At 63.2% G+C, this 63437-nt stretch overlaps 7 protein-coding genes across 19 annotated transcripts in view; 2 read left to right on the forward strand and 5 right to left on the reverse strand.

The window, feature by feature from the left end:
• Nucleotides 1–2549: 2549 nt before the first annotated feature.
• HPX (hemopexin) lies at nucleotides 2550–6461 on the reverse strand. Its single transcript, XM_083821710.1, has 10 exons — nucleotides 6070–6461; nucleotides 5831–5901; nucleotides 5564–5644; nucleotides 4982–5136; nucleotides 4562–4715; nucleotides 4226–4438; nucleotides 3786–3893; nucleotides 3396–3526; nucleotides 2940–3084; nucleotides 2550–2827 (listed from the first exon to the last, which is right to left on the reverse strand). The coding sequence occupies exons 1-10, from the start codon at nucleotides 6444–6446 to the stop codon at nucleotides 2601–2603; spliced, it is 1662 nt and encodes a 553-aa protein (XP_083677836.1). The 5' UTR covers nucleotides 6447–6461; the 3' UTR covers nucleotides 2550–2600.
• Nucleotides 6462–6764: 303 nt separating this feature from the next.
• TRIM3 (tripartite motif containing 3) lies at nucleotides 6765–14376 on the reverse strand. 5 transcript variants are annotated; one of them, XM_083821706.1, is made up of 12 exons: nucleotides 14161–14376; nucleotides 13058–13220; nucleotides 10749–10986; nucleotides 10532–10683; nucleotides 10262–10442; nucleotides 9440–10163; nucleotides 9264–9367; nucleotides 9029–9196; nucleotides 8795–8963; nucleotides 8025–8095; nucleotides 7779–7919; nucleotides 6765–7239 (listed from the first exon to the last, which is right to left on the reverse strand). In XM_083821706.1, the coding sequence occupies exons 2-12, from the start codon at nucleotides 13186–13188 to the stop codon at nucleotides 7087–7089; spliced, it is 2232 nt and encodes a 743-aa protein (XP_083677832.1). In that variant the 5' UTR covers nucleotides 13189–13220; nucleotides 14161–14376; the 3' UTR covers nucleotides 6765–7086. The 5 variants fall into 5 exon arrangements, with proteins under 5 accessions (XP_083677832.1, XP_083677830.1, XP_083677831.1 ...); XM_083821704.1 differs by having other exon boundaries at nucleotides 8783–8963; XM_083821705.1 differs by lacking the exon at nucleotides 14161–14376 and adding an exon at nucleotides 13795–13931 and having other exon boundaries at nucleotides 8783–8963.
• A 511-nt stretch (nucleotides 14377–14887) lies between these two features.
• LOC310893134 (FH2 domain-containing protein 1-like) lies at nucleotides 14888–20102 on the reverse strand. 3 transcript variants are annotated; one of them, XR_014578724.1, is made up of 9 exons: nucleotides 19766–20102; nucleotides 19404–19506; nucleotides 19257–19342; nucleotides 19084–19184; nucleotides 18947–19017; nucleotides 18765–18872; nucleotides 17744–17814; nucleotides 15789–17272; nucleotides 14888–15674 (listed from the first exon to the last, which is right to left on the reverse strand). XR_014578724.1 is itself a non-coding variant. In XM_083821711.1 (9 exons), exons 3-9 carry the CDS (start codon nucleotides 19280–19282, stop codon nucleotides 15652–15654), a joined length of 1236 nt encoding a protein of 411 aa, XP_083677837.1. In that variant the 5' UTR covers nucleotides 19283–19342; nucleotides 19404–19506; nucleotides 19766–20101; the 3' UTR covers nucleotides 14888–15651. The 3 variants fall into 3 exon arrangements, 2 of the variants coding, with proteins under 2 accessions (XP_083677837.1, XP_083677838.1); XM_083821711.1 differs by having other exon boundaries at nucleotides 16437–17272; nucleotides 19766–20101; XM_083821712.1 differs by lacking the exon at nucleotides 14888–15674 and adding an exon at nucleotides 17350–17626 and having other exon boundaries at nucleotides 16745–17272; nucleotides 19766–20096.
• A 755-nt stretch (nucleotides 20103–20857) lies between these two features.
• ARFIP2 (ARF interacting protein 2) lies at nucleotides 20858–27351 on the reverse strand. Of its 3 annotated transcripts, none has more exons than XM_083821739.1 (9): nucleotides 27221–27351; nucleotides 26577–26684; nucleotides 26329–26437; nucleotides 24829–24939; nucleotides 23919–24034; nucleotides 23583–23804; nucleotides 23084–23241; nucleotides 22821–22995; nucleotides 20858–22482 (listed from the first exon to the last, which is right to left on the reverse strand). In XM_083821739.1, exons 2-9 carry the CDS (start codon nucleotides 26673–26675, stop codon nucleotides 22327–22329), a joined length of 1146 nt encoding a protein of 381 aa, XP_083677865.1. In that variant the 5' UTR covers nucleotides 26676–26684; nucleotides 27221–27351; the 3' UTR covers nucleotides 20858–22326. The 3 variants fall into 3 exon arrangements, with proteins under 3 accessions (XP_083677865.1, XP_083677866.1, XP_083677867.1); XM_083821741.1 differs by having other exon boundaries at nucleotides 22339–22482; nucleotides 22879–22995; XM_083821740.1 differs by lacking the exon at nucleotides 24829–24939.
• TIMM10B (translocase of inner mitochondrial membrane 10B) lies at nucleotides 27274–28480 on the forward strand. The gene is made up of 3 exons (XM_083821743.1): nucleotides 27274–27446; nucleotides 27616–27711; nucleotides 27795–28480. The coding sequence occupies exons 1-3, from the start codon at nucleotides 27408–27410 to the stop codon at nucleotides 28035–28037; spliced, it is 378 nt and encodes a 125-aa protein (XP_083677869.1). The 5' UTR covers nucleotides 27274–27407; the 3' UTR covers nucleotides 28038–28480.
• An 18889-nt stretch (nucleotides 28481–47369) lies between these two features.
• Nucleotides 47370–62008, reverse strand: RRP8 (ribosomal RNA processing 8). 2 transcript variants are annotated; one of them, XM_083821718.1, is made up of 16 exons: nucleotides 60882–62008; nucleotides 60633–60762; nucleotides 60029–60135; nucleotides 59769–59865; nucleotides 57013–57183; nucleotides 53771–54079; nucleotides 53200–53282; nucleotides 52611–52749; nucleotides 51969–52103; nucleotides 51746–51869; nucleotides 51432–51568; nucleotides 49896–50009; nucleotides 49196–49377; nucleotides 48686–48911; nucleotides 48068–48278; nucleotides 47370–47873 (listed from the first exon to the last, which is right to left on the reverse strand). In XM_083821718.1, the coding sequence occupies exons 1-16, from the start codon at nucleotides 61904–61906 to the stop codon at nucleotides 47605–47607; spliced, it is 3459 nt and encodes a 1152-aa protein (XP_083677844.1). In that variant the 5' UTR covers nucleotides 61907–62008; the 3' UTR covers nucleotides 47370–47604. The 2 variants fall into 2 exon arrangements, 1 of the variants encoding a protein (XP_083677844.1); XR_014578725.1 differs by lacking the exon at nucleotides 47370–47873 and having other exon boundaries at nucleotides 48143–48278; nucleotides 48686–48805.
• A 228-nt stretch (nucleotides 62009–62236) lies between these two features.
• ILK (integrin linked kinase) overlaps nucleotides 62237–63437 on the forward strand; it is a 6272-nt gene continuing 5071 nt past the window's right edge. Inside the window, exon 1 of one of the 4 annotated variants that reach the window (XM_083821735.1) lies at nucleotides 62237–62451. The gene's annotated coding sequence lies outside the window, so the exon portion shown is untranslated. Of the gene's footprint in view, nucleotides 62452–62485; nucleotides 62701–63437 lie in introns of those variants that run through there. The other 3 variants (XM_083821737.1, XM_083821736.1, XM_083821738.1) reach the window with 3 other exon arrangements.

Genomic DNA, 63437 nt, shown 5'->3' on the forward strand with positions numbered 1-63437 from the left:
GCACAAGCCATTGGTGCGTCAGCTGCTCCCTCCCAGTTTTGTGTCATCTGCAGATTTGCTGAAGGTGAGCTCACTGTGCACCACAGAGTAAAGAAATGCTTCCTGATGTTCAGACAGAACCTCCTGTGCTCCAGCTTGTGTCCACTGCCTCTTGTCCTGGCACCAGGCACCACAGAAAAGAGCCTGGCTCCAACATCTTTGCACCCTCCCTTCAGGTATTTACAGACACTGATGAGATTCCCGAGCTTTCTCTTCTCTGGGCTGAACAGTGCCGGCTCTCTCAACCTCTCCTCATATCAGAGAAGGTGCAGTCCCTTCAGCATCTTTATGTCCACCAGGCCCCCCAGGTCCATTTCTGTCAGGCAGCATTCTACCTGGGGGGCTCCCAGCATGTCCTGGTGCCTGGACTTGTTCCTCCCCAGCGGCAGGACTCTGCACTTCTTGATGAACCCCATGACGTTTCTGTCATCCCATTTCTCCAGCCAGTCCAGGTCCCTCTGGAGGGCAGCACAACCCCCTGGTGTATCCGCCACCCCTCTCAGTTTTGTGCCATCTGCAGACTTGCTGAGGTTACACTTTGCCCCATCACCCAGATCATTAATGAAGATATTAAACAGGACTGGACATGGTATTGACCCCCAGGACTCGTTACTGGCTTCCAACTAGCCCGCTGACTACTGACCGTACTTGCGCCACTGACCACTGCACTCTGTGTCCTGTCGTTCAGCCTGTTTTCGATCTACCTCACTGTCTGCCCATCCAGCCCATACATCACCAGCTTGTCTGCAAGGATCATATGGAGCACAGCGTCAAACGCTTTACTGAAGTCTAGGCAGACTATATCCGCTGCATTCCCCTCATCTATCAGGCCAGTCACTTCGTCATAGAAGCTTATCAAGTTGGTCAAGCATGAGTTTCCCTTGGTGAATCCATGCTGACTGCTCCTGATGATATTCTTGCCCTTCATGTGCCTAGAAGTGGTTTCCAGGATGAGTGGCTCCAGCACCTTTCCCGGGATCAAGGTGAGGCTGACCGCCTCTAATTACCCAGGTTCTCCTTGCCCTTCTTGAAGACAGGACTGGCATTTTCTTTCCTCCAGTCTTCAGGCACTTCTCCCAGTTGCCATGATTGATCAAGGATATTGAGAATGGCCACGCAATAACACTAGCCAGCTCCCTCAGCATTTGTGGGGGTATCCCGTCAGGACCTGGAGACTTCTACGTGTCCGGTGAGCTTAAGTGTTCCCTGACCATATCCTCTTCCACCAAGGGTACATCCTTCTTGCTCCAGATTTCCCCTCTGGTCTCAGGGACCTGGAATTCACAAAGGCCCATCTTCCTGGTGAAGAGTGAGGCAAAGAAGAGCTTCAGTACCTCAGCCTTTTTCTTGTCCTCTGTCATCAGGTCCCCAACTCATTCAACAACAGGCCCACATTTTCCCTGGCCTTGCTTTTATCACCAAAGTACTCATAGAAGCCCTTCATGTTCTTTTCAACACCCCTGGCCAGATTCAGGTCTACCTGGGCTTTAGCTTTCCTAACCACATCCCTGGCTGCTCAGGCAATACTGCCGTGTTCCTCCCAGGTTACCCGTCCTTGCTCCCAGCCTCCGTAGGCCTCCTTTTTATGTTTGAGTTTGGCCAGGAGCTCCTCAATCATCCATGCAGGTCCCCTGGCATTTTTGCCTGGCTTCCTGGCTGTTGGAATGGGCTGCTCTTGAGCCTGAAGGAGGTGATCCTTGAATTCTAACCAGCTTTCCTGGGGTCCACTCCTCTCCAGCGCCACATCCCACAGGGCTCTTCTGAGCAGGTCCTTGAAGAGGCCAAAGTCTGTTCTCCTGAAGTCCAGGGTTGTGAACGTGCAGTGCGCCCTCCTCGTTGCCCTACGGATCTCGTACGCCACCATCTCCTGGTCACTGCAGCCAAGGCTGACTTTGATCTTCCCATTCCCAACATGCCCCTCCTTGGTGCGGATGAGCTCCAGTGGAGCACCTCTCCTCATTGGCTTCTCTATTGCTTGGAGAAGGAAGTTATCACTAACACACTCTAGGAACCTCCTGGATTACGTATGCCCTGCTGGGTTGTCCCTCCAGCAGATGGGTACAGCACGGCATGGCACGGCTGTGGTATGTGTATGGGTGTGAGTACGGTACGGTGCGTTCTGGTCTGACCCAGCACAGCAGGGCAGGGCGAGCACAGCCTGACATCAGTCAGCACAGCACAGCACACAACTGGGTGGTGCAGCGCAGCACAGAGCAGTGTGGTGTGGCAAGGCCTGACACAGCCACGGGCTGCCTCCCCACATCCGCTGGGACTCCCCTGCATCCCCCCCAGGGCACCCTACTGGAGGCCCCACTGCCCCTGGGGGTGCTGCCGCCATGCCCCAGCCTGTGGGGAGTAGCCCCCAGACCCTGTGGGGTAACCCACAGGGGTATCCACAGACGGATAGGGATCGACTGGCGATGGGATGGGGGCAAGGACACATCACAGTTGTGCTGACTCCCCCCACTCCTCCCCCATCGCAACAGCCCTGGACAGATCAGAGCAGGGCCTCGGGGGCTCCTGGCTTTTATTGCATGCTCGGGCAGCAGGAGGGGCCGCGGTCACTGCGGGCAGCGGAAGAGGTCGACGGCAATGCTTTTGGGGGGGGCAGGCAGGCGCGCCCCCAGCAGTTCGTCCACACTGCGGTACTGGTAGTAGCTGTCCCCGCGGAAGAGGAAGACGCCGTCGGCAGTACACATGGCACCGTCCACACCATCGTGGGGCAGTTGCAGCAGCTCGCCCGCATGTCGCGGCATCTGTGTCAGGTCCACGCGCCGCATGCGGTCCCCTGTCGGCACAGCTGCCGTCACCTGGTGCTGTGGGGCCCAGCCCGGGGACCCCCAGTGCTGCCCTGCACCCACTCTTGGCCCCAGCATGGTGCCGGCACACCCGCTGCCCACCTGCGATGACGTAGAGCTCTGCGGAGCCGGGGCAGGTGAAGGCAGCGTCTGCAACGGGGACGCCCAGCTCATCCTGCAGAGCCTTCGGGTACCCCTCCACCTGCCGGTGGCCCTGGCCCGAGAGGTAGATGGAGACCTGGGAGCCCTGCGGAGAGTGGTGAAGGTGATGGACGGGCACGTGGATGGTCATGAATGTCCGTGGGGACAGGGATGGGGCATGGGATAGGGATGGGGTGGGCAGGGACATCAGGGATGGGGAGGGCCGTATGGAGGCCCCCGGCTGGGGGCAGCTCAGGAGTGGCTGGAGGTGCTGGCTGGGGGCTGGGAGAAGCGCACTCGTGGGGGGCACCATGCCACTGCCTCCCCCTGCCCTGGTGCCAGCAGCAACATCTCCTCAGCAGCCCCCATGCCAGGGGTGATGTCCCTGAGCAGCCCTGTGCCGGGGGGGTGTCCCACCTGAATCAGGTACGTGCGTCTATCCCAGGCGAAGGCAGCATCCACCTCGCCCTGCAGCCCTGGCCAGCTGTGTCCCTGGGGCCAGGCGTGCCACCCGTCCCGCCACGAGTCCAGCCGGAACAACAGTCCGCCTGCAGGATGCATCAGCCACGGCCCTGCCCCACAGCCCCCTTCCCCTTGCCCCACAGCCCCATGGTGCAGCCAGGACCACAAACCTATTTCCTGCAGCCCACAGCGCCCCAATCCCACAGCCTTACAGCACAGCCAGGCCCACAACCCGTGGCCCCATAGAGCAACCAGGAGCACAGCCCTCCACCCCACAGCATGGCCCTGCAGCCCCCAGCATTGCCGCAGGCACTGCCGACCCCATGGCCCGTCAGCACCCCTCACCGCGGAAGGCGTAGATGCGGCCGGTGTCATCGGAGATGACGGCTTGGAAAGGCAACCCACTGCAGCGGTCACCGGCGTCCCCCCACGAGGTGTTCCTGTGACTATGGCCTGTAGGGCAGTGGCAGCAGTGGCAGCAGGAACAGGGAAAGGGATGGGGATGGTGGGAGGGGGGCCAGGACGGCCAGTAGGGACCCTGCTGCAGGGTGGGGACCTCGGGGTCCCTTGGCCACCATAGTCCTGGAGCCCAGGCACCCAGGGTCAGGGCCCTGCAGGAGGGGAGGGGTCCTCAGAGTGCACATCGCAAGGGTAGGTCATAAGGGTGCGGGTCCCCAGGGGGAGTCCCCAGAGTGCAGGTCGTCAGCATGGGACCATGGGATGGTGCCCAGGGCAGGGGTTCCCAGGACGTGGGACCCTGGGACGGTCCCAGGAGGGGCCCTCACCTCGGCCTGGGCAGGGTATGAAGTAGTCACGTAGGTCACGGGGGTACCCGGGGGGCACCTTGCCAGTGAGGGGGTCGAAGCGCTGGAAGCTGGTCCCCTGCAGACAGTAGTAGCGCTCCAGCCAGCGCAGCGCCGCGTCACAGGGCCCGAGCCACGGCCACGTGTGCTGCTTCGTCACCCGCAACGCCAGGTCGAAGGAGAACACCTGGTCCCCTGCGCAGGGGAGCGGCACGGCTCGTACGGCTCGGCACAGCCCCCAGCACCTGAGCCACCCCCAGCCCCTCCACACCCCACGGTGCCCCCCCGCCACCACCCTCCCACCTGGGCCGTGCTCACCCTTGAAGAAGAGGATGGTCTCCCCGCCACACTCCTCGGGATGACACTCCACAGCAGCGTCCAGGCCCCCGGGGACCCCTGGGAACTCGTCCCCAATGCGCCGGGGGAAGCCAGGGCGCAGCTGGCCCCCAGCATAGGCCCAGACCTGCTCGCCCTGCAACGTGCCCCACAGCCTGAACTCCACGGGTCTCATCCATGCCCCCAGCCAGCCCCACAGGGCTGGTCCCAGACAAGACCCCCGGCACCCAAACTGTGGGATGGGACCCCAGGACTGTCCCTGCCAGCACCACCCACCCACGGGCCAACCCCAAGGGCAGTGATCAACACAGGGTCAATCCCCCCGACCCCAGGGAGCAGGACCCCGGGAGGCCCCCCAGCCCAGGCCCCCCCCAGCCCGGGATGACCAGCCCGCAGCCGTGCCTGGAAGAGGTAGAGGCTCTGGTGCTCCTCAGGGTGCTGCCGGCGGTGGATGCGCAGCGCCGCGTCCACGGGGCCCTCCAGCTCCAGCCAGGACTCAGCCAGGGGGTGGCCGTAGGGCTGGGGTCCCCGCGGCGAGGTCTCCCAGACCTCCTTGCCTGGGCAGGGGCACTGCGCTTGCCCCACAGCAGGCAGCACGGGCCCTGGCGCTGCCCCCCCGCACCACCCCAAAGCCCTGCTCCTAGCCCAGCCTTGGCATGGGAGCACCCTACCCCCATTTTCTCCCAGGGCCCCACCTCTACCCCTCATTTATCACATCCGCTGTATCTTCTGGTCCCCACCATGATCTGCCCCTATGGACTCCAGCCCCCCCCGTTTCCCCTGAACGCTTCCCTCCCACTTCCCCTCCAGACCTCCCAGTGCCAGACCCACTCCCCCCAGCACCCACACCCCTCCTACTCCTCCACCTCCCCAGATTCCGTTTCCCCCACAGCCCATTACCACACTCCCGATGCCAGCCCCGTCCCCCCCAGACCACGTTTTCCTCCCGTACCCCTGACCCCGACTCAGGTGCCCCAGCCCCACCTCTGAAGAAGAGCATGGTGCCGTTCTCGGTCAGTGCTGCGGCGTCAAAGCCACCCTCATCCCCACAGAGCTGGGCCAGGGCTGGCAGGGCAGGGGGGGGCAGATGGTTGGCACGGACCCCTGGGACCGACCCCCGGGTCCTGCCTGCTGCCCCAGAGCACCTAGCGTGCCCCACGGCACCCTGTGCCTGGACCCCCCCGCACCCCCCGTACCTGTGTGACCCCACGCGCACCTCTGCCCCCCTCCCTCTCTCCCCACGGCTCTCACCGGTGTCGTTGCCGGGGGGCTCGGCCCCATGTGGGTGCCCTCCTCCAGGCGCATCGGGTTTGCGGTGGGTCCTGGGGACAGGCAGGTGGGTCCTGGGGACGGGGGCGGCCGCGCACCCCTCCCAAACGGCCACGTTCGCGCCCCGCGCTGCCCTGTAGCCCCCTGCCCCGCACAATCCCCCCGTCCCCACAGCCCTGCCCCGCGCAGCCCCCGCCCGCCCCCCGCCGCCCCCCACTCACAGGGGTCGGGCGCACCCCAGGGCCAGGGCGGCGGCCAGGCAGAGGGCAGCGGCGGGGACCCCCATGGTGTGCGCGGCCGCCGCCGCCGCCGCCGGCCCTATATAGGGGGGGCCTTGCACAACCTCCCTGCCCCGTTGCTCAACCCGGACCGCCCCGCGCAACCTTCGGCCGGGGGGGCCGCGGCAGGCGCCCCGGGTCGGGGGGGGGAAGGGGAGGAAAAAGGGGGAAAGAAAACCGCAGCCCGGCGGGGGGCACACGGGCGGCGCGGCGCGGTGGGGACCGGGGCAGCCCCCGCTCGGGGCCGGCCGGGCTGGGCAGGGCCGGGCAGGGCCCCCCCGCAGGTGCGCGGCGCTGGCGCCCTCCCAGCCCCTTCCCATCAGCTGCCCCCGTGCTGGGAAGCGCCTGGCCCGGCTCTGTTTGCTCTGGCACGGCCCCGCGGGCAGGAGCCGGCAGCCCGACCTGTGCCGGGCAGCCCGGGGCGCGGCGGGGGGGCAAGGGGGCGGGGGATGGGTGGGGGGCACGGACCCCGCGGCTCCCGGGGCACTCCCGGTACTGCCACCCCCCCCCAGTCCCGGGGTCCCCGGGTCGCACCCATCCCGGCAGAGCTCCCCGTCCCGTCCCGTGCCGTGGGACGCCGGCCCCGAGCCCCGCGGCGTGGTGGGGCCGCAGCCGGTGACACGTTCCGGGGGCGACGGTACCCTCAGAATACTTTATTTTGTACATACAGAGCGTGCGAGCGTGGCCGGGCGCGCGGCGGCAGCAGGGGGCTGCAGGGGGCTGCAAGGCCGCCCCATGCCCGCCCCACGGCCCCCTCGCCCCGTGCACCTCAGGGAGCCCCGCGGGCGCTGCCGTGGGGGGAACACGGCCACCCCCGCCCCACGCCAGTCATGCCCGTCCTTGCCCCTGCTCTGGGCCCGGCCGCCCTGGCGTGGGGATAAAGTGCACAAGAGGGGCAGTGCGGGCGGCGGGGGCTCCCGCATGGGGTGGGCACCGTTGTCCCCCGGGTCCCCGCCGCCCCTACTGCAGGTAGCGATAGGCCTTGAAGCAGTGGTTGCCCGAGTCGGCCACCACCACGTGTCCGTCCGAGGTGAGTGCCAGCCCCTGCGGCCCGTACAGCGGGTCGGCCGCCGTGTTGATGTAGGAGAGGAAGGAGCCTGAGCTGTCAAAGACCTGCAGGGCAGTGGCAGAGCATGCTGTGACCCCGGCCCTGTGCCCTCCCGTGCACCCATCCCTGCCCCTGTGGTCCCACGGACCCGGGGACCTGGCCCTGCCCTGGCTGTCCAAGCCCTGCCCAGCAGCCCCAGGGTCCCATCCCCACCAGGAGGGCCCCCATGGGCACGAGGATCCATTTCTGTCCTGCGGCTTCGCATGGGCATGAGGTCCCTACCCCCACCCCAATGGTCCCCGTGGGCACACACACCCTCCCAAGCCCCTATATCCGCCATGGGCACACTCACCCATTCACACCCCAGAGGTCCCAGCAATCCCCATGGATGCACAGAGCTTGTCACCGCCCCAGTGACCCCCCCGTGTGGGTGCACACCCTGTCCCTGCTCTGCTCCCCGATCTGCCCTTTGTTAAGTCACTGTTCAGGGCCACAAACCCCGCTCTCTGCCCAGAACCCCCTGCTGGCAATGGGCTGTGGGCACAGGGATGGGGCTGCCCCAGCCCCCCACAGGCAGGACCCCGCGCTGGGGCCGCACTCCCACCTGGATGCGGCTGTTGCCCCAGTCGGCCACGATGATGTTGCCATTGGCGTCGACGGCCACCCCCGTGGGGGCGTTGAACTGCCCGTTCCCCTCCCCGTGCGACCCGAACTTGAAGAGGAACTCACCGTCCGCGTTGTACACCTGGGGACGAGGGTGTCAGTGGCTGCTGGCACGGGGCCAGTGGCACAGTGGGACGGGCACGGCGCTGGGCGCGCCACTGGCACTGCCCGCCGCAGCCGGGCTCACCTTCACGGAGTGGTTGTGGAAGTCTGTCACCACGATCTCGTTCTTGTTGTTGACCGCCACGAAGTGGGGCCCTGGGGGAGCAGCGCTGAGCGCAGGTGGGGACGGGGACACCGGGCGCCCAGCATAGGGGTCCTGCCCATGGGAATGGGGATGCCCCGGGTGCTGTGCCAGCACCAGCGCCAGCACAGATTAGTGGGGTTAGTGTGTACAGGCAGCCGTGAGGCCATTGCAAGGGCGTTAGTGCAGGCAGTGCTTGGCCCCGGGGTGGCTAGAGAGGGTTCCAAGGGAGCCCAGACCTGAGGGGGACCCAGTGCCCCGACCGCCGGGGCAGAACCAGGGACCATGGCCAGGACCCAGAGCCAAAGCCCAGATCCAGGACCCAGAACCGGAACCTAGAACCCAAGCCCAGCCCCAGCATCAGAAACAGAACCCCAAACGAGGACCTAGAACCAAGGCCTAGAACCCGCACCACATCCAGAACCCAGGACCCAGAACTGGAACCCGGAGCCCAGCCACCCCCACCAGCGCCAAGACCCAGAAGAAGACCCAGCACTGGAACCTAGAACCCGGGCCCAGCACCAGCCCCACCACCCAAGCCCAGAGCCCACACCAGCCCCAGCCCCAGGTGCCGCAGTGCCGCTGGGTCGGCTCCCGCCGGCACAGGGAAGGCATGCAGTACTCACCCAGCCCGGCCCTGAGCCAGCGGGCAGCCAAAGGCATGCAGTAAGGAAGAGGGAACTTGCCCATCGGTGTATTACCATCGAGTGTACCTGCAAACTGCCGCTCGGCCGTGCCGCGGCTCCCAAACTTGGTGACCAGCTTGCCGTTGGACTGGAAGATGAAGACGCAGCAGGCCTTGTTGTCCACCACGATGATGTGCCCGTTGCGGTCCACAGCAACGCCCTTGGGGCCCATCAGCCGCCCGGCCCCGATCTTCGTCTGCGGCATCAGAGACATCAGGGGGGGCCCCGAGCCGCCACCCCCCACCCAGGCCCCCCCCTCACCTTGAACTTGCCCTCGGGGGAGAAGATGCTGACCCAGCGGTTGTCGTAGTCGGCGATGATTATGTCCCCGTTCATGTCCACGGTGACGCCAGTGGGGCGCTGCAGCTGGCCCGGGGAGCGGCCCCGCACGCCGAAGCGCAGCCGGAACTGCCCCTCGTTGGAGAACACCTGGGGAGACGGGGGGGACTCAGCCAGGGCGGGGGCCGGGGGCCGCGGCAGCGCCACCAGCTCCTACCTGCACGCACTGGTTATTGCTGTCGGCCACCACGATGCGGCCGGCACTGGAGGTGGAGATGCCCTGCAGGTTGGTGAACTCGCCCTTCTCCCGGCCGCGGCTCCCTGTGGCGGGGACACGCAGCCGTCAGCGGCGCCCCCCGCGCCTCCCGCAGCCCCGCCGCCACCGTCGCTCACCGACACGGAAGATGAGCTCGTCCTCGATGGGGTTCTCCTTCTTCTTGCCGCTGCTGTACATGCTGGAGGGGCGCCGGACGGCCTTCTGCCGGATGTGCCCGCTGCTGGGCGACTTCACGCGGCGCTTGACGTCGTCCGGGGAGGGGGGCACGTCGCAGGCCTTGACGGCGCGGACGCGGAAGGGGCTGCCGCGGATGGGCTGCCCGTAGAGCAGGATGGAGAGCAGGAAGTCGCCCTCGGCACGCGGCGTGTACAGCAGCTCGTAGGTGCCGTTCTTGTTGTCCAGCACCTCGCTCTCAGCCACGCTGCCGTCCGGCCCCGTCACCTGGAAGCGCAGGCTGGCGCTGCCGCTGCGCACCAGCTCCCCGTCCTTGTCCTTGGTGGTGACGCTGAGCGAGGCGGGCTGTCCCACCACCGCGTGCCGCAGCCCCTCGCCAGTGGCCACCGTCTTGTGCGCTGTGGCGCTGGTGGTGATGAGCACGCCCAGGTTGAGGATGGACTTGCGGACGCCGTCGGTCTCCACCACATAGTCAAGCTGGTCGTTCTCGTGCGGGTGCTCAGGGAACTCTTGGCTGGCCAGCTCGCTCAGCCGCTCGCTCATCTGTTTCTTCACCAGCAGCACCTCGGGCGCCGTGCCGTGGTGCAGCGCCTGCTCGGTGAAGGCGCAGCTGCTGAGGATGTTCTCCTGGCCCTGGCGCAGCGCGTCCAGCTGTGCCTGCAGCACCTGGGGACACAGCAGGGTCACCGGCAGCCACGTCCCTGCAGGTGCTGTGCCGTGACAGTGGCGGCTCAGGGGAGCACGGCAGGGGCGGGCAGCGCTACCTTCTGCTTGGCCCCGCAGATGGCCTCCAGGTCCCGCACCAGCAAGCCCTTACGCTGCTGCAGAGCCTTCTCCAGCTCCTCGAAGGTGCTGCCGATCTCAGACACGGCCTCGTTCTTGCGCTCCACCAGCTGCTGGCTTATTTCTGACACCAGCCCAATGGCGGCTGCCAGCTGCGGGAGCCTGCAGAGCCGGGGCTGGGCACAGGTACGCGGCCGGGGACCCCGAGGCCCCACTCCCCCCACTGTGCCCCCCCCCCAGTATCCCCCTACCTGCCCCTGATGGCCTCCAGCTGCTGCTGCAGGGCTGCCTTGTGCTGCTCCACCACGTCGCGTAGCGGCACTGTGACATGCTCCCGGTGCTCCCCTTCCGTGCACTCGTGACACATGGCTGTCTCGCAGGACTCGCAGTAAAACTCCATCACCTGCGGCACCGGCACTCAGGGCCCCCCCTCGCCGGCACCCCCTGCCCCCCCCTCCCGCGACCCACCTTGCCCTCGTGGTTGGGGCAGGAAAGGGGCTGGCCGGTGACGGCGCTGACGGGGTCCAGCCCCTGGCCAGGGTGGGGGCCACGGCTGTCAGGGTCGCGCTGCAGCACCTCCATCAGGTTGGTGATGAAGAAGTTGTTCTGCAGGGCCGCGACGCCCCGCTCGGGCAGGATGGAGGTCTGGCGGCAGACGGGGCAGGAGAGGGTCAGGCTCTGGGGCGGGATATAGTTCTGGAGACACCTGGGGCAGAATGGGGACAACGAGAGGGTCAGGGCCACCGCCACGTGGGCGCGGGGCAGTGTGCGGGGCAGCGGGATGGGGCTGGGCAGACAGACAGGGGCCGGGGGGACAGGCGGACGGACATGGGGCTGTGCCACGGTGCACAGAGGCACACAGGGCAGGAGCCAGGGATGGGGCTGGGGACAGACGGATGGATGGGGGCTGTGCCAGCATGCACTGGGGAGCATAAGGCAGGAACAGAGGAAGGGACTGGAAGGGCAGACAGACAGCAGGACAGGCAGATGGGGAGCTCCATCGCAGTGCCTCAGGGTGCACAGGACAGGAGCAGAGCAAGAGGCTGGGGAACAGACAGACACGGGGCAGAAGGACGGACACGGGCTACGCCAGGGTGCATCAGGGTGCATGGGGAAGGAGCATGGGAGAGGGCTGGGGTATCAGACAGACAGCAGGACAACTGGGGGTGAGGGGGGCACAGCGCTGCAGTGCCAATGGAGAGCTGGCCACTGGGCCCCGACATGGGGCTGGACCCACAGACAGACAGACGGGATGGGACAGGGCCACGTGGGCAGGGACAGGGAAGCGCCAGGTGCTGGCAGGGGCCTGGGGGGGCACAGAGAGAGCAGACATCAGTACAGAGCCCCCGGCCACGCCGCAGCCCCCCCCAGCCAGACCCTGCACTGTGGGGCAGAAACAACCCCACTGCCCACGGGGTGAGGGCTGTGGGGGCAGTGTGGCCCCCCGCCCCCGGGTGGAGGGGCTTTCACCCCATCTCGCAGTAGAGACGTGCAGGGGGCACAGCGGGGCTCTGCTCCCCTCTGGCAGATGGGGGGCAGGCATACTGGGAGCTTGGAGTGGCCTGGGCAGTGCGTGGGGTGCTGCAGTGCAGAGCAGTGAGGGGGCAGGGGCGTGTGGTGCCGCACAGCCTGGAGGCAGCAGTGCACTGCAGGGATGCAGCGTGCAATGCAGCGGGGCACAGTGCGGATGCCACGGGGACATGGTGGGGATGCAGCCTGAAGGCAGAATGGATGTGGCAGGGGGCAGTGGGGCAGTGGGAACGTAGTGCAGTGCAGCTGGGTGGCAGCAGGGATGCAGCGAGGCGCAGCGTGGGCTCAGCAGGGATGCAGCGGGACAGAGCAGCCCCAGCTCAGCTCCTGCGGGAGCTGCGGGAGGGGGATGCTGGGGGGATGCAGCTGGGCACAGCACGGGTGCAGTGAGGGCGCTGCAGGTATGCAGCATGAACGCTACGGGGCGCAGTGACCCTGCCAACCTGCAGGAGGTGCAGAGAGGGAAGCGGCCAGTACAGACGTATGGGGTACAGCAAGGGGGTGCATTGGGGCTCGGGGTGCAGCGGGGGGACACAAGCAGGGACACAGCTGGACGCAGTGCGGACACGGCGGGGACGCAGTGGGGCCCTGGCAGTAGGCGGGGGTGCTGCAGTGGGGAGAACTGGGATGCAGGGGGACCCTTGAGGGGTCTGGACATCCAGTGCAGGCACTGGGGGTGCAGTGGGACCCTGGTTCAGCTCTGGCAGGAGGTTTGGGAGGGAAAGTGTTTCAGAAGATGCAGCGCAGCACACGGTGAGTGCCATGGGTAATGCAGTGTGGTGCAGGGGGGAAGCATCAGGGCACAGCGGGTAGCAGTGGGCATGCTGTGAGAGACGTGCAGCGAGGCGCAGCAGGGATGCAGTGGGGCACAACGGGGATGCTGTGGGGGTGAGGTTTGGGGGCAGCAGGACAGAGGGGATGCAGTGGGGATGCAGTGTGGGTGAAATGGGTGTGCAACAAGGTGCAGCGGGGATGCAGCAGCGCACAATGGGGATAAGGTGGGGTGCAGTGGGGATGCAGCAGGGGTGCGGTTCGGGGTCAGCAGGGCACAGCGGGGATGCAGTAGGGCTGCACCAAGATGCAGCAGCGATGCAGTGGGGCACAACAGGGATGCAGCAGGGATGCCACGGCATGCGGCACAGCACCATGTGGGTGCAGTGGGGCACAGCGGGGACACGGCACGACTGCAGTGGGGAGTGCCAACCCCGTGGTGGGGTGTGGACGGGCACCGTGGGGCAGGGCCTCACCTCTCGCAGAAGGTGTGCAGGCAGGGCAGCACCTTGGGGTTGCGGTAGCGGTCGAGGCAGATGCTGCACACCAGGAACTGTTTGTCAATCTGCCGCACCACCGGGCTGGCGCTGGCCTCCCGCTTCGCCATGGCGGCGTTCCTGCGGCCCCGCGGCGCTCGGCCTGGAGGCAGGGGTGGTCAGGGGGTCGGCAGCCCCACGCCACCCCCAGCCCCCCACCGGCCCCGTGGGCCGGGCACGCAGCGTGCACTCACCCCGCAGGGCTCGGGGGCAGCCGCAGCCCTCGCCCCACGCGCCGTGGGGCAGGCAAGGGCGAGCAGGGCCGCCGGCCCCCCCACTCCCACCCCAGGCGCAGCGCCCCACGGCCGAGACCCACAGCGCGGTGCCGGGGGGCGGCAGCAGGCACCCCCCCCCCCGCGGAACGCCGCCCCGCACGCAGGACACCCACCCGCCCGCCCCACGGAGCCCCGCGGCCCGCCCCCTCCCAGCCGCTCCCGGACCGGGGCCCGGGCCCACGCCCGGCGCCTTCGCGCCCCACCAAGGACAGCGCCGCCCCCCCCCGCCCGCCCCACGGGTGCCCGACCCCACGCAGGGGGGCCAGGCACGCCCCCGCCGCGCCGCCCCCGCCCCACGGCGAGGCTCCCCCCCCGCCCCGCGGCCCCGCGCCCCGCGGCGCCCCCCCCGCGCGCCCCCTCCCCGCGGCGCCGCCCGGCCCCCCCCGCCCCGTCCCCGCTCACGGCGCTGCGGCGGCCCCACGGCTGCAGGCCCCGGCGCGGCCCCGCCCCGACGGCCATTGTGCGGGCCCGGCACCGCGACGTCACCGCCCGCCCGCCCCGCCCGGGGGGGGGCACGGGGGGCACCGGCACCGGGACGGCGCGGGCCTGGGCCTGGGCCTGGCCCTGGCCCCCCCGGCCCCCCACCCCCGCGCCGAACCGGGCCTCTCCGCACCCCCGGCCGCGCTCCCCCCCCCCCCACGCGGGCCGGCGCTGCCCCGCATCCCCGCGCAGGCCGCCCCCCATCCCCACCCGTGGCAGCGCTGTGCCGGCCCCACCCGTGCCAGCCGCGTCCTGCCCGCCCGCCCCGCCCCTTGGCCCCGCTGTCACCTTCAAGCCCGGCTCGGCTCGGCTCGGCTCAGCCCCCGCCGCGGGCAGCCGGAGCCGGCGGGGCGGCAGGGCGCATCGCCGCGGCTCGGCTCGGCTCGGCTCGGCCCGGCGCGGCAGGGACTGCGCCAGGGCTGGGCACGGTCCGCAGCCGCATCTGCCAGAGCGGCCCGCACCACTGCGGGGGGGCGCCCGGCGCCGGCTTCTGGCACGGCAGCGCGCGGGGACCCCCCCTCGCGGACCCCGCGGGGCGGCAGCGCGCCGCAGAGCGCCCGCGTCCCGCTGCCCGCCCCGGGGGGGTCCCCGGGGGGTCCCCGCGCGCTGCCGCGGGGAGAACCCGCGGGAACGCCCCCCCCGCCTCCCCCGCCACCGATGGTCGCGCCCGGGCTGTGGCTCTGCAGTGGGGGGGCTCCGGGCGCGCCCCCCCCCCGCATCCCGGGGGTACCCGGCTGTCGCCACGGCAACCGCATCCCGCCCCGAGAGCATCCCCGGGCGGGGGCGCCGCCAAAGAGGGGGTGCGCGCCCCGCGCCCTGGGGCCGGAGCCTGCTGCTGGCCGCGCGTGGGGCGCAGCCGGGCCGTGGCGTGGGGCGCAGTGCCCGCCTGCCCCCCGCTGCCCTCCTGCCCCGGCCCCCCGCAGAGCGCGGCAGTGCCGGGAGCACCGGGGTGACACCGCTGCCCCCCCCTGCTGCCACCGCCCCCCAGAGCCTCCACGCTGCTCCCGCTCACCTCTGCGGCGGAGCCATGCGGGCACGGCCAGGTCCTCGCCTGTGGGGACGGGAGAGTCCCCAGCCCTGGGACCTGGCGCCGCAGGTGCCAGCTGATAGCGAGGAGCAGGCAGGCGCGGGGCAGTTCAACGCGTGGGCTGCTGCCCTAGTCCCATGGGTGCTGCTGGGGCCGATCCCCACCAACGCCTCTGCGCCACGGCCCTGGCCTGGGGCTGCCGAGGCCTCCGCAGGGAACCGGCTGGGCGGCATTCCCACCGCGCCACCAGCACAGCACCGCCACTGCCACCACCACCGCCTCTGCCGTTGTCCCCACCACCCATCCTGCCCCATGTGGCAACGCCATCGACTGGGCCCTGGGCCTTCTCCTGCCGAACGTCTTCAGCCATGGCCCAGTGCAGGCAGAGCGCCCACTCGTGAAGGTTATGGGTGACACCGGGCTGGGGAAACCGCTCCAGGGTGACACCAGGCTGGGGAAACTGTCACCAGGGCAAGACTCCACCCCGAGGGCCTTGGGCAGGTGGGAAGAAGGGGCCGACAGGAACGGCGTGAGGTTCAGTAGGGATAGTGCCAAGTCCTGCTTCAGGAAGGACACAGCCCTGCAACAGCACCGGCCAGGACTGCCCAGCTGGGAACACAGCCCTGGGGAAAATGTCCTGGGGGTCTTCGTGGGCAGCAGGCAGGACGAGGAGCCGCAGGACGCACTGGCAGCAAGGAGAGCCTGGCAGCACCCGGCCTGTGGGCACAGGGGCACAGAGAGGCCAGGGGGGATCAGCCCCCTCTCCACTTGGCACCTGTTAAACCACATATGGACACTGCTGTGAGTTTTGGGCCCCCAGCACATGAAAGACCTCAACAAACCGCCCCAAGTTCAGGGGGGAAGGCATGGGGATGGTCATGAGCTGAACCTGTCTAAACATCAGGAAGCACTTCTCTACTGAGGAGGCGATGGAGCCCTGGCCTGTGGGGTCTCCTGCCTTGGAGATCTTCACAAGCCACCTTGAAATGGTCCCAGGCAGCCAGCTCTAGGCGGCTCTGCTCGAGCAGGGGTTGGGCCAGATGACCTTCAGAGGTCCCTGCCATCCTCAACCATTCTGTCATTCTGTGATGCTGTGAGCACTTGCCCTGCGAGGAGGGAGCTGAGGAGAGACTGAGGCTTGCTCAGCCTTTAGGAGAGAAGCTTCCAACAGCAGCAACCTGGTGGCTCCAACAAGGAGGTTACTGAGGAGCCAGAGCCAGGCTCTGCAGTGTGGTGCAGGCTGGAGAGCCCGCAGACAGAGGAAGAAAAGCGAGTTTCAGGCTGGGTCTTGGGAAAGGCTTTCCCCACGAGGACTGTCCGGGAGTGGAGCAGGTTGCCCAGCGAGGCTGTGCAGCCTCCACCTGCGCAGGTTTTCAAGACGCTGCTGGATAAAGCCATGAGCAGCCTGGTCCGACCCCACAGCTGCCCCTGCAGGCTGTTGGAGCAGAGCCCTCCCGAGGTCTGCAAGCCCCCTGCACTGGTACCCTGCCCAGGCTCCAGCTGCCTCCGGCCCCCCGCCGGCCCCTGCACCCTTTACCTCCGGCCACCTCCGAGCGCTGCTGGGGGTCCCCGCGTGCCTCCCCCCTCCCCCCCCCCCGCAGCCGGGGCAGCAGCGGGGGGGCGGGAGGGGGCAGACGGCAGCGGCTGGGGCGGGGCGGGGGGGGCGCCCCCAGCTGCCCCGCACGGCCTGGCACGGCCGGGGCACAACAAAGGGCGCAGTGAGCGGGGGAGCGCAGCTGGGCCGGGGGGGCGCTGCCGGGCGCGCGGAACGCCCGCGGGGCTGCGCCGCGGTGACAGCGGCGGGGGGGGGCCGGCAGCGGGCGACGGGGCTGGGGGAGAGCAGAGGGGGGTCCCACAACGTTTATTGGCACTCGGGGAACAGACGCGCGCACGGGGAAGGATAAAACCCGGTCGGCTCGGGGCAGGCGCCGGCAGCCCCCGGCTCCCGCCAGGCCTTCAGCTGGGGGGGGGCCCGCGCGCCCCCCCGGCCGCCAGGCGCCGCAGGAAGCCGAGCAGCGCCGAGCCCTCGGAGGGGGGAGCGCGGGCCGGGCCGGGGGCGCCGGGCCCCTTCCGCTGGAAGAGCCCGGCCAGGCCGAAGAGGGGCGCGGGGGCTGGGGCGGGCGGCTCGGGCGGCCGGGGCTCGGGGCCGGGCTCGGGGCCCCCCCGCGGCTCGGGCAGCGCGGGCAGCTCGGGGGCCGTGTGGCGCCGCTGCAGGGCCGGGGGGCCGGCGAAGGGCGGCGGCAGGGCGGGGAGCAGGCGGGGGCCGCCCGGCTCCGCGTCCCGCGCCGAGCAGGAGGCGACGGAGCGGCGCTTCTGCCGCTGGACCTCCAGCTGCTGCCGCCGCCGCCGCGCCTGCTCCCGCGCCCGGTTCTCCTGCGGGGGGGCGGCGGCGTCAGGGCGCGGCGGGGGCCGGGGGGGCGCGGCGCGGGGCGGGCGGGGCGGGCCGGTACCTGCACGGCGCCGAGGAAGCGCCCCGCGAAGCCGTGCAGCACGGCGCACAGCTCCTGCAGCCCGCCCGGCGCCGCCTCCTCGCAGTAGAAGTCGAGCGCGGCGGCCGCGGTGCGGTGCAGCCGCTCCATCGCCGCCCGCGTCCCGCGCAGCTCCTCCTCGGCCGCCCGCAGGAACGGCGGCAGCCGCGGCCCCAGCCCCGCCGCGCCCAGGCTCCGCGCCCCGGCCAGGCGCCCCGCCAGCCGCCGCAGCTCCCCCTCCACCTCCGCCTGCTCGATCCTGCGGGGCGCGGGACGCCCGTGGCACGGCCCCGCCTCGCCCCGCGCCCGGTGCCAGCCCCACGCGGGCCGCGCCCGTCCCGGGGCAGGGCCCACGCGTGTCCCGGGAACCCCTTACCGCGAGGCCGGGCCCACGTGCGGCAGCTTGCTCGGGAAGTCCAGCAGGCTCCTCTGCATCCTCGCCGCCTCCTGCGGGGCACGGCAGACAGTGTGGCCCCCGCAGCACCGGGACAGCCGGGGGCACCCCCACCGCCAGGCAGAGCCGCAGCCCCACGGAGCAGAGCAGCGGCTGCCCACTTCCCCGTGGGGCTGGTGGCCAGAGCAGGGAGCACACCCCCAGGGCCCCAGACAGATGCAACACGAGGATGGTGCGGGCACGACCTAACTGTTACCACCTGCACTGAAAGCAACTCGTGCAAGTAGTAGATATGTCTGGAAAGGACAACATACCCTTAAGGGTACACGGGGATTTGGGGGGATACGTAGCAGCAGTGGCAGGATGGTCCACACCTGGCCACAGAGGAACAGGCCAATGCCAAGGGACAGCACAGAAGTAGAGGGGAGCAAGCATGCTACTGGCAGAGGCAAGGGTGGCAGTGGCTCTACATGGACAGAACTAGGGAGTGCATAAGCTAAAACACATGCTGGAGCTAAAGCACATGCTGGAGCACATCTGCCAGGAAAACAGCCTCCTCCACATGTGCGGGCCGGGCGTATCCTGGCCAGGGCGGCATGGGAATGACCTTGGCCATGGCAGGGGAAGGAGTGGGAGGCTGCAAGCACACAGCGCAGCGTGTGGGGACACGGTGCCCCTACTCCTGCTGCACCTCATGGCAGCCTGAGATGGAGCCGAGGCAGCACACATTGCTGCTGCCCAAGGTGGCACACGAGAAGCGCAGATGCCACTGCTGGGGTGGTGGGGTTTGGACAGCAGGTCTGAGGAGAGCAGAAGAGCAGTGCAGGCAGTGAGATCATGCCTATGGCAGCCAGGCCTGGAGCTGCTCCAAGGGCCAGGGAGAGGAGCAAGGGGTGCGGGGACCCCTCAGCAGGGAGAAGCTCTCGGTATGAACCCGGTGCTCTGCCATGAACAAGCCCCTCACCTCTAAGCCCTTCCCCAGGAGCAGCATGCCCAAGCTCACCATGGCCACGAAGTGCAGCAGGTCCATGCCTGGCTCATTGGCCTTGGTGTCAGGCAGCTTCAGCAGCGAGGCGATGCGGAAGCCAACAGCGCTGCCGGCGTAGCCGCCCTGGGGTGGGAGCACGACAGTCACCACGGCCCTGCAGAGCGCAGGGTGGGAGAGCGCCCGCAGCGCCAGCTCACCGAGTTGAGGTGGTTGCCCGTGCTGAGGATGAGGTGGAGGATGGTGTGCAGCTCCTCACACTCCAGCAGCTCTGGGGAGGGGGCAAAGGGTGAGCGGGGCACAGGACAGTGCTCCCACACCCCGTGGCACGACTCACCCGTGGCGGCATCCGTCAGGGTCTGGATGGAGCCACGCAGGGCGCTCAGCCGGGGGAAGAACTCCTCCTGCAGCACGAGCAGCTCCAGGCGCTGGGTGTAGCTGGGGGTAAGGGCAGGGTGAGCGGGGTGCGGACACGGCCCCCCCAGCGCGTGGGGCCCCCCCGGCTCCCACCTGGGCACCTCCGTGAGCAGCAGCATGAAGAGCTCGGGGTCGGGGAGCTGCCAGGGGCTGCCGGAGAAGGCGCGCAGCCGCGCCACCTGTGGGCAGAGGGGGCATCAGGTGGGGGGCGCCGGGGGCCCCCTGCTCCCCAGCCCTCACCTCTGCGGCACCAGGCAGCAGCCGGGACAGCTCCAGCAGCTTCTCGGCCCCGTAGGGCGCCCCGATGCCCTCCTGGATGTCCCGCACGATCTGGCGCACCGGCCTGGGGGAGGGGGGAGCGCATCAGCCACGGGCTGCTGCCCCCCGGGACCCGGACCCCCCCCCCCGCTCCCGCCGGGGGGCCCCAGGGAGCAGACAGGCCTGTGTGCCGTGCCCCTGCTCTCCCCCACGCGTGGGCCCGGGGCGGCCACTCCCGCCCCCCCCCGCCCAGCCGCGCGATGGCCCCGAAGGGGCGCAGGTGCCGCCCGCGCTCCGTGTGCGGGGCCGGGGCTGCCCGGGGGGGCGGCGGGGGCTCCGCTCACCGCTTGAGCTGCTTGAGGAAGACGCCGAGGGCGAGGCTCCGCTTGGGCTCCAGCAGCGCTGCCTGCGGGGCGCGGCGCGGTCAGGGCGGGCGGGAGCGCGACCGGCGGGGACCGGGGAGGGGACGGGACGGGACCCTCACCGCGGGCGGCGGGCGCTGCCCCGGGGCCGCCCCGCGGGGCTCCCGGAACAGCAGCCGCAGGCGGGGCAGGTCCAGCGGAGGCGGGGGGGGCCGCGGCGCCCACACCGAGCGGCGCCCCCGCACCCGCGCCGCGGGCAGCGGCTCCCAGTGCAGCGCCCGCAGCCGCTCGCCCCGCGCGGCCGCCGGCGGGGAGGGCAGCGCCGGGGGCGGCGGGGGAGGAGGCGGCGGCGGCGGCGGCTCGGGGCGGCGGGGGGAGCCCATGGCCGGCGCCGGGGGGAGGCACGGCCGCCCCGCCGCTCTTACGGCCCGGTACGGCCCCGCCCGGCCCCGCCCCGCCCCGCCGGGGGGCCGCGGGTGCCGGCCCCGGCCCCGGCCCCGTCGGCACGGCGCGGCTCGGCACGGCGCGGCTCGGCACGGCCCCGGGAGGAGCGGCTCCTGGCCGAAGCCGCCTCGGCCGCCGCCCGCCGACCCCGTCCGGGGATGCCCTGCTCCGCAGCCGCAGAAAGCACCGGGAGCCGCCGGGGGAGCGCAGGGCGCGGCGCTCCCGGCGGAACGGGACCTCTGCCGTCCTCGCCTCCGCCCGCAGGACGGGAGCTGCCGTCACCAGCCCCGGGCCGGTCCCTGGAGGAGGGCGAGAGCGGCGGCGGGCGGGCGGGGAGAGGGACCGACCCCCGGGCCCTGCTCCCGAGGGCCAAGAGGCGCCCGGGGGCCCTCACGGTGAGCGCGAGGCCCTCGCGACCCCAGCTCGGGCTTGGGGGCAGCGTGACCCCCGATGCTGCTGTGCCCCCCAAGACCCTCTGCTCAAGCCCCACAGAAGCGACAGTGGGACACGAGCTGCAGCCTGCAGGAGAACCGGCCACTGCCGTCGGGAACTGCTGGCACACGGGGAACCCCCAGGACCAGCCTCCAGCCTGGGAGCTGTGCCCACAGCACCACGCGTACAGGCGAGCTGTATCATTATATTCTGTAGTTTTATTCTGATCTGTACCATTTTATTCTGATTCGTACCATTTTCTTCTGGAGTCTTACAGAAGTGGAGAGGGAAAGGGGGGCAGACCTTCACCAGGAAAGGGGGGGTTGTCAAGATCCAGACATTAAATTACCAGGAATTAAATTAGCAAGAAAAACAAACTGTCTTGTCTCAGGAGAAAGTGCCCAAGTGCTGCATGTGGCCAGGGCGAGAAGCAATACTCAGCTGGAGCGGGACGAGCTCTCCCAGGCGTGGGATGCCGGCCGGAGCCCCAGCTCTGCTGCGCATAGAAGCGCACCTGCGTCACACACACGGACATGCACATGCACCGGCCCTAGGACGAGGCCGCCCTTTGGTCCTTGGTTCAAGTCCTCGCCGCCCCTTGGTGGCAGCCAGGTCCCTGTGGGTGCTGGGGGAGCGGGGCTGCCTGGCTGGCCCCGAGCAGCACGGGGTGGGAGCACGTCCACGGCTCCTCGGGACAGCAGCGCCCAGTGGCCGTGACCACCCCAACCCCTGTCCGCCCACGGAGCTGACGCGCACGGCCCTGGCCAAGGGAAAAGCAGGGATGGGCGCCGTGGCATGGGAGGCAGCCCGGCACAAGCGGCCCCACCATGCAGGGGAGTGTAGTGTGTGGCCGGGAGCACCAGCCAGGTCAGGGGGAGTGCAAGAGCAGCTGCCTGGGAACACCAGGGATCAGCCGGGAGAGACAGGGCAAGCCCAGAGCTGGGGGGGGGGTGGGGACAGCAGGAGCCCTGGCCACCTGCCGCAGTGGGGCTGGGACCCCCCCCCCACCCCTCTCAGGGACTGGGAGGGGACTAGGAGTGCCAATGCTGCCCCTCTGCAGCTTTGTCTTCATTTCAAAATAAACTTTTTTTTTTTTTTTGCGAGGGGGCAGTGGTGTGCCTGGCCTGGCCCTGCAGAACCTGGCTCAGGGCAGCAGGGGAGGCCAGCGGGGGAAGCAGCAGGGACACGTGGAGCCCACGCACCCTCCTGCCCCGTGGGGAGGCAGTGGGAAGCTGCAGTGAATCCCGTCCCATCCTGCAAAGGTGCCTAGTGGGGTCTGAGCGTCCCACCCAGGGGAGGTGGGAGCTGTGGCCCTGTGGGGGGCTGGAGAGGGTGCCCACCGTCCTGCCAGGGGCTCTGCGCTGGGGAGGGAGCACGGGGCCAGGTAGGACAGGACTCTGCCCCAGGGGGAGACGCAGGCCAGGGGAGCCCCGTCCTCTCCAGGCACCTCTCCCCAGGCAGGAGCAGCGACCCACTCAGAGCCCCTGCCCGCACCCCACCAGGCTCCTGCCCTGTCGGCGCCCCTGGCTGCAGTCGCAGCAGGGCCGAGGCTGCGTCCCCCGCTCACCACTCATGCACGCGGTCTGGCCCTGCACCAGCAGTCAGAGGTCTGAGTTCAGGTCCATGGCTTCCCCGGCCAGAGCGCAAGGTGGGGCAGGCTGGGGGGCTCACTGCTCCTCCAGCCAGGAGGGCTTCTCAGCACCAGGGGTCTTCAGCTTGATGTTGAACTGCTTGAGGGTCTGCTCCAACTGCTGCTGGTTCCCAGCAAAGTAGGCAGAGATGGCGTTGTGAAAGAGCAGAAGCTGCTTGTGCATCACCTTGATCTGGGGAGAGCAGGAGTCAGTGTGCATCCTCCCAGACCCACTGCCCAGCACCCAGGGATGGTGGGAAGGGGCCAGGGCATGACCTGCCCAGCACAGGGGGACGGGACCAGAGCTGCTGCTGCCAGCCAGAAAGCAGCTGCCTGCAGTGGGCAAAAGGCAGGCGGACGGACAGGCGCTCAACTGCCCTTCCCCTCGCGGCTCCCAGCCGCTGCATGGGCACTGCCCATCTGAAGATGCACTTCGGGCACACGGCGGTGAGGCCACGCAGCCCACGAGACAGGGCCAAGGGACACGCGTGCGCAGCACAGTCCCATCTGGCACCCTGCGGCCCTCCCCACCTTGTTCTCCTCCAAGAACTTGAGCTTGATGGCCACATCAGCACGCAGCTTTTCATACTTGTCCTTGTGGCTCTGAAACTGGCTCTGGGCTGCGTCCAGCCGGCACAGGGTGCTGGCGTCCCGGGGACCCATGCTCAGCTCCTCCAGGTCCGTGCGGTAGGCATCATACTCCAGCCTGCACAGGGGCAGCAACAGTCAGAGCTGCACAGTGGCCCCTCCGGCCACCTGCAGCAACCCAGCCCTGGCCCGCGCTGCCGTCCTACCTGGCTGTCTCATACTGCTTGACCGTCATGAGCGTGTCCTCCATGGTCTTGTTCACCAGCGTGTTGATGCTGGAGACAAAGAAGTTGACGGCTCCCAGTAGTGTTTCTCCATTCTTGCAGAGCAGTTTCTGTGTCTCCGCATTGTAACCAAACTCCTCCTGGGGCAGAGAGGAGGATGAGTCAGGGTCTGCAGCAACACAGCTTGTTGTTCCCCTGCCCTCCTCCCACGTGCCCAGAACCAGCTTGGCCCTGGCCGCACCAAGGAAGGGCTGTCACAAAGTCCTGCACCTCTTCCCAGCCCCGTGGCATTCACCAAGCGCAGCTGCCCTCAGCCGCCTCCTGCTTTCCCCGTGTGCCTGGGGGTGCTGCCCAGCAGAGCGCTGCCCAGGCTGTGCTGCCGACCCCGAGGTCACTCTGGGTCTCCCGGTCTCCTTCCCAGACACAGCAGACCAGAGCACCAGCAGAGACAAGGCATGCACCACCACCCCAGCGGGCATACCTGCAGCTCAGGAGACTTCTGGCTGAGGTCCGCAAAGGCATCCCCCAGGGCATGCTGTGTCTGCACCAGGCTGTAGAAGTGGTTGGTGAGAGCCCGCGCAAGCTGCAGCACGCACTCGTACTTGCGCTTTGTCTCCCGGAGCAGCTCGATCTGCGTCTCCAGCTCCAAGTCCACCGTGCGGGAGCCCCGGCCAAACCTCTCCGAGATGAGCTGCTTGGTGCACTGCAGGCAGAGGAAGGGGGTGTCAGGGCCCCGTCCCTCCATCCCTGTAGGTCTGCTGCATGGAGAGGCCTGCCCTAGCCCACCCCCTGCCGCGTGGCCGGGTCCCCCGCTCACCTTGTACGTGTTGATGCCCCACTTCTTGACAATGTCAAACTTCTCCACAGCGATACCACGGACGACCTCCTCCCCTCCAACTGGCGGGCTGGGATGGGGCTGGTGCAGCCCAGAGCCTGGAACAGACAGCGCGCTGGTGGGGCTCAGCGCGGGATGCAGCCGCAGGCCGGGCTGCCCGCTCCCAACCATGGCTGGCACCGAGGCTGCTCCCAGGGGTGGCACCGTGCTCCCTGCGGGGCTGCACCGGGGCCTGACAAAGCACAAGCGAAGAGAACTCAGGTATGAGCAGCACCTGGCGCTGCACAGCCCACACCAGGCGCCTCACTCCACACGGGTCAGGGTAGGCGATGGCTTTCCCCTGCCAGCCGGGCACCGTCACTGGCTCTGCCAGAGCCCGCAGTGCCACACGCCTTCTAATCCGCCCGCGGGCATCTCAAGCACACAGCAGAGAACCCGGTGCCCAAAGCCCTTCCAGACAGGTCCCAACACAGGCTCCAGCGCCGGCAGCAGTGGCTGCTACTCAGATGGGAAGTGCTGTCCGCGCCCATCCACCTGCAGCGCTGCTGGTGGGACCAGCCCTGGCACTCCTCATGCCCCCAGGCACAGCGCAGCTGGAGGTGAGACCAGGAGACTGCAGCAGGCGCACCGTGCCTCCCGCAGCCAGGCGCAACTCGGCGTCACCACCCAGCCACCGGGCTTCAGCAGCACCACCTGTGCCCCCAGCACCAGGACCACAGCCGGGCACGGCTGCTGGGGGTGGCGTGTGCTGGGGACGCTCCCCACCACGGCAGGGGAAGGAGTGAGCTCTGAGGAACCCCAGAGCGCATCAGATGCCCCACGCCTCAGGCCCAAGGCGGGAAGACCCCAAAGGCCACGTGGTGCCACGGTTGGGCCGGGGTAGCCACAGTACCTGCTGAAGCACCAGCCTGGCTGGCCATCCTGCTGGCGGCAGATGCACTGGGGGTGACGGATGGTCCTCGGGGTGAGTGAGGTTGGACAAGACAGCCTGGAAATGGAGGGGCTGGCAGGAGGTGAGCAGGGAGGGAAGAGGTGGGATGGTGCGAAGGGCACGACAGCAGGAACAGCCAGAACAGAGGATGAGTGTGCAGGGAGGACGGCAGCAGGGGAGCAGATGAAAGTGCGATGTGAAATCAGAACACACACCTGGCTGCCAGACGGACAGCACCGCACCAGAGGTGCCCAGGCTCCTCTCCCGCTCCCTCCCCGCCCCTTGGCACATCCCTGTGCCACTGAGCTGAGAGCTGGGACAGGCCAGGGCTGACAGACACGGGGACGGCAACCACTGCACACGTTCTCCCTGCTGCAGCGGGCTGTCAGCAAAATCCCACGTCCCCTCCATCTGTGCCAATTTACCTGTTCAGCCTGGCACAGCACGGAGGAGCCCATAGTCAAGCCATCTGTTTGCTGAGGAAGGGATGCATCGGCCAAGAGCCGGGACACAGAGACTCATGCGAAATGGGGACAGGGCGAGAGTGGTCGCTGGGACCAGCCAGCACCTGCCCCGGCTGCAGGCATGCGGCACCAGCAGCAACCCGGCCGCCCACAGGCACTGCCCCAGGTAGCGCAAGGTGCTCGCAGCCAGGCTCTGCCATCGGAAGCACCCACGACTCCTGGGCTGGTGTCAGCCACAAGGGGCAACAACCGCAGAGCCTGGGGCTCAGTCACCCTGCCCTGTGCCCCCCCGCCTGCAGGGAACCCCTTGTCCCTCAGGCACAGCCACCACAAGCCCACGCCAGCACTGTGCACTTCCAGGACCTGGAAGGTGCCGTGACACCAGGCTCTTCCCCACCACCAGCAGAACTCCCGAGAGCTGCGCCCACGTGCCACAAGCTGCAGCCCGGTGCTAGGGGAACCTGCCCAGGGGGCAGAGCCCCCAGCAGGAGCCCCACACCTGCGGAAGAGATGGGCACCAGCGGCCCGGGCCCATGGCACTGCTGTGGCTGCCACGGGCCCAAGAGCAGGGGCTAAGGCTTGAGGCTGGGGCACAGGCTGCTGCTACAGCCTGCCCTGGAGGGGGAGGCGGCAGGCACTTTGTGCCGGTGAGGGACACGACCCCAGCGAGGGGCCCCACAAAACAGCAGCTGGGCCGCAGCAGGGCCACATGCAAGGGCTGCGTTCTGCAGGGCCACGCCACCTCCCAGGGCGGCTGCGGCTCAGAACCGCCTCTGCCTGTGCCCCCGGCCTCCTGTGAGGCCCAGCTGCCCCCGCTGGGCGCCGCACCCCAGGGCAGGACCAGCCTCGACGCACGCCTGCCCCCAGCAGCAGGCAGGACAGGCAGGCAGCGCGCTCTGCTCTGCACCCCCACCAGAGCCCTCCCCTCTGATGCCTGCCAGGCAGCCCGCCGCTCTCGCAGCCCCGTCCCTGCCTGCCGGCACAAGGCTCAGCCTACCTTTGATCGTGCCGGTGGGGATGATGCCTTCGGCGGTGCCCCCGTAGCCGCCAGACACGATGCTGGTTTCGTTGAGGTTGGGCCCTGACACCATCACCTGCTGCAGGTCCTGGGGGAGCAGAAGGAGGTGAGGCGCAGGGACAGGGCCCGGGCCCGGCCTCCACAGACACCGCAGCCCCCACGCGGGGACCTCGGGCCACGCAACCCTCGGCCCCCAGCGGGCCCGGCGCGCCCCCCCCGGCCCAGACCTGCTCTAAGCCGTCGTCCTCGGGCAGGCTGCCGGCGTCCCCGTTGCTGCCGATGGGGATCTCCATGGTGGCGGCCTTGCTCATGATCCCCTCCGACATCGTCGGGGCCTGCGGGGACACAGAGGCCGCGCTGGGGGCCGAAGGCTCGGGCAGGGCCGGGGCGTCCCAGCCCCGGGTGCCGCGGGGACGGCCCCGCTGGGCTCCGGGCCCCGGGGCGGGGCGGGGCGGCGGCTGCTGGCCCCGGGCCCGGCTCAGCGCCGGGAGCCACGTCGCGCGGCCGGGCCGGCCGGGCCCGTTGCGGGTGGCGCCGAGCCGCCCGTTAGCTGGGGCCGGGCGCGCGGCCCGGGGGCTCCGAGCGGCGGCTCCGGGCCCCGCGGGAGGCAGCGCACCGGGAGCGCGGCACGGGGCCCCCCCCGGGCTGCTCCCGCGTCCTGCGGGGGGCGGCGGCCGGCTCGGGCCGCCTCCGGGCACGGCGGGGCCTCGCGGGGGCGGCCCCGCCTCCCAGCCCGGGGGCGGCGGCGACCGGCGGGACCGCCGCCCGCAGCTCCCGGTGCCCGGCCCCCCCCAGTCCGGTCCCGGCCCGGCCCCTGCCCACCCCCCCGGCCTCCGGCCCGGTCCGGTCGCGGCGCCCCCGCCCCGCCCACCTGCGCCGCCCCGGCCCCGCCGGGCCCCCCCCGCCGCCTCGGCCCCGCCGCCCCGCTCCGCCTCGGCCCGGCCGCGCCGGAACCGCCGTGACGCCAGGCCCCGCGTGCGGGACGCCGGGACCGGGGCCGGACGTGGCGTCAGGGGGCGGCCCGGGGCGGGCGCGGCCCTCCCGGAAGCGCGGGCGGCATGGAGCCGGCGGCCGAGCAGCAGCAGCAGCTCCGCAGCGTGAGGGGCGGGGGGGGCCGGGCCGGGAGGGGGCGGCCGGGGGGAGCCGGGCCGGGGCGGGGCGGGGCGGGGCGGGGCGGGGCGGCCGGGGGGTGCCGGGCCGGGGCCGTGTCCGTGTCCGTGTCCGTGTCCGTCCGCGCTCTCGCTGCAGCGCCGTTTTCTCCCGCAGCTGCGGGACTTCCTGCTGGTGTACAACCGCATGACCGAGCTCTGCTTCCGCCGCTGCGTCTCCGACCTCAACCACCGGCTGCTGACGCGGCGCGAGGTGAGCGGGGGCCGGGGCCGGGGGGCCGGGGCCGGGGGGCCGGGGCCGGCCGCGCCGCCCCGCGCTGAGGCCCGTGCCCGCAGGAGCTGTGCCTGGACCGCTGCGCCGGGAAGCTGGTGCGCTCCAACCACCGCCTCGTGACCGCCTACGTGGCCCTGATGCCCGCCGTCGTGCAGCGCCGCGCCGCCGAGTACCGGGCGCAGGAGGGACCGGCGGCGCCCGCTGCCCCCGCGCCGCCCGACGCCTCCCCTGACGCCTCTCCTCCGGCACCGGCGGCCGCGGCCGGCGGCGGAGCCTCGGCTGGGCCCTCGGGTGCCAGCACGTAGCGGAGCCGCCAGCCCGGCTGCGGCTTCCAGCGGCAGCGGGGGGCCGGGTGGCCGCGGGGCGGCCCTGGGCCCCGCGCTCGCGGTGCCAGATGCGGTTCCTGGGCTGCAGCAGCCCGGGCCTCCACGCGGGGTTGGTAGCCCAGGTCTGGGGCAGCAGAGCTGCTCTGCACTGGGGCCGGGCCTTGCAGATCCATGCCCTCTACCGCATCTACGTCAACGGCCAGGTCTGCCTGTCCCCAGGGGCATCAGGGCAGGGACAGCCCTCTGGCCCTGAAGGCAACGAGAAAGGGATCTGCGGCAGCCGCCGTTCTGGCCGGGAAGAGCTCCCAGCTGAACTCTCCATTGCCTTAGCAACTCCTGCACTGGGCTCTCATGCTCCAGAACGGGGGTTCCTGTATTTCCAGGAGGCCGTTTCCTGGTACAATTAAACACTCTCTTCATAATTGTCTCGCTGCTAATATGTCACGGGGGAACGCAGGTATTGCTCTGCAAGCACTCCCCTGCACACTGCATCCTGATGGGGCACGGGTGCTTTCCCTGGGGCAGGGATTCACGTTGCTCCCTTCTTTTGCTACCCTTCTTTTGTCCACATTGCGGCTCTGGCATTAGAATAGGCTGCAGGACGTGATGGCGCTGGGACCAGCCCTTTCTCGGGGTGGTGGGGTGCCCACTGCAGCATGGCTGGGCCCAGCCCACAGCCAGGCAGGGCAGCGTGAGAGGTGGCTTAGCCTGGAGAGAGTGGGACCAGTTCCAGCACACTGCATGCTGCTACAAGGCTGCTGCCAATTGGAGTTGGCTGCATCCAGGTTATGAGGCTGAGGGTACACAGACGGTTCATAACAGACGCCTGGGATCAACACTGCTGCCCACATAACACGGCGCTGGCGTGAGCAGTGCAGGCTTCCTGCTCCTGCCTCAGTGGCAGGGTTGGCACAGCACGTGCAGGGGCAGCCTGGGGCTGTCTGGACGTGCCCTGCGGCTGCTGTCCCCAGACTCGGGATGTGTTCGAGGAGCGGCGTGGCCGCGGGCTGCAGGGCCGCACTGCCCTGTGGGGCCGGGCACATCCTTGCTGCAGGAGGTGTCCGCAGAGGCTGAGCAGTGACGTGGGAGTGAGACCTGGTGCCAGTGCTGTGCGAGAGGAGAGGCGGCCCCGGCTGTGCTGGTGGCCCAGGGCTGTGCCTGCCAGCCTGGACAACACACCCTCGCGTGGGTTTACAGCACAGTAATGGCCAAGAAAGCAAAGTGAGTGCTTGATGTGATTTGATTGGCTTTGGGCAAGTTTTTAAGGAGAGCCTGGTCCAACTTGTAGGGCATAGCCCACCAACAGTGGCTGCTGAACTTGCCGATTTATGAGACCTGTACTCCAGTCACTCCTGGAAGCCAAGGAAGAGCATTTATACAGAAGAGAGATCAGGGGAGGCTGGATCGTGCTCACACGGCTCCTTGTGTTCTTCTCTGCTGTCTCCGAGCCTGCCCTGGCCGGCCAGCCATCCTGGGGACTTTGCACCAGCTGTTTTCCTGGGGGCACAGAGAGGGCCAGGACTTGCAGAATCACAGCATGTCGAAAGCTGTAGGGGCCTCTGGACGTTGTTTGGTCCAATCCTCCTCAAGCAGGGACACCCAGAACTCCCGTCAAACCCATCTTCCCAGATTACGGAATACTGGTGCAGGTGTTCCTGCGGTGACACCTCTGGAGCATGGTTGCTGCCTGCATCTGGGGAAATGTCCACTAATGCCTGCAGGAGGACTGGGAAGCAGCAGCTTCTCGCACCCTGCTGCTGCGCCACGGTGTTTGCTGAGCTCTGGCTTATTGCTCCTCTCGCACCTTGCTAGAAAGCAGGATTTGTGGCACAGTGCTTCTGCAATTGACTGGCTCTAGGAATAAACATGTAATGTAAAGCCCGCCTTCTGAGTGGGGAAGAAATGCCTTTGAAGGGTGGGTGTGCCACATGTGTGGGCTGGGGGCACATCACCAGCAGGACATCTGCTGGTGCAGGACGTCGGTGCGAGGCCTGCAGTGGGGCGGTGCCGCTGGGGTGGGCTGCTTGGCCGGGGTGAGTGCACCAGGCTGGGCTCTGCGGGCTCGGACTGCAGCTGCACAGATCGTCCCATTCAGGAAGCCCTGGAGAAACAATGGAAAGAAGAATGCAAAGTTTGTGAAGACTAATGGTATTTTCCAGAGCATCTGTTCCGTGTTCTGGAAGGCCTGGTGGAGCCGAGTGTGGGTGGGTGGCAGCTGGTCAGAGCCACAAGCCTCATGCTCCCGGCTCTCCTCTGGGGCGCACTCCGCTCCTGGCCCGGGAGCACCAGCCATACCCATGGACTGGTTTCAGGGGTGCAGGGGGCGGAATGCAGCACGGCTCCTGTCCCCCCTTAGTGCCTAGGGGACGCGGCTGCAGCAGGGGGTGCCCCTCACTGCCGCAGGCAGGCACCGTGTCCCTGCCCAGCACCAGGCCCCATCCCCAGGCCTGGCAGCATGTCACCCAGCCCCAGCTGCCCCCATGGCACCCGAGCACCCCAGTGCAGATGAGGCTGCCCCCAGGGGACAGGGCTCGGGGCGCCTGCAGCTGGAGGCTGCACAGGTCTGCCGAAAGCTGCGTCAGTGGCTCCTGGCACGTCCCGGGAGGCGACGTCTGCACAGGCTGTCTTTCCTCTCATCGCAATAGTCCTGTCCTAGGAGCTCACGGCTGCCTCCTGCACTCGGTGGCCTCGTGGCCTCACCAGCAGCAGTGGTTGCAGGCTCTGGAGCTGCTTTCTGGAGTTGCCTGTTGGTGCATCTTCTTGGTTGCGTTTTGTTCCAGACACCTCCCTTCTGTGAGGCTGTCAGTTTGCAGTTTGCAAAGGCTGCACTTCCTTTGTTTTCCGTCTCATTTTTCGGAAGTCTGTCCGGAGGCTGCAGGTGGTGCGTCACACTGAGTATGTGTGACCACTATAGCGTGGTCACCATTATTTAGTGGCTGGCTGACTGCAAAATGGTAATTATACATTTTCATATAATTATAGAATGGTTTGGGTTGGAAGGCACCTTAAAGATCACCTAATTCCACCCCCCACCACAGGCAGGGACACCTCCCACTAGAACAGGTTGCTGAAAGCTCCATCCAACCTGGCTTTGGGCACTGCCAGAGATGGGGCATCCACAGCTTCTCTGGGCAGCCTGTGGCAATCCCCTAAGATTTTTTCCACCTTGTGAAAAGGTATGAGTTTAATATATTACCTAGCATATATGTAATTTGTCAAGGAAAGCATTGAGCATTTGTGCCTGGGTGCTTGGGCTGTGCCTTGGTCCTCACCTGCTCCTGGCTGCCGGGGAAGCCCAGTATTGCTGCTCTCTGTGCAGACACAGCGCCCTGCCTGCCTGCTCAGCACCTCTGGCACTCTGGATTCTCCCACAAAGCTTTTTCAAAACACCCCTTTCATTGTCTTAAACCAGAGCCTTCCTCTGCAGCCACGCAGGACATTCCACCGCCGCCTTCCTCTCTGCAGCTTGAGGCACAATCCAACCTTTGGAATGTTTTTGTCATTTTACAAGAGATTGCCTGTGTTCACAGGCCTAACTGTGCAAGAGCGTACCCGAAGTGGTCAGGAATGCAAGCCCAGGCTGCGATATGCCGGGCTGCGTCCTGATAAACAGCTCAGCTGAAAAGGGCTTGGGAGTAACCGTGGGAGCAGCAGCACGTTGGCTCCTGAGCCAAATTAGCGCCCGCAGGACGAGTGCCCCATGCATGACACCTCTGGTGGGGGGTGCTCAGGGACTGGAGGGCAGTACAGAGAGGACTGGAGGTCTGATGAAACCCTGTTTGGGAACCAAGGGCAGACATACCAAGCATAGACTTGAGCATACTCAGTAGGTTTGGGCCAGGGAGGTTGCTCTAGGCAGTGTCCAGACAAGCATTAACTAGCTCAAGGGATGGAGATTTCCCCTTACTCATCTCCCTGTTGCGACATGTGACCACCCTTATGGTGAAAAAGCTTTTCTTTGGGTCTACCCTTAATATGGAAAAGCTTTTCTTTGGGTCTAGCAGCAATTTTCCATGTTCCGATTCATGTCCGTGGCTTCTCATCCTGCCACCAGGCATTCTTCATCACTGTCTGGCCAAATTACAGCAGGATTGTGCTTGTCCCCACACGGCTCCTCCAGCCTGCACTGTGCAATATGTCCTGGCTGCCGCTGCACCGGAGCAGAGCCGGAGCCACCGGCCAGGACTCAGATGGTGGATGGGTGCCGGGGGGCTGTGAGGGGTGGCGGGGTCCTGCTGTCTGTGGGGATGGGCAGGTCGGTGCCCCTAGGGCACACGGCAAAGCCGGGGTTGTTGTGTCTGTGCCTCAGGCAGCCGAGCCGTGGCAGCATGGCAAGCACAATGCCCTGTCCTGCGGGTACATCTCGTCTGTGTCCGTGGAGGCCTGTGCCATCCCGTGGTGCCTCAGCATCTCCCAGTGCGGGCAATGGAAGCCTGAGCTGAGAGCGCTGGGCACTGCTGGGGGCACAGCAGCACGGTGCTGAAGGTGGGCAGCCGGGCACCGCCGTGGCCCCGGCCCCTTGCAGCGCTCTGCGGGGGTCCTGGCCCCAGGAGCACCAGGAGCTGGTGCCTGAGGTCGGCCAAGGCTGGTCCCAGTGTCTGTCCCTGAGGGACGCTGCCGCCTGTGAGACTGTTGTGCTGACCGCCACCCTCTGACCCACGGGCTAGACAATTTTCCACCTATGTTGTTCTTATCAAGCCCGTATTACACCCATCTGTCTGCCAAATGCCACAAGGACGGGAAAAAGCATTGCTAAAATGAAGGTAAACGACATCTATCACACTCCCTCCCGCTCTGAATGCTGTCGTCTCCCTGAACAAGCTGTCCAGGGAGATGAACAGCTTCACTGAGTACTTCTTGAACCAGACCCGGTGTCTTTGTATTCAATAGGCTCAGCTAGATTTCTTTTTTTTTTTTTTCCATTAATTCATAGGTTTGCTTTTTGAATCAAAGCAAATTTTCATCATGGCACCTGCAGCAAGGTTGTCCAGGCTGTACCTGGACTTTGCATGAAAACCATTGTTTGTTCTCAACTCGCCCATGACGAGCTCCACTTGAAGCCTTTTAACTCCTGTGTGGAAAGAGCAAATATTTGACTCCTCTCCACCCTCTCTCTTGTTCCTTCCTGGCTTTAGAGACCTCTTTGATCTTTACTGTGTTGATTAAATGAGTCACCTGCATTTGCAAGTTGTTCCTCAGATTCTTATTTTGTTGTTACGTGTGGCCTGACATCTTCTGGTACTTTCCATTTTCCTTACTTGGATTCAACTTCAGTCTCTTGAAAGATGCCTGCTTGACCAGAGCTGCTCCTCCGCTTTCAGCCATTTCTTCTGTGTCTTCTCAGGTCTCTGCCTGGAGCCTCCACTGTTACTGTCTGGAAGGATTTAACTCTGAGTTTGCCCTGTGAGCATTTGTTTAAGACTAGATTCCTCATTTGTACATTGTTCCCTTTCTTGAACCAGATCCCAAGATAGATGTTTGACATATGCATTCACATGGGGGCCACTGGCTTTGCCAGGAGTTACTACAGTGTTGGCGAAGTGAGCACCTTGGATTGGAAATAACAATTGAATGTTATTACATACGTTTGGCTTAATCAGATTGCTCAAAATGCTCTGCAATCTATACAGCCAGATATCTTGTCTGGGCCATGTTTCTGAATTATCATTAGCACTCAGCTAACCATTACTCCATGAACTGCAGCACGTAGATTTGGGGTACGTAAAATTATAGTATCTCTGGCAGCTCATATTATTAGCATTCCATGTAAGATTCCAGAGATCCAGACTATCAAAAATATCTTTTGTAATTGCTGATTCATTACTACAGGTCCATGAGGTTTCCAGGTCAGAATCATTGCAAGCTCATGCTCTGTTGTTATATTTAAATTGGAACTGCACTTGGGTGCGATTGTAATGCGGAATGTAATTACAATTCCTTGCCCTCTCCAGCCAGGTTGAGTTTGTGCCCTGGGGCATTCTAATGCACCATGGGGCTTTGTAATACGGATGTGCCCTGAAAGGTTGTCATCGATAATTTGGAGGTGCTGGAAAGTAATGTGACAAATCAGGCTGATACTGAGATGCTTTGGGAACAGGTTCTGCCACCCAGGTTCAGCATCTAATGATAGAGGGTGGTGTAAGCACAGCAATCTGACTTGTTACCCACTTGAGAAACTGTACTCACAAATGCGATTGCAATACCATCCCTGGTACAAGGAAATGAGCATTATGCCAATTAATAGATATGACCCAATAATTACATATATATATATATACACACATATAGGTATATAAATAATTATGAAACAGAAAGGAAATTAAAGGCGTTTTCCTCAAGAACCCTTCTTAACCCTGGGATTCTTGGTTGCCCAAGACACTCTTTCCTGCTTGGCTTCCTGTCAAATGGCCAAACAAGCAATCAGGATGACAAACAAGGTAAGGCCGAGGAAGTTAATTTGTGTTCCTGGTTGCCAGTGTTGCAGCTGGGGGTAACCTCAAAGAAAACACAGAAACCGCTTAATTCCCTTTGGATATTAGATAGTTTGGATATCCACTGCTCAGAAGTGAGATGTTTGTTACCCTGGTGGCTGAGCACCTTCCACATGGCACTTTGCAGGGGTATTGGTGACGTGCAAGAAAAACTTCCTTTTTGCAGATGATTAACCTCGGAGGTTGGTCCAATAGATATTTGATTATTATCACATATGTCTGAAGTAACACCGCAGTGCTATGACAAGCTTTCCAGATTGGATGAGTGGCCAGGATCTGCCGATTGTTTAAAGCAGCAACTGCATCATCAGGGTCATGTCGTCACCTGTGGCACAGATGCGGGCTGAGGCTTTGGGCTCCCTGGTCTGACTGTGAATGCATTGCTGAGTTTTAAGATTTCCCTTCCAGCATTCCAAAGCACCATTGCACTGGTGATGACAGAGGATGAGGAAAACCCACCTAATTCCATCTCTGTATAACTTTATTTTAAAATGTGATATGACTGAATCTCAGAGGGTAAAGGTAGGTGCGTAAATCATTGTTCTAATCCTCAAATGTCGTATTTTGCACTAGCTTGTGGGCACATATAGGCCATACCTAAACTGCTAATAGTCTCTACCCCCATTAAAATATACTCCCATTTATTGGAAGTTCAGGATAGGGCTCCTATAAAATGTATTTTGGGGCTGCAACTGGGGAGGTTCAGGCTGGATATCAGGAAGAGGTTCTTCACTGAGAGGGTTGTCATGCACTGGAACAGGCTCCCCAGGGACATAGTCACAGCACCAAGCCTGGTGGAGTTCAAGAAGCCTTTGGACTGTGCTCTTAGTCATATGGTCTGAATTTCTGGGTAGACCTGTGTGGTGCCAGGAGTTGGACTCAATGATCCTTGTGGGTCCCTTCCAACTTGGGATATTCTATGATTCTGTTATTCTAGGTATTCACTATCCCTCAGGTTGGTCCACTGCCACCCAGCCAAAAATTTGGCTTGGGCTTCTGCATAAAATGGACAGCTAGTTACAAAGTCTAGGCATTGTGCTTTAGAAATGGGCTACCCTTGAAGGCCAAATAGTTGATACAGGTCCAGCCACCCATCTGTCATGTAGCTAACCCAGCATAGGGTCACAGAATCACCTAGGTTGGAAAAGACCTTCAAGATCATGGTCGGACCATCAACCTGACCTGTTGAGTCCCATCACCAAACCATGTCCCTCAGAGCCACGGTCACGCAGCTCTTAAATGCCGCCAGGGATGGGGACTCCACCACTGCCCTGGGCAGCCCGTTCCAGTGCTTGACCACTGTGAAGAAATTCTTCCTGCCATCCAATCTAAACCTCCCTGGCTCAACTTGAGACTGAGCATCACATGATCAGAGATGTGGAGAGTACGTATATGTGGAAGAATTAAATCTCTGCTAGTCAATGTGTGCTTGCAGCCCAGAAAGCCAACCTTATCGTGGGCTTCATCAAAAGAAGCATGGCCAGCAGGTCAAGGAAGGTGATTGACCCCTCTGCTCTTGTGAGACCTCACCTGGAGCCCTGCATTCACCTCTGGGGCCCCCTGCACAAGAAGGACATGGACATATTAAAACAATTAAAACAATTAAAAATCCAGAGGAGGCCACAAAGGTGATCAAGGGGCTGGCGCGCCTCTCCTACAAAGGCTGTGGGAGTTGGGGTTGTTCTGCCTGGAGAAGAGAAGGCTCCGGGGTGACCTTATAACAGCCTTCTAATACCTAAAGGAGGTGCCAGGAAAGCTGGGGAGGGACTCTGTCAGCGAGTGTAGTGGTAGGAGAAGGGGGAATGGCTTTAAACTAAAAGGGGCTAGATTTAGATTAGAAATTAGGAAGAAGTTCTTCCCTCTGAGGGCGGTGAGGCCCTGCCCAGAGGAGCTGGGGGTGCCCCATCCCTGGCAGTGCCCAAGGCCAGGCTGGATGGGGCTGGGGGCAGCCTGGGCTGGGGGCCGGGGTCTCTGACCAGGGCAGGGGGGTTGGAATTAAATGATCTTTAAGGATCCCTCCAACCCAAGGGATTCTATGATTCTATTTCTGGATTGTTTAAACAAGCTATCTACTTCATGGTTCCAACTGCATCTCATATCTTTGCCCTTCATGTGTGCTGATACACACCTTGTTCAGAGAGGATTCCCACTATCCTGCTTCTCTTGAGCTGTTACAGCTTTTATCACAATTCTTTTCTGCAGACTTCCCTTCCTTTGATCTTCCACCTCCAGTCCCCAGCACAAACAGCCCCAGCCGTGCCTCACAGGGCCCCGTCTGAGCTGACCGCCCAGCCCTGGGTGTCGGATGTGCTGCCTGGGGGCCGAAGCAGGGCCCCCTGCTCCTTCAGCCCCGTCGGACGTCAGACCCAGGCTGCAGACCCGTTTGGGGCACGTCGCCCGTGCAGGGGGTGCCTTGCCCCCACCTGCCATGCTGGGCACCAGCAGCTTCCGAGCTGTGGGGTGCAGCCGGTGTGCCCCGAGCCCTGGGGACAGGAACAGAGCCCTGGCTATGGGGGCGCACACCGCGCGGTGGGCTCAGCTCCCAGCTGGCCCTGAGCAGCCAGCAGTGGATTTTCCCCGGGTGAGCGCCATGCCCAGGATCCTTGAGCCCTGCTGACCCGAACCGTGTGGAGCGCGTCAGGCCTCGGTGGGAACCCACTGCCGCAGTCCCCTCTGATAGCCTTTTTCTGCAAGTCCAGTACACAGGCTAAAGGTGGCCCTGGTACTACTGGGCCCATGGCCTGGTACTCTGAAACTCTCGGTATTAAAAAAATAAGGTCTTCTTTGTGAGTCACCATCCATTCCCAAGCAGCATGCGCTTCTTCAACAGATCATGTCAGGGTTAGGCGGTTCTACAGCCCCCAGGATATGGGCTTGCCAGAATCCTGGCATTCAAAAGTCTCAGCAGAGCCCCTCATTGCAGGGTGAGCCACCTCGGCTGTTTGCTATAAGGTATCAGGGGAACACACCACTTCACCTGTCAGCTTGTCTAGCGATGCCCAAATACCAAAGAGAAACCCTTCTCCCCCAGAGCATACATCTTTTGAAGTCTCCCTCTCTGAGACCAGAAGAGTACGCTCTTGTTCTGGTGTTTGTGAAGCCGGGGTCTGAGGATGGCTTCTAGCCTCTGACGTGGCTCTGAATACGACCACAGTACTCAAAGGCAGCTGCTCATGCCTCTGACCCTTGGCTCACTGCTCGGCGGCTTACAGCAAAGTGCCTTCAGCTGCCAGTGCCTCTGTGAGAAGCCCAGCGCAGGGCCCCTTGCTGTCTTTTGCTCTACATCTGGAAATCCCTTGCCACTTCTACACTCCTGCTCACGAGGTCTCCCACTCAAGACAGTTTTCAACAACCCATTTCCTCTCCCCTTGGTGTCTCCCATCCCTTATTCTTTGGCCATTTTTACTGGTCTCCTACAGCCTTCTCCCAGGCATCTATGACCTGTGTATTTCTAGGAGCCCACTCCTGATCCTGTTGTAGTGTCACAACCTGTAGGGGATACCCAGCCCACACATACGTAAGGATTGTGACCGTGGGTCATGGGATTTTAACAGCTACAAGGACACAGAGGTTTTTTTCCTTGATTGTAAATTAATACTAGCAAAGCAAGTCCTTACTTATGATTACTCACTTACACACTTACCATATACATTATGTCAGGTGTTACCAGTGCTATGTGCCTCAGACTGCCCAGGAGCAGGGCTGGTTGACAGCGGAAATCTCCTGTGGATGATTGGGGTCAGAGGGTCTGGAGGCAGCCAGGCGTCCCCACAAGGCTCAGTCTGCCCAGGGGCCTTGCGCAGGGAAAACCACCCCGGGCAGGAGAGTGCTGCTCCTGTGTCTGTGGCATAGAGGTGCAAGGGGGCACAGGGCACCAGGGCCTGGAGCAGCTGTGCCTGACATCTGCTCTCGTTCTTTCCATGGTTTATTTGTTCTGCACTCATCAAGGACACCTTGGGCTTCCAGCTGGCCAGGGTGCCCTGGGTTCCCTGCTGAGGAGACATCTTCCTCTCCTGGTGTGTTTCCATTATGACTGTGTTGCCTTTATGCCTGCCCTGTCACACGGTGGGATTCGCCTCCTCTGAGTCGTGCTGCACCTACAGAAAGCTTCATGTATGTCGACCGTGCACCAGACAGCACGGGCCCAAGGAGCGCCACAGCTGAGCACCACCCAGCCTGGGGTGCAGCCTCCTCCAGGGTCGGTTTCCCAGCTGGCATATGAAGGGGAAATCTGGGAGGTAAGTGCTCAGCAGTGGTGCTTCATGGCCAAGGGATTACCCAGCACAGAGGGCAAGGAGGCCCGGCTGCAGATGGGGGTCTCTCTGGGAGCAGGCGTGCCAGGGATGGAACGACCCCACTGAGGGTCTCAGCTTTGTCCTGCAGCAACACAAGTGCTGGGGGCTGCCTGTGGGGCTGGGGCCAAACTCAGCCAGTCTGAAGTGCTCCATGCTGAGCTGCCGCTCTCAGGGTCAGTGCTGCCGCTGCTGTGTGTGTGGGAATATGCTCGTGTGCGGCCTTGTGGACCCCCCTGGCAGTGTGAGGGTCCTGTCTCATGCATCGTCCATTAAATCTCTTTGTGTTCAAGCACAAATGAGTGTTTATTTGTCTCCAGGGTGCAATAGCAATTCCCTGACACCCCTCTCCAGATTCAGCACACGGGGGCCCATTCCCAGGCGCACACAGTTTTTGGGGCTGGCGGTGACAGCAAGGCTGCAGTGAGGAGCCTGGTGCCAGATATCAGAGAAAGCAGGCAAGCGACATGCTCAGCCTGGCCAGGACCCCTACATGGGAGATGGGCTGAAATGAAGCCAGCGTGCTTTCTTCTACTGCAGCAAATATTTGGGTTTTATATGGGGAGACTGGAAGCAGTTATAAAGGAAAAACATAAAAATAAAGTAACATAAACTTACAATAGGTTTGACGTCAGTCTCCAGTTCTGGCCATGACTAAGTAAACTTTGGTGCATTTTCTGAATTCTTAATGATCAAGTATTAGTTTAACTTATCGCTTAGTGCAACAGAGCAGAAAACTTCCTGGGTTTTAGACTCGTGCTCACTCCTGAGCCCCCACTGGCTCTCCTGCAGCTGCCTGAGCCACCTCAGTGCCTCCCTGCTGCAGTGCTGCCGGGAGCCACTCAGGGCAGGGAGGCTGCAGCTTTGGAGCTTTGACAAAAACAGGGGAACTCAGGCCACTCGGTATGTTTATCTGTTCTTTCAAGTAGTCATAAACACTGTAAATAGCACATCGGGAGCAGCTTTTGGCTCTGTGCACCATTTGCCTCTGCGTTTACTAACACTGTGCAGATTGAGTGCACGCGTATCAAAACATGGGTTTTGTTAATAGATGGCTCTTTTATAAAGGGTGTTCATGCAGGGATGTGTGGAAGCAGTGTCTGCTCCTCTAGGGGTATTCGGGCACAGGCCGTTTTCAAGGCCATGCTGGACAACGGGAAAGGGAAGAAGCCATGAACAAGAACATACAGGACATAGCTCTGACCAGCAAATGATAAGGAAGGCGGTGATGGGAACCAGATCTGGGCAGTCACACTAATTGGTGAGGGCACGTGAGAGTGTGAGAATGTTTATTCCAGCAAAGTTACCTGATCAAGGACCTTCTCAACAGGGAAACTAAGGGAAAAAAGGGGAAGGCAGAAACAGGAAACTAAAGGAAAAGAGAGAAGCAGCAGCTGCATCCCCTGGTTTGGGCAGGGACCACAGCTCCCCCAGCACTGTGCTGGACCCCAGTGGCCAGGCAGGACTGTACTGAATAGCACTGATCTGTATTGGACTCCAGTGACTATGCAAGACTGTCCTGGTTGGCACTGGTCCATCCTGGCCCCAGCAACTGGCTGGACTGTACAGAGCAGATGGAGGCAGTGGCTATGTTCCTGTCAGCCCTTGCAGCTTGGGCATCCGTCAGTCTTATTCCCTCCCCTGTTCCTCAGAGTTAGGTAAAAAGTTTAAGCATGGACATGGGCTTTTCGTCCCTGGGAAGGGAAGGCATCACTGCAGTGCAGTTCCTCTGGCATGCAGTTACCTTGGATTTCCCATCTGTTGCATTTCAGGAACTAAGCTGTTGCAGATGCCGAAAATAATTCGTAGTTACTCGTTGTCACGGCACAGCAGCCCCTCTGATATTTTCCAGTGGTCTTTGCTCCCAGAACAACCTGCTGCCAGATTACAGCCCCAGCGAATGCTCAGAACTTTGCCCCCCTCCTCTCCACTGCATCTCATGCCCCTTGCCTGCTCATGGCCATGGCTCCAGCAGGAGCTGCCCCAGCACAGCTCCAGGAGCAGAGTGTGGTGGGAGCTGCCCCACAGGCTTCTCCTCTGCCATGCCAGCTGTAAGGCCCTGGGCACACTGTCACATTTTCCCTTGACCTCATGGTCCTCTCGTAGCTGGGTGATGCTCTGCCTGGGAGCAGCTCCATCAGGCTCCTGCTTTGCTCCCCTCAACACCCCCTTTGCCTCCACCCACTGCTGCTCAGCTCACCAAGCCCAGCCGCCTCTGCTTCCTCTGCAGTGGTGCAAAGCCCTCCTGGGCTGGAAGGACACGTGGCAGCCAGGTAGGTGTGGGGGCAGCCACATGCTCAGCGAGCTGCCCCCATGGTGTGCACTGAGCCGCTGCCTCTGCAGAAACATCCGTCTCACCCTGCTCTGCCAGACTTGCTGTGTCCCACAGTGCCAGAAAACAGAAAGTACTCATTTTTCAGAGATGAATGTAAGACTTGAAGATCAGACTTGAAAATACGTCAGAGTAAGTTAAACATGATACTAGCCCATACCTAGCGGTACAGTGCTTTTATGAGTGTTCTGCAGTATGCTCCCTAGACTTTTGGCATATTTCAGCCTCTGAGCCACATGAACTTGCTTCTGTGAACCCACCTACACCAGGGCTTCCATGAGGTCTAACAAAACCTTTCTCTTTCTTCCCCCTTTCCTATCAAAAATCCTGCCTCTACCCTATACTGGTGCAGCACCTCTGGCCTGTGGGCTCCCTGTGCCTCACACCTCATCAGCCCGCGGCCAAGAGGCTGCAGGAAGTTCCACTCCACAGAGCGTCGTACCACATGAACCGCAGCTGCCCTGGGACACGCGCCCATTGCAGGAGTGCAGGCACCACAGCAGCGCCCAGGTGCTCAGCCCTCAGCTGGTGGGGAGCTGGAAGCATCTTTCCCCAAGTGAGCTTTCAGGATTTGGTTTTGTGGTTTCCTCACCTGAGGGACAGAGGTGCTGAGAAGCCCAAGGCTATTTGCAAGTCCATGGGAATGTTAGAGTCTGACCTTGGTAGGACTATGCTTTATCCAGCATCAGGCCTCCTTAAATCTAGGGTCATTCTTCCTTTCTGCCCTCCAGAAGCTGATTTTCTACCCAAAGGTGAGATGTCCAGTAAGCTGTCTGAGATGCTGCCCTGTGCGGTGCTGAGCAGCAAAGCCTGTGTTGCTGTGCCACGTCAGTGCTGCATCTGCTGCCCTGTGCTGGAGGGTCTGCACTGCCGCAGTACTGCCGTGCACAGTGTCCAGCAGCTGCAGTCTTGTGCTGCAGGCTCAGCAGCGACTGGAGCGTGGAGCTGGAGAAGGATGTGGAGGACGAGGAGCTGCTGACTCCCGAGTTGCAGCCTCCAGAAATGGGCTGGTGGCCCGGGGCATGTCCCAGGACTGCAGCAGGTGCTGGCTGCCAGTGCAAGGCTGAGGGCAGCGCTGCCACAGCAAGCAGGATGCCCCCTTCATGCACAGAGGGCACTAGAACGGGGCTGAAGAGAGCGGCGGGACTGGAGTCCCACAGCAGAGCCCAGCAGGCTCCCGCAGCCACATTTTTGTTGAAGTACTACAGCAAGGACTGTGGCATGTCCTTTAAAAGGTTTCCTTACTGGACAGCACTCTGAGGAAGGTAAGCTTGGAAGAGGAGACAACATTGCCCTTCCTGCTGGTCAAAAAGCAGACCAAGGGCTGGAAAAAAAGAAAACATCTTGGAGGACAAACCAGAACATTGTTGCAGTCCATTCATTGACCTGGAAGAGGGTCAGAGAGCAGCAGCAAGGGTGGTAAACACCCTAGCACAAGCAAGCAGGATGCAAAGACTTGGCTGGAAAAGATGCTTGTTCTGTTCCTGCCCCGGATTCCTGGACTGACCCACAGCCGAATGGGGCAGCACTTGCTTCTTCAGTCAGTCCCAGAGCAAGGCTTTAACAAAAACTGCTTTGTGCAAAACAAGTCACATAGGCCTCTTTATTTCAAAGAATTGTTATATTCCAGCGAGCGTTTAGCATCCTTCTAAGTTTCTTGTTCTTCTTTGCTTGCCAAGAATCTACAGTTTCACAATCAAACAAGCTGAAAAAAAAAAAATCTCAAGTTTCTCGTGTCTGAAAATTTCCTCCTGCATAATTTTAATGTAGGTTCTCTTCAGCCGTGGAAAATTCATCTTTTTTTGCAGTGTCAATTACAGCTGTTGCTGGCTGCCCCATCCTCTGCTCACCCATGCAGATCGCAGCTAGAGTGCAGCCGCCAGCCCCACAGCAGACCCTATCCAGGTAATCTTGCTTAAAACAATGCTTTATCTGCAGCACTTTTTGTGCTAAAAAATATGGATTAAAGTGTTCCAGGCAATCCAGTGATAATTTAGAATCATAGAATATCCTGAGTTGGAAAGGACCCACAAGGACCATAAAGTCCAGCTCCTGGCTCTACAGAAGACTACCTAAAAATTAAACCATATTTATTCTGTGCAACTCCAGCATCCATCTCCCAGACTGAGTCCTCCTGTTACTACAAGATTTTGTTCTCCATATCACAGGCAGACGTTTGCAGAAAATATCCTTGCTCTCTTTCTTACAGACCACAGACCCAGCACACCTGTGCCAGATGTGTGGCTCCAAACTCTTGACACTAGAAAAGACATTGGTGTCTTTAATAGCAATTATGTAATTTTCCTCATGCACATACACTTATTTTAATCCACACTGTTGCTCCTAATCAGATTATCTGCAGAAACTTGGCAGACCTATGTGTGAAGCCACGCACCTGGGACTAACACAAGACTCCTGACTGCAACCTTGCAGTTTGACAGCTGGCAGCGGCGGAGGAAAACCCTCCAGGTCTCTGCCATCCTTTGCAAGCTCCAGGCCTGTGGGAGCAGAGCTCCAGGCTGCTGAAATCCCTCCTCCAGAGGGCTGCCTGTTTTCCCCCCCGATGCCAGCAGTCATGCTGCCAGCCCTGTGGTTGTTTTCCCCTGTGCTGCTGACGCTCCAGCAGCTGGAACCTTCCCAGAGGGCAGCAGTTCCTGCTGAGGCCAAGCAGGGTTGCCTGAGCTGTCCCTGCCTGCAGCCCTGCCAGGGCCTGACAGTGCCCAGGCCCCTGCTTTATGCTGGATGGCTTCGGGCTCTGTTCCAATACGTGGCGATGATGACCTCTGCTGCACTGGACCCAATCCCCCGTGTGCCACTGGTGCTGCCCCTGGCTCCCAGATGCACTGCTGTGCAGTCAGGGGGCTGGCTTGCAGCACAGCTCTTCACTCTGCCCAGTGCCACCCATCTCGTGCCACTTCTGTCTGAGGACAACACCTTTAAGAGCCACGTTTTATGAGCTGTTGTGTTGGTGGAAATGTTTCTCTGTTGGGATAGAAGTGCACAGACCTCAGCTCCTATACAGAGAGCATCACTTACCAGTTCTATGGATCACTCATCATGTGGATAACCAGGAGCTGCTAGAGAGGGTTCCTAATTGCTTTCATACTTAACAGAAAGGATTTGGAGCCATTGCAGAAGTCTCTGACAAACTGTAACATCCTCCATCAGGAAAGATGGGTTTTACCCATGAACAACTAAGAACAATGGTTGAGCCATGATCTTCTGCCTAGGCTTTCATAGCATATGTTTAGGAAGAGCACAAAGATTCTTCTCTTGAACTCGGTTCCTTCATCACTGACATTTTGCAGCTGTCTGAGAAGGCAAAACTATCCAGAACAGTTGTGACTAGGGGCCCTGGTGATTTATATTATTTGGGTGAAATAATTTACCCTAAGGGCAAGCAGGCAGATTTGTTTGGCCACTCACTGCCAAATCACTTATGGTAACGAGCTGGGTGAGGGCAGCGTACAGCAGCTGATGACACAGCTTCATGCACTGCAGCTTACACAGCTGCTTGGGATTTTTTTTTTCTTGCAGAAGATTTTGTTTAGTGCAACAGGAACTCACAGGCAGATAAGGACATTCACGGCACAGCTGGTGACTAATTATTCAGGTGATTGTGAGCCTGTGACCTACCCAGCAACGCCAGATCTCACCCTGCTGCATAGACCTGCTGGTATCTTGGCTAGGCTTTTCACTGTTTCTTTTTTTGTCCTCCAGATAACAGCATGTTTCAAGTTCCTGGGCTTTTGGCTCAGCATATCCTACAGTAGCTGGCCACCCCTTTCGCTCTGGATTTCACCAGGAGGCTGCTTTCCCCTCCCACCCTCCCCCAGCCTGCAAAGTCATCCAGTTCTCCAAAACTGGAGAACAGAGAGCAGTAGCTCACTTGATGAGATGCCAACCACCACCCAAACAGCTCAGTTTGCTTGTCTGAGGGCACAAAACTATACTGCATGTGTGTGCAACGTTGTGATAGGCAAAGCTGAGCCCACCCGCTGAAGCACAAGGTTGGCTCCAGCCTTCCCTACCACAGCCTGACCTGCTCCTGTTGCAGGGGCTACCAATGCCCATGGTGCCAGGCTGTGGCACTGTCGTCGTCCCGTGTGTTGCTGGACGGCCAGAACCTTCCTTGGCCAGGTTATTTACAGTACCAACATCTTCACAGCGCACCTGCAGGCCACCACCAACTGCACTATTCCACCTGCACCCTCCCATCCTGCTCCCAGCTGTGCCACTGCCATCAACAGCACCAGGCACCACAGCCCGCAGGACCCTGTGGTTGCTCTGCAGCGCACCTGCGGGAGGCAGGGCTGGCAGCCCGCACCCTGCAGTGCCCGCAGGCTGGCACCACCTCCTGCAAGATGCCTGCACTGGACGGCGCTCCTGCTGCACACCCGTGGCCAGGCACCGAGCCAGCAGACACGGTCAGGGCGGCAGGGGCACGGCAGGGACTGCTGAGCTGCACAGAGCACGGCTACGTGCTGCCAACGCAGAGTCCCCAGCACCAACAACCCCGCTAGGCCCTGGAGGCTGTGCCTGTGCAGGCACCCCCAATGCAGTCTCATGGCTGCTCTCCAAGCTCCACCATCGCACAGCAGCAGGAACTGTGCCTTCAGGGGCTGGGATGCTACAAACCAGCTGGTCTGACTCAGTCCCTTCTAGATGCAGAGTCTGTTCCTTATGGAAGCTTTATTCTGGATGGAGACATAGCAGCAGCACAGAGCCTGGCTCAGCCATGCCCGGGCACTGCACCCCAGTTCCTGGTGAATCCCAAAGCCTCCTCACCCCTCTACAGGGCTGCCTCAACACAGGTAACAGTGAGTACCTACCTGGAGAAGGTGGGCAGCACGTCTATTTGGGGAAAGGCAAGGCTGGGAAAATGTGCACCTTATTAGCAATAATGCCCTTTGCAGCAGAATGAGCGAGCCATCCGCTCTGCACTTTCTGCCTCTGCATCTGCCCAAGGATGGGGTGACTTCAGAGACCCAGATGTGCATTCAGCAACTCCTCAGCCCAGCAGCCATCCTCCTCTAGCATGGCCCAGGGCTTGTGGGATAAGCCGCTGGCAGCCCCAAGCTTCAGTGCACTCTCTCATCTCCTCTGCTGCCAGCAGGCCTGGCTGCCTGCCATCCCTACCCAGACAGCGAGCGGCTTCCAGCAGAACGGGGACCAGTGCTGCTATGAGCAGGGCTACAGAGGGCAGGAGGCAGAAGCTATCTCCCGCAAGAGACAACCCCAGCCCAAGCCCTGACCCTCGCACCAGCTCCTGCCAGAGGAGAGCGGACGCTCCCTGGCTCTACGCACCAGGTGGAGGACCCAGCTATGTGCAGGACTGCCTGCAGCAGGGCCAGCCAGCCACCCCACAGCAAGGCTGCCTGCCTTGGCCATGGCTGTGCTGCACCTGCAGGGCCCAGGAAGTGGCTGGAAATGCAGTGTAGTCACCAACAGCTGCCGCGCGCCCAGAAGGGTGCTGCAGGAGGGCCGCCTGCGCTGCATCCCACTCTGCCTCCCAGCACCCTGCTGCAGGCCCTGCCGTGGGGCAGTCCTGGCGGCTCAGCAGAGCTGCACCAGCCCCAGCAGGGCCGCAGGCCTCACCACCCTCCCCTCAGTGGCTGATCTGCATCGCATGGGGCTCAGGATGCATTTGCCACCAGACACTGCCCAGCCTGCTGCTGCCAGCTGCACCCCATGCTCATTGCACTGCAGAACTTCTGTCCTGTCTGCTTCCCTCATCTGGGCCAGAGCAGCGCTGAAGGACGAACATCTACGCATAGCACTGCTCCCTCTCAGACACAGTGCTGGGGCCACATCTTCCTGCAACACAGCTGGCCAGACAGCAGGCTGCACTACATGCAGTGCTACACACAGTATTGCCCTGCAAGATCTCCCCGATGCGGTGTGCTCAGCACCTTATGCATGTGGTCAGCTGGCCACTATCCTTAATAAAGAAACCAGAGTCCACAGGCTAGGGGACTCCATGCAGAGGATGCTCCCCCAGACGAGAGCATATGTGTGCAGGAAAAGAGTTGGTCTCAGAGGTCAGACCCTTAGGGGAGAGGCAGGAAAGCCCACACCATCCCTACTCCTGCCTGGAATCCAGAGAGGCTGCAGCCACCAGTTGCTTCCCCGAAAGAGACAAGCTCCGGGAAGGAAAGGCTCATGGAACAGCAGGGGTGGAGAAGCAGGCCCCAGGTACAGAAATAAATCGATATATTAGTGTACAAAACATGCTGCTTCCTCTGTACAGTGCCCCAGCCGGGCGCGGGCTCCCCACAGGGAGTTCACACATATATAAATAAGGCCCAGACAGCTGCAAACAGTATTTACAGCCCGCGGGGAGCTAGCGCCTGCTCCGGGGCCAGCCCCACCAAGACCAGCTGCTACGCCCAGCCCGCGGGATCCTCCCTCCTAGCCTGCACCGGCCAGGTTCATTTCAGGTCCACATCAAAGTCCAGCACCAGCAGCTTGGTCTCCTCTGTCCCATTGCGGCTGCCCACTGCACACACGAGCTTGGTGTTGGAGGCACGGATGCGCCACACTACACCCCCGCTGCCCCCGCTCTCCAGTGCAACCAGGTTGCGCACAAATTCGCCCGTCTTGAGGTCCCAGAGCTTGACAGTACCATCATCCGAGCTGGTCACCACAAACTTGGAGCTGAACTGTAGGCAGGTCACTGCACTCTGGTGCTTGCTGGGCCCTGGAGGCAGAGGGTACCCGTTAGTCCTCCTGTGCTCCCATCTCCGGTCCCAGGCTCTTCAGATCACCCACTGCTTGGCTCTTCCACCCCTGGGCAGCATCTGTCATGACCCTGCCACGTCTGGTGGCCAGGAACAACATGACACCGCTCCAACTCCCCTAGCAAGGGAAGTTGTTCCACCCCCCTGCACTCACCCTGCAGTGTTTGCAGGCATTGGCCCGTCTTGATGTCCCAGATTTTCACCGTGGAGTCAGCATTGCCAGACACAAGGATGTTGTCACGTAATTCCATGCCACTAGTGAGCGACTGGTGCCCCATGAGCGTGTGTAGACAGTTTCCACTCTCTACGTCCCACACTCGGATTGATGTGTCCAGAGAGCCACTCACAATGTGCGTCCCGTCAAACTGCCAGAGAGACACTGGTCAGCACGGCCTGCCTGGAAGGGGAGGCTTGTTCTCACAGAATCACAGAATATCCTGAATTGGAAGGGACCCACAAGGATCATCAACTCCAACTCATGGCAGTGCAGCACCAGAGGCTGGGGCAGGCCACGGTGCTCAGGTAGCACCCTATGGCCCAGCAGGGTGCACGTGCCTTGGCAGTGCCCTCGCTCTAGGAAGGCGACGTGGTTTGTGTGTTCCTACAGCGCACACACATGAGAGGGGTCAGGGCAGAAAGGCAGAGCGCGTGGTACACAGAGCACAGTCTGTGTGCCTCTGCAGTACATGCATGCAGAGGGGAGACGGCCTCTTATGTGCCAGAACAGACAGGCTCGTGTCCCTGCAGCAAGGGGAAGGGGCCAGGCTCTTACCTGCAAGGAGTAGACGCGGTTTGTGTGTCCCTGCAGCGTATGAGTGCAGCTCTCGCTCTCAGGGTCCCAGACTTTCACTGTGTAGTCATACGCGCCGCTCACCACCTTGTGCCCGTCGTACTGCACACAGCGCACGGCAGCCACGTGCCCCATCAGCACATGCAGACACTGCCCAGTCTCGATGTCCCAGAGGCGCAGAGTGGCATCCCGCGAGCCACTCACAACCCTGTGAGCAAGGGTGCACTTGGAGCCTGCATCAGCTCCAGACCTCACCCAGCTGAGCTAAGCCTGGGCATACCAGCTTTCTGAGGGGCAGCCCCAGCTCACCCTCCCCAGGGAGGCCTCTTCCCACCCGGCATCCTTTGGCGGCAGATCAGCGTAGGCCCGGAAGACCTCTGCACTTTCACTTGCAACAGATCCGACCCCACAGACTGGCCCAGACCCTAATACTTCCTGACCTTCACCCACCCCACCCCACCGACCAGACCCCAAACACCTTTGATCCCATACCTGTTCCCATGCAAGTGCATGCAGCGCACTGTGGACGTGTGCCCATACAGCGTGTGCACACATTCGCCTGTGTCCGCGTTCCACACTTTGAGTGTCCGGTCCGTAGAGCCACTGATGACAATGCTGTCCCTCATCTGGGAAGACCAGACACCCCCTGTGTGGCCAACCAGCGTCTGCACACACTGCAAAGAACAAGGAGATGTGAGGCACTGCTTTGGGAAAGGCTGAACAACACAGCAAGAAGGGACAGCAAAGAACAGGACTGCTCCTGGGCAGGAGACTGGTAAGGCACTTCAGGTCAGAAACCCACCTCCCTGCAAACTCAGGCCCCCACCAGAGTCCTCCCACAACAGCCACTTGCTGTTCTGAAACCAATCAAGTTTCTTCGCCTTTCCGGTCTTCAGGAGAGTGGTCCACACTTGCTGACCACTGGTGAAAACACGTGTGGCCAGCTCTTGCTCATTTGTTACTACACCAATGCTGACTCCTAGCTTAAGACAGCTCTTCCCACTGCTCCTGCAGTTACAGGATCTACCAATTCCTCCCCCCAGCTGTACTTTGTCAGAGACCAGATAAACCCAACAAAGTGGCTGTGATACCTCCCACACCTCCACCCTCTCTGCAGCAGTGCAGTGGAACGGCACAACTTTCGTTGTGCCGGCGGAGCAGCCCTGTGACAGGATGTGAGACAACAGCTCACCTCTCCAGTGACAGCCGACCACACCTTGAGTGTGTTGTCATCTGAGCCACTGACTATCCGGTTGCCGCAGAACTGCAGACAGGTGATGACATGGTCATCGTGTCCCTTCAGCACCTGCACAGAGAAGACCATGAATGAGGAGGGAGGTGCGCAGTACAAACAGATGGGTTCTTGTAACAACAGCCACCTCCCTGCTGCTTCTCTGCTGGGTAGCAGCTACAGAAAGAGCCAAAGGGGGCATTTGGGAGCTAATGCTGGGGGATGATGGGCTACAAGGGAATTCCAACACATGGACTGACCCTTGTGGCTATTAAGGCTGCACTAGCAATTGAGCTCAGAGACAATGCTTTGTCCTAGATCAAAAAATGGTGTTTGTGAGACAGAGCACATTTAGGACCACCAGCTCCACCTTCCCTGGGAGGCAGGTAGAACACAAACAGCTCTGCGTCCACTTCCAACTCCCTGAGCAGCAATGCAGCAGCAGGCAGAGGAGGCAGGCGATGGATGAGACCCCTGCAGGGGAAGAGGATGTGCAGCTCAGGCAGGGCCCCAGACCAGGCAGACCTGGCCGAGCACAGTGAGGAGAGGCTCGGTGTAACAGCCAGCCTGGAGCTGCCCAGTGCGGGGACGACACTGTGCGAGGGGGTGGTACAGGGCAGGCGTCCCGGTGGCAGGGCCCTGGGGTGTTCTGCTCACAGCTGACACAGTGACCAAGGGCATGAGGGGCTCAGGGTTGCTGCCACTACTGCGGTCCCCACAGCATGCCCAGCACCGCTGTTCACCGGGTGCTGCAGGGGTGTGGGGAAAGGGCTGGGGACACTGGGGGCTTGGAGAAAGTCTGGGGATGGAGAGCAGCAAGACAGAGACAGAGACTATCACCTGCGGGATCAGCTGCAGGGGTGGCTGGGGCTCTGCTCTGTTTGCTATATAGGGATGAGGGGCAGGAAGGGATCTTAGCAGAGACAAAACCAACATCAAAGTGCTCTGCAACACTCTGCTATAGAATGTACTAGGGACAAGGCTTGGCTGAGCCTTAGGAGGGCTGTACCATTCCCTGCATGTCAAGGTTAGCTACAGCCCTGCAACACGCACTCAGAGAAGGGGTGAACAGGTGGAAAACTCCTGCTCTGGGGTTAAGGGCAACCCTTTTCCCACTGGTAGAGCTGCATTCCTGTACCATCCACTGTGGCAATCCCTGACACCAGCTGCACTGCCAGCCAGAGCACATGCAAAAGCTCCAAACAAGCTGTGCTGTGGATCTGCTCTCTGCAGGCAGGGACAGGAGTTGCAGGAAGCTGGCAGGACTTACAGCTTCAGGGAAGTTTAAATTCAAATACTTGCAGGTGAATTTCTCTGGCTTATGTCTCCTGAAGACAGGCGAGCCACCTGAATATTTTCCCAAGACGCTTTTAAAACTTTTAATGATCTCATCCTGTTGGTCATGGATATTTTTCTGCTGCTCCCTTCTTGCACCAGATTCCTACACATCAAAGCTCTGGAGTCTGCTTCTCAGTATGCACTGCTGAAGGCACCTACCTTGGGGGCTTTAAGCTCCCCGCTGCGCCAATTCATGTCAATTTTGTGCTGCCGCATAAAGGCGAATTTCCAGGGGCTGTACATGAACCCAGGGCTCAATAGGCGTCGCTTCCGTAGATTCAAGGGCTCCTCAATGCCTGTGGGAAGAAAATGCAGCATGATGCAGACTTCCTCGTGGCACACAGGTGGTCCGTGTCCCCATCCTGGCAGGAGCCAAGAAGATACACAGCAGTGAGAGCTGTGGGCTCCCCTACTGTGGGTACCGTGGCTGCAGATTCCAGCCGCAGTGTGCCACATGCAGGACGGGTGTTTACCTTCCTCACGGCATTTCTCTCTCCAAAGCAGGTTATCTTCAGCCAAGACCCTCCAGTAGCGGCAGGTCTGGGCAGCACGGAGCAGGTCCCGAGGCTCCAGGAATGAGAGGACATAGAGTGCCAGCTGTGGGATCAGAAGCCAAGTTACAAGGGCACAGCAGGCTCCCAGGGTTGGTAACCAGCGCACGGCACCAGGGCGAGCCCGTCACTTGCTTCAACTCACCTCCTTGGGCAGCAGGGAAATGAAGTCTCTTTGGAACTGTGGTTCAATGACCTGCATCATGTACTTGATTTGTGAGGGCTCGCAGCGATCAATGAGCTCATCCAGAGCAAGCAGCTTCTCTGGGCCACTCCACCGCTGAGGACAGGGACATCAGTCACATTGCCTGCACACATGGCAGGCCCTCACAGGCTCCTCTGTGGCTGCACAGGGCCCATGCCCACCCCAGCCCCAGCCGGGACACCAAAAGGCACAGGGGCACCTGAGCCGTAAGAGAGCAAGGCCTCTGGAGTCAGCCAGGGCTCCGGCACTTACACCCCAAGACAGGAGTCGCAGAGGTGGGGCTGGGAGCTCCACCAGTCACACACAATGTGACACAGGTGCTGTGTGATGGTGGACAAAGCAACACTGCCCCAGAGGACACACTGCCCAGTGGGAACAAGAGGTGGGCCAACATCACATCTGCGTTCCTTTAGCTAAGGGCAAAAACTCACGGAAACTCTACCGTGGGACCCAGAACCCCTGCCTACAGCAGGCTGCACAAAGACAGACTCTGCAGGGCTCGGCCCACCTTGTGCTGCCCTTCAGCCCCACAGCTTCACGGTGCCACCCCTGGCGAACCCTTCGGCAAGGCTCTGTGCCTACCTGGAAGGTGCGGAGCCAGTCCTGCAGCTCAGGGGGAGGAGCAACAGAGGGGATGCGGCGGCGCCGTGCCTGGCCTGCCTTAGCATTGCGCAGGTCCCCAAAGGTGGTGGTGGGACTGGGCATGCAGGGACCCAGGGTCCTGGGCCGCAGACAGGGAGAGATGAAAGCAAAGGTGAGAAATGCCAGCACTACTTTGGGCCACGCTGTGCGAGCAGTTCTCAGAACGTCGGTCCCCGTGTACTACAAACCCTGAGCCTCCCCTAGGCTAACGCCTTTCCCCAACCCTTCCACAGGGACCACGGCTACACACACATTCCCCTTACCCTAACCCACTCTACGGAATGACAGAATCACAGCGTGGCTGAGGCTGGAGACACCTCCGGTGCACCTACTCCCACCCTGCATCAGCAGGGCCACCCAGAGCTGCCTGCCCAGCACCACGTCCAGGCACAGCTACTGGAGATCTCCAAAAAGGAGACCGCACCACCTCAGCAGGACTTCTAGATGACTGAGGGATGGGACTGCTGAACTGAGGTCTTCCCACTCCCCAAGCCAACATGCTGCTCACCACAGAGCGCGCACATCTTACCTGCTGTACTCAGAGCCCTTGCACAGCTTTTTACCAGGGGAGAGGGCCCTGCCGTCCAGGCCATTCTCTGACTTCCGCTTCATCTGTGAGGGGAAGGACAAGTTAAAGCAGGGTGGAGCACAGCCCTCTGTGCACGTTCTGGGTCACTGATTTTCTGCCAAGAGTGACAGAGTAGGAGACCCAGCCCAGCCAGTCTTCCAAGACCATGCTCTTGCTGGGAACCTGCAGAAGCTGAAGGACAACCGAGCTCTAGAGCTCGCAACAGAGTTAATTTCTGGGGGAAAAGCAGAATTTGGTCCTCCCGAGGGCAAAATCAGACCCAACATGGAAAGGTTAGCAGAGCAGGTGCACAGGGACAAAAGCAGTGGCTGAAAAAAACAGCAGGCCTGCTTTGCCCTTCTCTAGGCACAGTCCAGTGTGGAGTAGGCAGAGCTCCATGCACACTGCAGCCTGCTGACAGACGAGCCCTATAGCCAGGCCCAGAGCTCGGCACACCACGCTGCACCTGACAGCTACAGGGAGAGCCAGGCTGGGACGTGACAGACCAGGGCCGTGCCTGCAGCAGCGTTACCTTGGGCCGCACGTGGCGGAGGAGGCCACCGTCCTCCGTCCGCTGCAGGTAGTCTATCCAGCGCTCGCCAATGGTGTAGTAGAAGTAGACGTTGCTGCCATCTTCTCCTTCCTCACTGCAGCAGCTCCCCTCTTCCTCTTCTTCTTCCTCCTCCTCCTCCTGCTCCTGCTCCCCACAGGCCGTGGAGCTGACTGGCTCCTGCTCCTCTTGCCCGCAGGAACCATTGGCCTCTGGTCCTGACCCCGGACTCCCTTCCCCAGCGCGCTCCGGCTCCCAGGGGCCCGACACATCTTCCTCCTCGGCTGCTGCCTGCAAGACAGGGAGACGCAGGATCACTGCCCCAGCCCTCAGGTGCCCGGGGGCACCAGGCTGGGGGCGTGCTGTGGGGCTGAGGAGGCTGCCAGCCAGAGCGAGGGCCCAAGGCACACAGGGGCTTCCTTCCACAGTCCCAGGGAGGGAGCAATGAGCTGGGCACAGCCAAGGGTGGGAAGAGGGGAGCAGACGACCAAGCCAAGGTACTCTCTGGGGACAGGCGGCCGTTGCCAAGCCAGGCCTGGGGACAGGATGCTTCCCGGCCCTAGAGGAGGGCACAGCTGCCACACGACCAAATTATGCAGCAGCAGGCCACTCCACGGCTGGGCAGCATGCACAAACGTTGCGGGGTCAGGGGGTCACTGAACAATACTGAACCCACCAGTACTGGCTCCACTGTGCAGCGCCCTTCCCTGCTGCAGCGGGAGCAGCCCTTACCCTGGTGCTTGGCAAAGCAGGGGTCAGAGCTGCTGCGTGCATGGGCAGCACGGGCTGAGCACCAGCCTTCACGGCAAGGCAAGTGCCCCTCCAGCCCACCCAACCAGCAGCAAAACCAGCAGAGGGGTGAGAGTACTGCGTGCCCACCCAGCACCACCTGCACCCCTTCTCCCCAAAGAAAACAGCACTGTGACTAACTGCACGCGCACACAAAAAGCAGAAGCACTCAGTAATTACTTGGAAGAAGCAGAACAATGCCCTTACATCACAGGAGAATGAGGAACTGTTTCCAGTACACCAAGAACATAACTCAATCAGCAGACCAGGGTGATCTGCACCAAAGTGTCCCAGTGACTAGTACCAGCAGATCACTGGCCCACACCAATTATTTTTAGTACGTCTTGGAATACAGGAGGAATTGCAAGCACCGAGAGTGTGAAAACTGTGCCAAAACTGAGGAAAGCAGATGACTCAATCTTTACATGGTTTTATATCTGGTAATAGAGGGGCTGGTGCAGGATTCCACTGGGAAGATGACAGGGACACGCTTTGCACCAGCTGATGAGACTTTGAAAATGTCTTTTCAAATAAAGTTGATTTTATTCTTTGAAGTGTTACAGTTGGTTAACAAAAGCAGTTACATGAATCACATAAATGAGACGTACTCGTACACTGACTGGGGCACCACAGCCTCGGACATGCTGTTTGGTGAGATGGGTTAGGTCAAGGCAGCGCCAGCGAACAGATCTCTGAAGGTGTGTGTTACTGGGAAAATTCACTTTCTGCTGATGGGCTGAGTGCAGGCCCACAAGGGGGAAAAAACACTGGTCGGTATTTGTTTTGCTCATAGTAAGGAAGTAGATTTTTTTTTTCCGATTACATTTTGAGATCAACATTTGGGTAGGAGGCAAGGATGGGACAGCCACACAGTGATCTGCATCACTTGGTAAACTGGGCTCACTCAAATAAAATGCATTTCAGTACATTCAGAGACAATGTTCTCCATCTAAAGAGAAGGAGAGCCGGACCAGCAAGACACCAGGGACTGCGCATCCTGTAAAGCGGTGACTGAAAAAGACTGAGGGGTCACACTCCACACAACCTTCAGGCTCAAAAATCCAAACAGGGAAGAAACGCAAGCAGGAGTGCAACACTACCACAACGCCCAATCCATATTTTAAAACAGAATGCTTAAAACTAAGACATTGGCTGATCCCCTCCCCCAGATGATTCAGAGGCCGGAGAAAACATCTCGTAGGAAAAGAAAAGAAATGGAGAGATGATTTGGTCACAATACAAAAATACACCTGTGGAAGGAAAAACTTTGGTGCTTTAAAGGGCTCCTGCCAGGCACTAAAACATTTAGGGCAGCTGGGGCTGGGTTTGCTTACGTTCAGGAGCAAGGCCTTGGCGTCTGTGTTCTCAGGAGACTGCCAGGGCAGGCTGCCCAGCCCCGAGGCTGGCTGCTTGCTGCCCCACGGCGCCCCCGACCCCTCTGCAGGCCGGCTGGGGGCAGTGGCCCAGGCCAGGTGCCCGGATCTGCCTCTCCGGGAGGCAGCACCGGGCCCAGGCTTCTCAATCAGCTCCTCTGGCATCCAGGCCTGGGGCTCAGGCCCGGGTCACAGCTAACAAGGGACACTGGGACCGTGCTGCTGGGGTAGCACTGGGCATCCTGAGCTGTCACTGACAGCCTCCAGGCAGTCCAACACTTTTCAGCAACCCCATTCCCCTCCCGCCCCCCCCCCCCGCCCCGCTCGGCAGAACGCTCAAGGGCTTGGCCAGGCAGAGCTTTCCTGAGCCCCCTGGAGTTTCCTCAGCCCCACAGGGACCAGCAGCAGGAAGAGGCACTTCCTGAAGAAGTCCCCAGCACCAGGCAGGCAGCGCGCGGCCACTGCTCCCGCGGATGAGGACGGGAGGGCAGGGACCTTGGTGAGAATGGGCTCTGGCCTCCTCAGCTGCCAGCCCCGGGGAAGAACTTCCCTCCACACCCAGTTCTGGCCTCCGATGATGAGCAATTATTGGAACTCAACAACTGGCTGCAGAGGCCTGCCGATGGGTAGCTGCTCTGCAGCTGGGGGTGGGGGGTGTGCAGACAAGCCACGAGTGTCCTCTGGGGTCAGAGCACTGCTCCTCTGGGGCCTGTGGGACAGATGCACCGAGCACAGCAGCTCCCACCAAGGCTTGCACCCAGGGGCCACCACACCCGCCCTACAGCAGGGCACACACAAAGCCTCTGCTCTGGGGAAGGTCTGGACAGCAAACTGCCACCTCACAGGGCAATTATGGACTGACCGCTCGGCTGTTTAGGAGGGCGCAGCCTCCTCTGGACTGCCTTGTCACAGAGGCCCAAGCAGGTGTGTCTCCTGCCCAGCAAACCTCCCCATTCCTGCACCAGCTGTCCCCTCTCCCAACACAAGAGGCTTCTCCCCAGCTCCTGGAGGCAAGATTACGTCCCTGTCACACAGAAAGGAGCCCTAACTTTCTTTTCCTACCTGAGGCACAGGAGCCTTACTGTCCCGCTGCAGACCAGGGCTCACCCTAGCAGCCTCCTCGCTGCTTGGCCTCCTTCTGCAAGTCATCCGCTGACTATTCAGCTCCAAGATGCGGGTGGTGATACCTTTGACGTGGAGAAGGTCATCGAGGGAGCTGAAGCCCTTCAGTTCCTGTGAGAGGGAGAAGTAAGACTCAACGTGGAGCTCAGGATCAGCCTCCAGGGAGGACCAGGCTTACTGACACCCTTGTCTGAGGGGCTGTTTCCCGGCAGTGACCAACCAGCTTCCATTTCATTTACACCCACAGCTCCAGTTAGTACTTGAGGTGTTGGGGGAAGGAGGCTCGGGGTCCCACAACAAAGTGGCACCTTTGTATTTCAAGTCCTTACTACCGTACCCATCAGGAGTAAGGAATGCCTTCTGCCTGAAGCTGCTTCTCCCATGCAGTCCCTCCCGTTTCCACAAACTGCCCCTGCTCTGAGCAGCAGCGACAACGCCCAACCACACACGCCTGCAAGGAACAGCAGTAACACTAGAGCTGTTACTAGCAGGTGGAGAAGTCACCCAAAAGCAAACGACAAAAGCTCAGAAAGGGGAACTGCACCCTCTAGCTCGCTAGTCCCAAGGCCGGGCGCATTTGCTGGCCCACACAGTCAACCTCCAAGGACTGGAAACAGCCCCGACCTTCTGCCAGGTGTGTGCACACATGCGCGTGCAGGGCACCCTTCGCTCTGTGAAACACCAGGTCAGGCATTGCCCGGCCCTGCAGGCACGAGGACCATGACTTACAAGGTATCACATCTACACCCTGCACAGCCTCCACGTAGCTTCTGCCACAAACCAAAGTCAAAGGGCCTAAAATCATCAGGAACAGTGGGAGCGTGATGGTACTGGCTAACACAGACCTCTGGGCCAAGACAAGGCTCCTACCATCCTCTCAAAGCTGTCAGGCGTCATTACAGCGCTTCTCCTGCTTATCCACAATAATCAGTTTCACCCCAAACCACTGCTCTAATGATAAGCCTTATTTCTATGAATTTTCCCTCACCTGTTCACATACCAACAGCCCTGTGGCTGCTGAGCCCCGTGGCTCTTCTGCCTCCCTGGTGTTTACATTCCTGCTGTATTTATAGCTGGTGACCCTGCCACTCTCAGCCTCCTCTTTTCCAGGCCAAAAAAAGTCAAGCCCTTCCAGTCTTCTCCTCTGAAAGCGGCCTTCCATTTCCCCAATTCCTCCTGCCTCGTTCCTCTGCCCCTTTCAGCAGGGATGCCACATTTCAGCTACGGTCCCGCCAGCTCTCCATGGCATTAATTTTCCCGTCTCTGCTAAAAGCACGGTGACAGGCACAGCCTGTGACCACACGTACCTGCTTCACGGCTGTGTCACACGGGTGGCTCAGCCACCCCGGGAGTGACTACGGCACGCAGGCTTTTCGCCGTCTCCGTCACTTCCCAAGGGCGGTCAGACAGAGCACGCAGGGGGCGCGGCAGGACCTCCGGCCCGCGGGGACCGCACCGGGCAGCTCCCGCCCCCGCCCGCACTTCTGTTCCCAGCAGGCAGCAGCACCGCCGCCGGCCCATGGGACCCACCCCGGGCGCGGGGCGCTGCCGGCACACGGAGCTCGCGGCCGCGGCCCCGGCCCCCGACGCGGCGGCTCCGCAGGGCCCGCACCGGCCGGCCCCGCGAGCGGCAGCCCCGACCGGGACGGGCTCCGAGGGCCTCGCCCCACCGCAGGCCGCGCCAGGAGAGGCTGCGGAAACGGGCGGCGGGGCCCGGCCCGGCCCTCCCCCGCCGGCAGCGACCCCGGGGCCGAGCCACGCCGGGGCCGGCCGACGGGAACGGGGCCGTGCGGCGGGGCGCGGCCCAACCCCCCGTCCCGCGGCGCTCCCCTCCCGGCCCCCACCGGCACAACCGGGCCCGCCGCCCCGAGCCCCTCCGGCACCCGCCGCGCCCCCCCCCCCCCCGGTCACCGGCCGCTCACCTCTCTCTTGCGCACAATGCCGCGGGCGCGGCGGCGGCCGATGCCGCTGAGCGCCCCCTCGAGCTCGGCCACGCCGGCGCGGTTGATGTCCAGCTTCCCCCCGCCGGGGCCCGGTCCCGGCCCGCCCGGCCCCGACATCCCCGGCAGGAAACGCCGCCGCCGCCGCGCAGGCCCGCGCGCACTGCGCACGCGCCGCCTCGCCCCGCGCGCGCCCCGCCCCGCATCCCCCCCGAGGCGCCGGGAGCCTGTACGGAAATAGCGTCTTTATTAGAACTGCGCGTGCGCGGGGCGGCACTTTCCGAGGGCACAGGCCACGGCCCCTCCCCCCGCGCTCCCGGCGGAGGGCCCGAGGCTCCGCCCACGGGTCGGGGGCGCGCAGGCCCCGCCCCGGTCCCTGACGTGAGCCGGCCCCGAAGCCCCGCCCCCGCGGCGGCCCCGCCCCTCAGCGCCGCTTGTAGCGGCAGGGCCGCAGGCGGAGCCCCGCGCAGGGCCGGGGGCGCGGCGGGGCCGTCTTGGAGAACTCGAGGAGGAAGAAGAAGGGGCTGGAGAGGTCCTGCGGGGCACGGCGGGGCACGGCGTCACGGGCGGGCCGGCCGGCCGGCCCCCAGCCCCAGACTGCTTCCCCGTCACCGCCCCGGCTCAGCCCCAGGCCGGGCCGAGGCACTTCGCCCCGCCAAGCCGCCGCTGCCGGGACCCGCGGGCTCTCCCCCGAGCTCCCCGGTTCCCCCGGGGGAGCCTCACGCCCCGCGGTGCCCGGTGCGCTTGAGGACGCACCTTGGAGACGCTTTTGAATCCCAGCTGGGCCATGGCGCTCATGAAGGCTCGGATGTCCTCGAAGCGGCTGGCGACCTCAGCCACCAGCAGGGTACCGCTGTGGGAACGTCCAGCCATGAGGGGGGCACTGCAAGCACCCCCACGGCCTCCCCCCTCGCTGCCCACTGAGAACCCGTCCGTGTCCCTGGGGTTCACCCCCGCACCCTGTATGCTTTGTTACCCTCGCACCCAGCCCCAGCTGCATGCACGTCTCTGCCTACCCCTGTTTCAGCACACGATTTGCCTCTTCCAGGATCTCCTGCAGGTTGGTGCCCATCAGTGCTAGGCAGAAAACCGCAACGTCCACTGACTCGGCTTCCAAAGGCACCTATGAAACACCAACACAGAGACCAGCCCCAAAGGGGGGATGGCAACAGGGACGGGCAGCTTGTCCCTCTCTCTGGCACTCCCACGGCTCTCGGATTCACCCAAGCACCTTCTCTGTGGGAGGAACAAACAGCGGTACCCCCGTATGAGAACAAACATATGCTCCTTTTCACACACGAGGTTCTCATCCTTCCCATAGGTGCTCCCAACCACCTTCTTCTGTCCCCCACAACTTGACACCTCGGTCTGTACACCCTGAAACCTTCAGCAGGTTTTTCAGTTTGTGGCAGGTTCAACGCCTCGAGCCACCATGAACATCCACATGGGCGCATGCTGCTCTCCCACCAAGCCTGGAGAGCCACAGAGCTCTGCCACCCCTCGCACACAGCCTCCTCTCCTGCACCTCCCTGGCTCTGAGCACGTGTGCAGCTTGCTTACTCTGCACGACGTGGACCCTCATTGCTCAGTGTGCCACAGGCACAGCCCCAGTCCCCCTACCTTGGCCATGTCGCACACAGTGACAAGCGGGCTGAGAGGTACCAGGTCAAAAGAATGAACCTTGTTTCTGACACTGCTCGCAATCTTGCAGTCGCCACATCCAAAATCCGCCACGACCAGAGAAGCTGGCCTAAGGAGGAGCAGAGGGCACAGACTGATAACGCCGCTCTGCCCACCACCTCAGCTCAGACCAGAGACTTCCCTGGGCCTGGCCCTCCCCACAGAGCCCCTGCTTCTGCCCACACTCACCTCTTGCGCAAGTAACGGATAATGCGATCCACGGGATTCTCCGGCCAGCGCCCCACTTGTTGAGCAAAGCCGCGGTGGTAGATTTGGAAAGCTTCGGGATCGTTCTGGAAGAGCTTTACAGCTTCCTGGCTACTGGAAGTGTAGAGCTGCTGGTTGATGTACCGGAACCGGGCAGAGAGGAGCCGCTCTTCCATCCGTGCACGCAGGGCTGCCGACCTCCCCACAGGGGCTGCTTCCAGGGCGGGCGGCTCCGAAGCACCCGCTCCCGTGCCTGCTTCCACGTCTGCTTCCTTCTCCTCGCCAGGTCCTCCTCTGAGCTTATTCTTCTGGCGCCTTTTGTTCTTCTGCTTGTTTCTCCACTGCTGCCGAGTCAGCCTCTGGGCCGGTCCCGCAGCCGAAGCCCCTGTCCCCGGCCCCTCCGGCTCTGAGCTCCACGCGGGCCGGTCCGCGGGCGGCTCGGCCGGGACACCGCGGGGCACCGGGGGGGCGGGCACCGCGGCACGGCGGCTCTCGGCGCCGCTCCGGTCCCGCTCCGCGGCCGCGCGGCCTCCAGCGCCGCATCTCCGCGGGGCGCGCTGGGTCCCGTTACCGGCGGCCGCCCGAGTCCCGCCCGTCCCGGTCGCCCCGGAGGGCGGCCCCGGGGGCGGCCCGGGACCGCCCCCGCCCGGGGCCTCCCGCCCAGCCCCAGGCTCCGCGCTGCCCGCCGGGCGCCCCTCCGCCTCAGCCCGGCACCCGGCGGCCCGCCGCCGCCTCCGGGGCCGCTTCCGCGCAGGCTGGCCGTCCGCCGGCGGGCACGGCCGGGTCCCGGCCGACGCCTCGAGGCGCTGCAGGGTGGCCAGGAGCCGCTGGCGCCGCTTCCGCTCCGCTGCGGCGGGGGCCTGCGGAGCGCGGGGCGGCTCGGCCCGACCCCCCCCAGCACCCCTTACAGGCCGCCGCGGGTCCTCGGCGCCGCCGCGGGGCCCCGGCGAGACCCGGGACGGCGCGAGGCCGTCCGCCCCCTCGCTCCAGTCCTCCTCCGCGAACATGGCCAGGTCCCGCCGGCGGCCCCGCGGCCCCGCACCGAGCCCACGTGCGCTCGCGAGGCCCCCGCGCCTGCGGCCAGAGCGGCGCCGGCAGCGCTGCCGGGAGGGCGCCCCCTGCGGCCGGGAGGACGGGCGGCCAGGCAGCCCCGCCCCGCCCCGCCCCGCCCCGCCCCGCCCCGGCACAGTTAGCCACGCCCACAGGCACGCGCGCCCCGCCCCTTCCCATTTAGCCCCGCCCCGCCCGGTTGCCCCCGCCCCTGCCCGGTTGGCTCCGCCCACAGACCTCGGCCCGGTTGGCCCCGCCCCCGCCCGGTGCCCGCGCCCGGTGCCCCCCCCCCGGCACCGCCCGGTGCCGCCGCCCGCAGCGCCCCGCCCGGCGCTCCCGGTGCTCGCTCCCGTACCGGAGCCGTGCGCCCGGCGCGGCCCCGCCGCGGGGTCTCGGTGCGGGCCGGCGGCTGCCCGGCAGGGGGCGCTGGCGGCGGTCCGGGGCGGAGCCCACGCGCTGTCCCGCGCCCGCCGACCGCCGCCCTGCGCCGCCGCCGGAGCCGGTAAGGGCGGCCGGGTCGGGCGGGGGCCGGGCGGGGGCCGGGCGGGGCCGCGGGTGGGCCCGAGCGGGGCCGGCCCGGCCCGGCCCGGCCCGGGGCAGGAGGTGCCGGGGGGGGGCGCTGCCTCCGGTCCGCCGCGGGGTTGGTTCTGCAGGGCCGGGGCTGCGGGGGGGCTGCGGGTACGAGCTGGGCCCCGGCAGCCGGCGCCGGGCACGGGTCTGGGCCCCGACCCGACGAGCGGCGGGGGCGGCGGTACGGGGCTGGGAACCGCGGGCGGAGCGCCGGGAGCGAGCGGCCCGGCGGGGTGCGGGGAGCCTCGGGCCGGGCGGGGCCGGGCCGGGGCCGGGGGCACGGCGGCAGCCCCGGGACGAGCAGGGCCCCGGGCCTGGGATGAGGGGGGGCGGCGGCGGGGTGCGGGACGGGGACGGGGCGTCCCCGGGGGCCCCTCCAGGGGCGGGCGAGGACCCAGCCGGGGCAGCGCCGCCAGCTGCGGGCAGCCCGTGGGAGCCGTGGGCAGCGGGGCTCCCCCAGCCGGTGCGCCGGGCTGCCCGCACCGCGGCCCCTCGCGGGGTCTGTCCGTGAGGCCGGTCCCCCCGCCCCTGGGGCTGCCCGCAGCGGGGCGCTGCGCTCCCCTTGTGCCTGCCGCTGCCACGGGCCGCGCCGGGGGCAGCCCCGGGTCCCCGCTTGGAGCCCCAGGGCCCGGGCAGGAGCAGCAGCGCAGCTCTGGGCCCGTGCGGCTGCTGTGTCAAGGGGCAAACAGCGGAGGCAGGACGTGTGCTCCCTGCCCGGCTCGGAGCTGCAGTGTCCGGTTGTTAGAGGGATGTGAGGGAGCGTGGGGACCGTCAGGGTCCCGTTCCTCGAGCGTGATGCTGCGCCAAGCCCAGACAGGCCTGGCTGGGAGCAGAGGGACCCGTGTGGGGTGGTGCTGGACCTCCTCCAGCTCTGCTCCCCAGCCCGCTCCCCCCGCAGGAGATGCGGGCGCCGGGGCT

The sequence above is a fragment of the Anser anser genome (genome assembly GCF_964211835.1).
Source record: "Anser anser genome assembly, chromosome: 1".
NCBI lineage: Eukaryota > Metazoa > Chordata > Aves > Anseriformes > Anatidae > Anser > Anser anser.

Bases quoted from the DNA above. Each gene is read 5' to 3' on its own strand.
- TRIM3 (XM_083821704.1), bottom strand. From the start codon at position 13,188: ATGGCGAAGCGGGAGGCCAGCGCCAGCCCGGTGGTGCGGCAGATTGAC. The intron at 10,684-10,748 runs GTGGGTCGCGGG...CCGGTGCCGCAG, and splicing joins GCCCCAACCACGAGGGCAAG to GTGATGGAGTTTTACTGCGA. The intron at 10,443-10,531 runs GTAGGGGGATAC...CCGGCTCTGCAG, and splicing joins CTGGAGGCCATCAGGGGCAG to GCTCCCGCAGCTGGCAGCCG.
- ARFIP2 (XM_083821739.1), bottom strand. From the start codon at position 26,675: ATGTCGGAGGGGATCATGAGCAAGGCCGCCACCATGGAGATCCCCATC. The intron at 26,438-26,576 runs GTCTGGGCCGGG...CTGCTCCCCCAG, and splicing joins AGGACGACGGCTTAGAGCAG to GACCTGCAGCAGGTGATGGT. The intron at 23,805-23,918 runs GTGAGCGGGGGA...CTCTGCCTGCAG, and splicing joins GGGGCATCAACACGTACAAG to TGCACCAAGCAGCTCATCTC.
- LOC310893134 (XM_083821711.1), bottom strand. From the start codon at position 19,282: ATGCTGCTGCTCACGGAGGTGCCCAG. The intron at 18,873-18,946 runs GTGAGCTGGCGC...CTCCCACCCCAG, and splicing joins CGGGCAACCACCTCAACTCG to GGCGGCTACGCCGGCAGCGC. The intron at 17,815-18,764 runs GTGAGCTTGGGC...CGTGCCCCGCAG, and splicing joins TGCTGCACTTCGTGGCCATG to GAGGCGGCGAGGATGCAGAG.
- TIMM10B (XM_083821743.1), top strand. From the start codon at position 27,408: ATGGAGCCGGCGGCCGAGCAGCAGCAGCAGCTCCGCAGC. The intron at 27,447-27,615 runs GTGAGGGGCGGG...TTTCTCCCGCAG, and splicing joins AGCAGCAGCAGCTCCGCAGC to CTGCGGGACTTCCTGCTGGT. The intron at 27,712-27,794 runs GTGAGCGGGGGC...CCGTGCCCGCAG, and splicing joins GGCTGCTGACGCGGCGCGAG to GAGCTGTGCCTGGACCGCTG.
- RRP8 (XM_083821718.1), bottom strand. From the start codon at position 61,906: ATGTTCGCGGAGGAGGACTGGAGCGAGGGGGCGGACGGCCTCGCGCCG. The intron at 60,136-60,632 runs GTAGGGGGACTG...GGTGTTTCATAG, and splicing joins CTGTGTGCGACATGGCCAAG to GTGCCTTTGGAAGCCGAGTC. The intron at 47,874-48,067 runs GTGAGTGCAGGG...CTCTGCCTCCAG, and splicing joins ATGCCTGCAAACACTGCAGG to GGCCCAGCAAGCACCAGAGT.
- HPX (XM_083821710.1), bottom strand. From the start codon at position 6,446: ATGGGAAGGGGCTGGGAGGGCGCCAGCGCCGCGCACCTGCGGGGGGGC. The intron at 5,902-6,069 runs GTGAGTGGGGGG...GCCTGTCCCCAG, and splicing joins CTGGGGTGCGCCCGACCCCT to GACCCACCGCAAACCCGATG. The intron at 5,137-5,563 runs GTGGGGCTGGGG...GCCCCTGCCCAG, and splicing joins CACCATGCTCTTCTTCAGAG to GCAAGGAGGTCTGGGAGACC.